Consider the following 72089-nt stretch of genomic DNA (forward strand, 5'->3'; position numbering starts at 1 on the left):
AGAATCGGATGGCGGAATTCTCTTTTTTTTTTTTGGGATTTCCACCTAATAGTGTCTTATTATTTATTTACCTTTATATAGAGTAAATCTGTTTCTAATGAATAATTTATTTACCATATCCCTTATCCACTTATTATTCAATATATTAACTATTCCTTGCTTTTTTTGGGATTTTAATTGTTGGATTAGTTTGTGACGAATTAATCTTTCCAATCGTGCGAAAATGGCAGATTTTTTTTCTGTCCGTAGAAGTTTCTTTCTAGAAAACCACAAGTGATAGAGTTACTACGATTATGACTCATCACTACATCAATTGTAGCAATTTCGTTGTGCTCACGGCATATTCCAGACATTAGTCATTTTAGTCCTCCTACGATCAAGTTGCAAAATCATTGTGGGGGGTCGGTAAATTATACGGAGTATCAAGGTTTTGGACTTTTGGCTGTATTAGGTCGTATTTTTTGGGATCAAACAATTTGATTTAATCGAATCAATTTATAGGATCGAATCGAATCGAATCAATTTATAGGATCTGAACTTAACTGAACTTATAGGATCTGAACTGAACTGAACTTATAAGATCTGAACTTTTCTGAACTGAATTTATAGGAGCCGAACTTAACTTAATTTTATTTTATTTTATTTTATTTAACTTAACTTAACTATTATTATTATTATTATTATTATTATTATTATTATTATTATTATTATTATTATTATTATTATTATTATTATTATTATTATTATTATTATTACTTGCCAAGAGAGAACATTGATAAAAAAAAATTATACTTTTTGACTATGTTGTTTCGTACCTAATACATGGCCTTATTCCGCTTTTTATCAAACATGCCCAAATCTATTGTGACGCTGAAATTATTAATGAGAGGAGTGATTTTTTTTTAAAATAACAATGTATGTATCGAATAATTAATGTCAAATATTTTTGTATCGGTCTTTAAAAATAATACTCCGTATATAGCTTTTCTGAACTAAGGATCTGAATTTTTCTGAACTAAACTTATAGGATCTCGAATCGAATCGAACTTATAGGATCTCGAATCGAACTTATTGGATCTCGAATCGAATCGAACTTATAGGATCGAATCGAACTGGACTTATTGGATCGAATCGAACTTATAGGATCGAATCGAATCGAATCGAATTTATAGGATCTGAAGTGAACTGAAATTAAGTGACTTTAAGTCCAAAAAAACAGGGTCTTAGTGTTGGTGCCGAGTCTTGTTCAAGCTACGTAAATTTACCATTTAAATTTTATTTTATATGAAATCAACATAATATAAAACCTAAGTTTTTTTTTACTTTTAATTGGCTACTGAATTTATATATATGGGTCCCTCATATTTCATTCTATTTAATTAGCTCTCTTCTTAACCTAATTCCTATTCATATCTTCTATTCCTATTTTAATTATTTATGTTAAAATGTAAGTTTATAAATTAAAATGTTACAATTTACATAAAATATTGCAATTTACATACATTTAACGGGTCTAACATGTCAAATACCTTTAATATAATTCTATTAAAATACGGTTGTATATTATTTGATATTTAAATCTAATATTTATCAAATATTCGAATCTCCAAATATGTACTCCTATTTATATTATCACAGTATTAAACACTTAATCACGCTCAATTATATATTTATGTATCTAATAATAGCGCGTATTATTACGACCCGTGCATTTTTTGCACATGTATAAAACTAGTATAATTGTGTTGATTTGTTTAATTTATACTTTTATTATTTCTAACATTTTATTATTTCTAATACTCCCTCCTATCCACTCTTTTCTTCCCTATTTCCTAAAACGGATTATTCAGGTTTTCTTCCCATTTCCTTTTTGAGAAAGTTTTTATTAATATTATACTCTTACCTCTTTCCACTCATCAAACCCCACTATATACTTTATTAATATTTAATTCTAATTATCTCTACCTCTCTCCAATAACCAAACCCCACCCATCTCCTTTATTAATATTTAATCATTATTATTCATACCTCTCTCCAATTACCAAACCCCACTCTTATTTTTACCAATAATATACTCCCCACCCTTAATCTCCGTGCCCACTTCAAAGGGGAAAAAAAGGGTGGATAGGAGGGAGTATAAATTTGTCAATTAAATTAAATTATGAGGCTCATCCACCGCTTTCTCGTAACTTACTATTCTTATTTTCACTATTCTTAATAATGTTATCATTACTGCTGCTTTCACGATTGTCTTTTCCACTGCTGTTGTTTTCATTACTCTCAATTTCATTACACAAGGGAATAGTACTCGTACCAAAGTTATTTTATTTTTTTCACTAATAAGAAGAGATCCATCATTTGAACAACACAATAATCAACCAATTAGCAGCGAGACTGTAGTTGAAAACAAGAGAATGTGGCCTGTGGAGTGTGGACTGCTATATTAATTGACAATCTAACATAAGCACATTGCTCCATGATTTTATGTACTGTACCTCGTCACCTCATGGCCATGAATGGCCCATCGGCATTATCACTTATGCGCAGTAGGTACACCGTACACAAAACACCTCCCTTTTGTTGGCAATTTATTTGTAGTTTTTCACCCTATAATATTCCTCTCACTTTTCATAAAATGAGAATAATAATGAGGAAAATAAAGTAGAGCATAGGGAGAGTTTTCAGATTATATTTGACAGAGGTTTAATCGTATTACTTATATCAAAAGTTATTCCATCAGTACGGCGATTTAAAACACTCGGTCTAGTCAGGGAGCTCGATCGTATATTCATCACTCGATCGAGTCAGCTTCACGCACTGATCTTTAAACAATCGCCATTTCTTTATTACTTGGCGGGATGTAGCTTGTGACCATGCGAGTTAGAAAGCTCACTGCACATTTGTTTGAGGTTCCCTATTGGGTTTCTTCTTCTTAGCTCATAACATCTTCGCCTATTAAGCTCATGTGTTCTCCTTATCATCCCTTGTTACCTTGTACATACGCATTTCAGTCCTTTAAGCTCCAAATGTAGCATGAAACCTGCAAAATGAGTGAACAAGGCGGGAGAAGCGATATTTCACATAACACATTGCATTTAACTAAATTAAGCTCAAATGTCGATAAGAAATGCAATACACTTATTAATATTAAACATTACAAGTTTGCTGATCTCTTTCTTCTTGAAAGAGAATCAGAAAGAAGTTTTAATTTTTTGCTTTTCTTCAAGTGACATACACTTTGTAGTAATTAGAATAATTTAGTTATATGGTTACAATATTTTAGCTTACCTATGTTCGCTACTAATCGCTAGTGTCCTTGTATTTAGTGATCGACGAATCTATGATTTATGGAATAAGGGTGTTTAATAAAATTTATAGCATATAAAAAATATCAAAATATAGTTACTCGAATTAGGGTCGTTCCTGACATTTCGGGGGCCCTGTGCAATATTGAGAAGATAGGTCCCTATTAACAAAAATTTGTGTTAATATGTAAGTTTTAATTAATGCTTGATAACTACAGAGTATTAAAACAATCTGATAATGGAGAGCGCTAGTAAAGCTCACCGAAATACTTATTTTTTTTAATAAGATTAAGCTTCAATAAAATATCATTGTATTTCCATTGTCATGCATGGTGATTGAATGAATGTACGAGTAATTCCCAAAGAAGGTGATGCAGCTTCGATCCTTCCTAAGAATATTTTCAATTGATTTTAATATGCAAAATTAAAAGGTAAAAAATGCAATTGTAGGGTCTCGAACTCAGGTTGCTTCAAAGGTGGGAGATTACTTCTACTACTAAGTCATTTCAGGCCGGGTCGGGGTTGCGATCTCTAAACACAAACCTGATATGAATGGCCTGTTTACTAAATTAATCTTATTTTTTCTTGATCTATTATCACATAATTTAAACTTTCCAAATATAGACATGACACGAAACCCGACACAAGATTAATGGGTTTGGGTTGAGGCATGATGACTCATTTATATAAGTGGATTCACTCGAACACGACACGATATTAATTGGGTCGGGTTTGGATTGAAAGGTTCGTGACCCTACATGTGATACAAACACATAACCGACACGACCTGATTTGTTTATCGTTAGATCTAGCAAATTCTTGCATATCCTAAAAATCCAAACTCGGATTGATTCGACCTAAACTGATCCGATTGACCCATTTATATGTGTGCTTGTTGGAATCCATATACAATCTGTTGCAGAGTCTATTTCCTTTCAAACTGGGGCTACAAATAGCACGTGTCGAGACAAGAAAAGAGCGAATGAAAAGTAAAAGTAAAATGTCTGTTCTGTTTTGGATTGACATAGGTATCTTAATAATACTTTTCAAAGTAATCTTTGTGATCTTATCAAGATTGCGTTAAGTTTTTAATTATAATTCGTCGAAATTTCACGTGGAGGACAGCTTATTGGTTAATGATGCATTTATAGTCCATACCACACCCAACTACTTATAATGCATGGAGTACTACTGTACGTAATAATAGAGACTATGAATGAATGAATAATGGTGTGAGCAAGTTGCCCCGCGAGACTAATTGGGAATGCTACAAGACATAGATGGACCAATCTGACTGTAGCCATCCCCCACCTCATCACTAATGACTCACTATATTGTACTAGTAGTCCATACGATTCGATCTCTATCTATGAGAATAGAGTAAACTTCTTAATCAGTTATTTACCTTTTTGTGAGAGCATCTATAGTGAAGAGATTACATAATATTGTCGGTTGTGGATACTGAAACTCATGTCGCGATCATGGATAGATTGAACTGACTTTTAATTGTGGGTGCGGCCAAGACTCATGTCGCGATATATAACGATAATGACAGGTTATCAGAAATTCAACAATGGCAGACACCGTGCTTTCTTTTTTTCTTTTTTTTTTCTATTTCATGGTGCTTATCCTATAATTTCAATCAATAATGGAGTTATAATATACTCCGTATGCATTATTTTTTTAGTAAGGTCCATCACTTTATGTCAATTCATTAGCAATGAATGTGCCTCCTTAGGTGACTGTGAGAGTGACTATATTATCATCGCTGGTTTATTTTGAATTCCATATACATTCAAAAAATTAGGGTTTTTCTTTAAAACAATTTTTTGCAGAGGCTCTTCACGATCGATATCGTCATCATCATGTCATGCAATATCAGGATGCCAATATTGTATAATGCTTTGCTTCCATGCATGGGTGTTAAATATATAACTAAATAAGGTATGTTCTTCAATCTTCATGTCTTAAACTATCTTTTTGTTTTTCGATTATATATGTCGGTTTTGCATGCAATAATATATCCACTTGCAGCCTTAATATATTTCCATGCACTATACGTCGATATGAATGTTATGCTATCACTTTTCGTAGGGAATCATCCAGTATTGCCTTGTTTTTCGATTAAACAAGGCAATACTCCTCTTCTTCTCCAATGTGGGACTTGAGTACAAATAATTGAGACGGAGTAGTAAGTAACTAAAAGTAGTAGAAGTGCTTTGATTTTTTAAGTTTGAATAAACTCCAAAAGATATCTCCTAGCTATTGAGGATCTTAATTTTATTTTTTTAGAATTAATCGAACCGGATTAGATACAACTGGTTGTTGACTTGTTGCGAATGATCGTAGATCTGTTCTTCTCTATTGTTTAGAGTACGTTAACAAAAGATAGTTTTAGCGGATTTGATTTGATTTGATTTGATGAGCTTGTTGGATCAGATATTGTCGAGTTCATATAAACACAACTTTTCCTCCTGGTATTGCCAATGGAGCAAAGATTAAACATGAAACAACGACGAAACATGGCTTGGCTATTGAGGTTATTTGGGTATTACCTTCAAGGGAAAAAGCCATGAAGGAAACTTCATCTTTGAGTAATGTAGCAAAGGTTTAACCTTACTCACAAATAAAATGTTTAGGATGGTTGTTGCAGAGATTAGTATTACACTCATTCATTGATAATGCAGTAAATGAGAGTATATATGATACCTTGACTCGTCATAAGCTTAAATGAGAATTTGTGTTCAACTATTCTACTCATAAGCTACATACTAAGGACTATTACGAATAATATAATACTCCCTTCGATTCGATTCTTTGGAAATGCCTTATTTGCTTTTTGCACAAGGATTAAGGTTTGTGAATGTCAAGTGGGTGGTGGGTGAATTTTGTTAACAAAAACATGCTTAAAAAAGGACATGGGGCATTTCTAGTGAATATGCTGAAAAAAGAATATGGGGCAATTACATAGAATCGGAAGGGAGTATTCTTTACATGTAGCCACTTATTAGAATGTTCAGGTGAGGTGAAAGTACTGAAAATACGTTTAACGGTTTAAGGGATTAGGGTCACAAGTTAACATTAGCTTTTATCTCATCTTTTGCAAATAAATCGGTCTAACTTGGTGCCGAAATTTAGGGTGTGTTTGGATTGAAGGGATTGGAGGGAAAGGGAGGGGAGGGATTTGAATGGATGAGAAATCCATTGTTTGGTTAGCAAATGGAGATGGAGGGATTTGGAGGGCTCCAAGCCAAATTATTCTCTCCAACAAATGGCAAGATTAAGAGGACAAATCACCTCCTTCGTTCTCCCTCCCTTTCCTTCCCCTTCCCCCCTTCCCTCCTTTTCTTCCTATCCAAACAAGGCCTTAATGTTGGAGCCTGGAGGAACGGAGGATGCACTTCTGTTAAAGGGCATAGTACTTCGGCCAATGATAAACAGTTCGTTGCTTGGTGTTTTTGGATGAAGAAAGTATTTAGGACTTGTTTGGGGTATGAGAGTTTGTTCACTTTATTACTAACGAGGACGATAACCTACAGAGCCGAGATGTAAGGGTACTGGGTACAGAGATGTTATTGAGTTCGATGATAGCTTAGAAAGCTGGGTGTCCTCGGGTAGTACAACTTTTTTTCCATGTACTGGCTTGCCTACACTGGGTCTTTTGTTTTATGTGTTTTTTTTTTTTTTTTTTTTTGAGGAATTTGTTTGATGTGTTGAGGTCTAGTTTTTGTACTTCAGGTACCGCTCAGGGCGCTCGCAATAGTATGGTCTATCAAAATTAAATCATGGGAAAAAGGAAAAAATTCAAACTTCATAAAATAGGATCTTACCACAACACAGTAAATTAATTATGTTCATAGACAATTTATTACTTAAATAGGAAATATAACCAGATTACTGGATACTGAAACACAAGTTCCGTTCTATACGGTAATCCGAAACTCGAGCCCCGACTTTAATAAAGAGTTATTGTTGTATGGTTTAAGTAAAGTACAGCAAACAAGCCCACAAAGTAAACAGAAACACTACAATTCTTCACCATGTCGTCCTAATGGTGAATTGGTGATGTCCCCTTTGTGATGAATGCCCGGATATACAGAAGCCTCACATGGTTGGCCTGACATTAAGCCTACTTGCTAGCTTCATGCCCAACGATTTGTCAGCCTGTAAACGTTTATCACGGAAAATAGTCAGTAGAGGCAGTGTTGCAAAGCGAGAGAACTGAAGATCACCACTTAAACCAATTTATTTATTTTTTTTTTTATTTATCGTAAAGGAGCTACAAGGGCGAACTTATGCTGACAGTAACCTGGCAAAATGGTCATTTGGGTCAGGTACAAGTCAAGGTCAATTTGAATAGGATCATTTGGGGTATGCTTGCATCCTGGTTTCAGGTCAGGTCATTCAGGTTCGGGTATACTTAGCTAACCGGGCATTTAGGGGCGTGAGCAGTAATATTTGAGTCGGGTTTATTTGGGTTTTGGGTCATATTTGGGTTATTCTTTTGTTGGACAGGTAACCTGAGTCGCGAGTATGACCACACGATGACGCAACTAGTTAAAAGCTAGAAGTAAGGTGCACAGTGCACCACAAATACAAACTACTGGACATTTACCTGTGACCAGTATGAAACCCAGATGCTGCGAATCTCGTGAGTGATACGAGGATCAGATAGCGCATCAACCCATCTTTGGATAAATCTCTCTTGCCTATAAGTAACAAAGGACGGAATGCATTAGAATTTAGAATTGGACTAGCTTTTAGAGGAGAGCAGTTATAGCACAGAAGCTAAGGAACCAAGCTCACCTGGCCGGTTCAAAGGACCGGTATCTCTCTCCAGGCTGCTTGAAGTTGTTCTCCTTTACAATGACTTGCTGCATTAAGAGAATACCAAACAGACCGTATAAGTGGTTTATCTCAAGAGTCTAATTTTTCAACCGTTCCTCAAAACTGAAAACTGCCCCGCCATTTTGATACATTAATCAGATGGTATTAAATCTCGGGATAGGTCGTGTTGTGCCATAAATGGGCCAATACTGCCTCAAAACGAGGTCGCAGTAACCTTTAAAAACATTGATACCTCATCCACAACGCGGTGTCACTGTCCATAATACCGTATTATCCCTAAGCTAATTGTATAAAACTTAGGAGTCAAAAGCAGCAGAGATTAAAAAGAAAAAAAAAAACTAACCCTGTCACGTCTACCACTCAAGACATTTGGTGGAATGGGATATTGCTCAGCATGACGAACAGGATCATATCTAGAAGGGAAGTAATCAACCTGAAACAGAATCCAGTAATAAGACATAATATTCCAGGAATAGCAGCCTAGATAGTAAAATTTAACCAGGTGGAATGAAAATAATAAAACGATGGTCAGATGGTGTATACCTCCTCATCCCTGTGCATAAAGTTCATGAACCCGTCAAAGTGATTGTTGTGATGAGCATTTTTTGGTGCATTAGCAGGAATTTGTAGGTAGTTGGGACCAAGACGGTGTCTTTGGGTATCGGCATATGAGAAAATTCGAGTCTGGAGTAGCTTGTCATCTGAGTAGTAGACACCAGGAACAACAAGTGCAGGGCAAAATGCCAGCTGCTCATTTTCTGCAAAGAAGTTGTCAATGTTCTTGTTCAAAACTAGGCGTCCAACAGGCTGTAAAGGCAAAATGTCCTCCGGCCATGTCTTGGTAACATCTAGTGGGTCAAAGTCAAACTTATCTTCATCAACCGGGTCAATTGTTTGGATAAACAATTTCCATTCGGGATAATTCCCAGCAGCGATTGAATCATAGAGGTCCTGAGTTGCATGACTATGGTTGGCCCCACCAACTTTTATGGCCTCATCTTCCAACAAAGATTTCACTCCACAGGTTGGTTTCCAATGAAACTTGACATATTGAGCTTTCCCAGCCTTGTTAATCAGCATATAAGTGTTGACACCAGACCCTTCCATGTGCCTATAGTCGCTAGGAATTCCAATATCATCAAATAGAAAAGTAAACATGTGTAAACTCTCAGGGTGGTGAGAGAAGAAATCAAGGATCCTCCAGCTTTCTTGGATGTGAGATTTGGGGTTGGGTTTCAACGCATGCACCATATCAGGGAACTTCATGCCGTCACGGATGAAAAACACAGGGAAATTGTTCCCTACCATATCAAAATTACCCTGCAAAAAATAAAAATTAGGATTACCAAATGAGTAGCATAAAGCGGAGGGGGGTGATTCATCATTTAGCCCTTTCTTCCCTTTCTTGGATGAAAGGGCTCAGAGGGATGTAAAGTGTATGGTAACGAGAAGACTCCTAATATCCACCCCCTCTCTTTCCTCCCTTTCCCTTCCATATAAATTGTCCAAACAAACTCCAAGAACTTTCAAGATCTCTTAACTGTATTCTGCATGCTTACGTTCGACAAAAATCCTAATTAGACAATTGATCCAACAAATTCTCATTTGAGATGGTCTAATGATAAGAAAGATAACAGCAAGACGAACCATTTTATGAGATAGTTAATTGCTGGTTTTTTTTAAGTGGGTTAATTGGATTGGTCTCAGATCAATATTAATATATGAGACTAAAAACTGACTTAAACGTTGGAGACAAGATGTTGAAGCGAGGAAAAATAAGACGATTTTAGTATAACTTAGTCATGTAAAGCACATAAATGGCCCTCACATGATGAAACCAAAGCTGATATCCACAGTGTGGTGAAATAAATACCACATTTCAAGAAAACACGCTCTGAATTACAGGTACCACACTACTCCTTACCTCTCTGGTGTAAAACTTCACAGCAAAACCACGGGGGTCCCTGATTGTTTCAGGACTCCCACGTTCATGAATAACAGTGGAGAAGCGAACAATAACAGGCGTCTGGACCCCAGGGGCACGTAGAAAATCAGCACATGTAAGGTGAGAAACATTATGGGTGACTTCAAAAAATCCCTTAGCACTCGCGCCCCTGGCATGAACAACACGTTCTGGGATACGCTCCCTGTCAAAGTTGGCAAGTTTCTCCACTAGATGATAATCCTCTAAAAGAATGGGACCTGTTCCGAGAAGGCACAGCGAAAATGAGTGTTTGTTAGGCTAACCACAATTGATGACTACAAAGAACATGCAAATTAGTGTCAAGGTAGATCTGCAAAGGGTTCCTATAACTTTTCACACACACACACACACACACACTTCACAGTCACAATAAAACTACTTTGCCACTCAAAGGACACCCATATCATGATAACTAACTTTGTCACATCATGACGTGATTAAATCTCTCTTCCTCAAGTTATCATCTCTCTCCTATGTATTTATTTAATTGTTTTCTCACTTTCTATAGGATTTGTTATCTAACTTCAAAAGGCGCGAGGCACACTAAGACGAACCGTGGAGCCAAGGCACGAGGCAAAAGGGAGCACAATTCTTTGTTTCCAAGATTGGGGGAAAAAAATCTAGCAACAACACCTTGTTTTTTGAATTAAAAGAGGGCTGACATACAAAGAAGCACTCCGTTATACTCGTAGGTAGTGATAATAAGGTAATGCAAAGGGCATAAGATAAACAATCATCATTAACTTAATACCAGAGGGGACCAAAATTTGAATCTGCATCCCCACCCCTCAAAGAAAAAAAAAATCCCATTTATTATAGTAGGGCCTCAAAATAGGAGCGAATGCCATTTACACAATTTTGTGACGTACACGGGTTCTCAACTCAGGAGAAGATGCAGATGAAAGAAAGCGACTGAAGGAGCTACAATCAGACAGCACAAGCACTGTTACTATTTCTATGTTCCAGAACTTAATCTTAGACGACACCAAATTATTTCAAAACTAACGCGCCATTGTTGTTGCTTTAAAAATGAAACAATACTTCTCAATTTCTACAGTCCTGAAATTGATAACAATTCCGCATACTCCCACACCGGATTAAGTGTAAAATCAATTATAGGAGTGCCTATTCAACTACTTACAATTAAAGAATAGACAAATCAGCAAACTATCTACGACAAGACTAATATAACCATAAATACACTGTATATCTAAAGTTAGAAATTTTATGATTTATCTGCTTAACCATCAATTCAAAAGCAATACAATTGCTTCGGAAACAATATCATAAATTAGTCTATTACGAGACGGTCTTACACTAATATTATGTCAAACTGATCACGACATTGGTTTAGAACTAAAACAAACTCTTAAAAAGGGTTTCGAAAAGCCATTTTACTACTAATTCTTTTGTAAGGCGGCCTTACACAAGAATTTCAATCATCAATTCCAGAGCAATACAATTGCTTAGAAATAGTTTTATGATTTATTTGCGAGACGGTCTTACACTAATATTAATAAAACAACTCCTAAAAAGCGGTTCAAAAATCCGCTTTACAAAAATTCTTGTGTAAGGCGACCTTAGACGAGTATTTGTAAAATACGTCACGAAAACGAAACAAAACAAAACAAAACAATGAATTGAAACACTAACTAATATTCAAAAATATACCTCTGTTACCAACGGTCAACGAGGAATTGTTGTTATAAACAGGAGCACCAGAATTAGTAGTCCAGAATGGCGAATTGTGTGCACTTGATGGACGAAACTACAATCAATCAAATCAATTCAAACAAATTTATTAAAACCCTAACCCTAATTATAATCAAATTAAATCAACAATTACAATCAATTCAAACAAACAATCAAAACCTTGTAGGGATCCATGGCTTAGAGAGAGAGTAATGAAGGATTTCTTAAGAGAGAAAGAAATGACGGAGAATTATTAGCGTGTGGTAATCACAATTTGTATTTCAATTTCAATTAATCTGGGAAAAATTGGGGATGAGGATACTTATATTTAAAGTTATCTTGAAGTTTGAGCTGTGTGTTTATCTGTCAATATGTGTATTTTATCTAGTTTTTGCTATTTTCGAGATTTTTCTAATATTTTCATTTTACTTTGGGATTTTGCCTTTTTTGTTGCCTCTCGTTTAAGTGCTAAATTTTGTGTATTTTATTGTGACAAGTTAGGTGTTAGCCTACCACATGTATAATTGGGGAAAATTAATTAAATTGGAGTAGAATTGGAATTGGAAATTAATTAGGGTTGACATTTTTAACTAAGTTGAGTAATTCGTAAGTTAGTAGCATTGTTTTAGGCTTTTAACAATCAAATAAGTTTCTCTAAAAACGGATATATCTGTCTTAAGATTAAAACGGGTTAAATAAATGTCACTTGCATAGCTATAGAGAGATTTTTTTGCTAATATTTAGGCATTTGTTGTTGTCTTATCTATAAAAGTGATAATTATTTAACACGTCTTAAACTTAAATGGACATTTGTATTGTTTTAGTTCAATGGTGTAGCAAGGGAGCTAGTAGGGACGCTCATCCCCGATAGTGTGAAAATTTTGATTTTTTTCAAGATTATTTTATAACATTACCATTTCACCTAAGTTGGAACTTCCCAATCTCACTGGCTTAAAATCCTGGCTCTGGCACCGTTCTAATTGTTATTGTTTTTATGATATTTAGTATTTTAGACGCAGTTGTTACTCATATGTATAGTATAGGAGTATAATATAACTTAAAAGAACCGTTATCTTTTACATTTGATTAGTACATAATTGAAATTTGAATTAGAAAATAAGTTTAGAGAGTAAACATTAACTACCAGTTGACATTTTGCAATTAAGTTGGAGTAGTTCTTAAGCAATTTGTAATTTGGTTTTATATTTTCGTTGATTTCTATGTTATTTGGGTTTATATACGCATTTGTTTAGTTGTATGTAATATGGAGTTTAAGTCAACGTAAAAGACAGTTTGTCGTATATTTGATGAGTCGAGAATTGTTGTTAAGAGTCGTTTAGAAATTGTCGTATAAAAGCACGCAAATCGGCCCTCTATAATGGATGAATTGCTCTTGAGTTTTGGATTGGGGTGCACATCATGGAGGACACTTTTACCCTACACTTTGGAGGAATGGTTAAACAATTGGACAACATTAAGATCATGGAAGGAGAAAAGGATTATGCAAAGGAGGCTTGGTGCGTGATACTAGTACGCGCAAGTTTTTCGTGTTGAAAAGGATGAAAAGGATGAATTGTTTTTGTTTTTGTACTCGTTTTGTTTTATTCCCGCTTTTGAATTTTTGGGACCTCTCTCTCTGTAGGGTCTGCAGGATTTTATCCCTTCTATTAATCAAAAAAAAGAAATTGTTGTTGTTTTACAACTGGAATTTTTAAAGGATTTTTTTTTCTGGAGAATTTTGGCTTTTGAAATAAAATGGTATTTAAGGAAGTCTTCATATATCATATAAGAAAAGGGAAAATAGTTAGGTTTACCCTTAACTTGTTGTATGTGAAACAAGTTAAAGTTGATAGATAAATAAATTATGTTAGTTAAATATCTTTTTCAACCTAAAAACTCTAAGAATATCTCATTATTAAGTTTAATAATCTTGTATTCATTTGTGTAATTATACATATACCTAACACTTTTTTAAAAGTATAGTCATGTATATTTTTATTCGTTTCAATCAAGTTCACAACAATATAATTATCGGTTTTCACAATCAAATAAACATTGTATTGTGACAAAATTCGTAAGCTAGAAACTTAAAACTATTAAGAACAAATGAAAAATGGATCATAGCCATAGTATATTTTAGCATGTAATTCATCATTTCACAATTTTTTGGTTAAGGTTACATCTTTACAAACAGTTCTTATTCTCTAATATCCGTTATTAATCATTTACACAATAAAATATCACAATAATAGCTTTTGAATTTTGGTTTTGCTTTCTACAAACATTAAATACACTAGTATTAATAATTCCACATCTTTAGAAAGAGTACACGTCAAAAAGTAAAAGTTATGAGACCTAAGAGCATAGAAGTTTGATGGTTCCTTATCCACATTTTGGAAGATTGCAAGAAGATGACCACAGCCACTTATGAAGGGGTACTCTCAAGTGTGAACGGAGCAATATTCCTGATAAGATTAGCAAATATTGGGCCTCTCGGTTAGAATTATGGTGCAATACGGTCCACAATTATTTGCTAAATTTCAGTCCAAAGCTATTGTCAAATTGTAGGTAGTTTCTCGTGGACAATAATAATCTCCATGCAGCAAATGTGATGTATATGTATGTGGCTCAACCAGGGGTGTCTAATACCCAGGGCGACTACGAGCGGCGGAACCGAGTCTCTAGTTTTAACCACTAAATTTATAAGCTTCACTGATAAAATTCAATACAAACCTCGACGTTTAGTACACTTATACATTCATATTTAGGGTTTCATTTTTTTTATAGTGCATCGAACCTCCATTTACTTTAAAACGCCCCTAAACTGAACGTAAGTATCTTTTGTTAATTAGGAGACAAAACCTATGTCATAAGTTCTAGAAAGTTTTCGAATAACCAATTAACAATAGAGTAATAATTCATCGATTTATAAATTAGTGAATTCTCTCCTCGTTTTATCAATGTTTTACACTTTTACTAATGTGGTATATATATTTACATGTGAGCTGTGACGGTAAATCATCATAAAAAGTCAATTCTTCACATGTATCTTCATTACTTAATATTTTGTATTTTATTGAGGTGGTTTGCTTTTTCGACTGGTTGATAGAAGGTTGTGGTCATAGTATATCTTAATATGGGAGTTCATCTAGAAGTGATAATGAAACGAGATACTTCGTGAGCAGCTTAAACTTGGCTTGATCAAAGTTAGCTCAAAAGCTTAACGGATCAAGCCGAGATAACGTTGGGTTAACTCGAAAGCAGGTCAAATTTGTATAATTAGATCATATCTTGCTCTTAAATTATACAAATATTTATCATGGAAAATATCAAATTTTTTATTTGACTTGCCTAATAGTTTTGTATATAAACCTCAAAATCTAAGTTATACTCCATAGACAAATATTGAAGGAAACAATATGAAATTTTACAATTATATATAAGCTCGAGCTCATATTTAAACTGGTAGGTTTGACAATGAGCATATTTTTTTCAAGTTTGAGTGAGGTCCGAGATCAAGTTTTGCTTAATGAGCCAGTACAAGTTGAGCGAGACAAAGTTCATGTTCAACTTGACTCATTATCACCCTGGGTCCGCCCCTATAGAATAAGATATGTCTCGACTTTTATTTACTTCTCACTTGTGTTTGCACATACAATTTAAAAAGCGTGAATCAAACCCCTTTAATGCTTTTTTTTGCTTTAGAGTATAAGTTTCTTACTTAACATGATAATAATTGGTTGTATAACCTTGCATTTATATGCAACTCTCTAATATGATCCTCCTATAACATAAAACGAGATTATAAAGAGAGTAACCTAATACATGTATAGTACTTTTTTTTCTTCACTTGTTTTCCTTTAACCAAAATATTTCTTACAGATAATATAAAAAACAAATAAATAACTAGACGAAAGTTATATTGAGTAAGTCTCATGTAAAATGGTTTTACACTATCACATTGTAAAACCATATAACAAAATATCTTAATCTTAATGCCCTTATTATAAAAAGTTTTTTTTGTGTAAATCATCTGGTTCGGTCCGGATTCGAGCCAGGTAGGACCACTAGGGCGATAAAGCTCTCCTTCATAAGTTTTAACACTGCTGTATTCCCAGAGCTCGAACACGATGTTAGGAATATTTCCGTAACCTAGTCTTTCCATATTTGTGTCTTGCTCAATTGTTCATATCTCGTTTTCCTTATTATTGTATTTACCAATATTGTAATTACCTTAGTTTAATTCTTAGGTTTAAGGTAAATATTAGGTGATAGGTTTCTTGTGATTCATGCCATTGTAATAGTATATATATAGGATGATATTGTAACCTTTGAATATATCAATACAATCAAATTCTTCAAACCTTTACATGGTATCAATCGCCTTCCGATCCTCATAACTACAACCCGCCTTTTTCCAACCCTAGCTATGTCTAGCAACACCATCAAAAACACCCATGAACCGAGTGTCCCACTCTACCTCGTCAACCTTTCCATGGTTGATAAACTAACTCCATTGACGTTTATGCAATGGCAAGATCAAGTCGCATCGTTCCTCATTGGTTACGACCTCCTGAAATACCTTGATGGCTCGTATCCCTGCCCACCCGACACCATCTCTTCACCCACTGACACCGACAAAACAAAACCCACCCCTAACCCTGCGTTTTTCACATGGACTCGTCAAGACCAACTTATCAAAGGTGCGTTACTTGGCACTCTCACCCCTGAAACTCATGCCCTCGTTATGCATGCGAGCCCCGACCTCGCATGATGTTTGGACCGTCCTTTCCAATACCTATGCCAAATCCACTCGTGGTCATATTCTCCAAGTTAAAGATCGTCTGAAATCTTTAACCAAAGACTCTACCCAATCCGTCACCGATTTTATGTACACCATAAAATCGTGTACTGATAAACTCGTTATCTTAGGAAAACCCATAAACAATGATGATATCATTGCTGAAGTTATTCGTGGTCTTGACTACGAAACATATAAACCCATAATCGATGCTATCAATGCCCGTGACGATCCCATCTCTTTCAATGCTCTTCACGAGAAACTAATCAACTTTGACCTCACCCAAAAACAACTCACCAAACCGGCACCATTCCCTGCCTCTGCCCACCCTGCTCAAGCCAACCGCACCAACAACCGCACCTATGTTCCCAACACAAATCGTGCTTCCACTTCTACTACACCGCCCCCCCAATACCGATTCTTACACTCCTGCTCCCTTCAAGGGTAAGTGTCAGTATTGTCGTGCTATTGGACATGTCATCTCGAGTTGTTACAAGTTTAAACGCGACTATCCTGATGTAGTGTTTCCACCTTCGAATGCATTCCCTCCACCCAGACAAAGCTGTGCTCAACCTCAAGCCCACACAGCCACCACTCCTGCCTCCAACACTCATTACCCGTGGCTTGTAGATAGTGGTGCAACGCATCACATCACCAACGACCTTCAAATTCTTGCCTTACTCACTCCTTATGATGGGAGTGATGAACTTGTGATTGGTGATGGCTCTGCATTACCCATCTCACATATAGGTTCGTTTACTGTGTTAATCACTCGTCCTCTTCGCAATTTCTTTTTAAAAACGTTCTTTTTGTTCCTACAATTTCGCGAAATATTTTGTCTGTAACAATGCTTATTTTGAATTTTCACAAACCACTTTTTTTATAAAGGAACTTCAAACGCATCAGATTCTCATAAGCGGACTGTCTAATGGTGGAGTCTATGAATGGCATCCTCCGCAACCGTCTGCTCACACTAGCTGGGTGTCTAAAGACTATGGTTGGCATCATCGTCTTGGACATCCGTCGGCAAAAGTATTACGTTATTTAGTTAATAAACTTTCGATTTCAATTCCAAGCACTTTAGTTGATTTTTGTAACTCTTGTAATATACACAAGGGTCATAAACTCGAATTTTCTAATTCAACGTTATTATCTAAAGCACCATTAGATTTAATTTTTACCGATGTATGGTCGTCTCCTATTGTGTCTTATGAAAATTTCAAATACTATATTATTTTTGTTGATCATTTCACCAAATATATTTGGTTATATCCGCTCAAATTGAAATCCGATGCTACAACCGTTTTTGTTCGTTTTCGAAAGCTTGTTGAGAAATTTTTTAAACGTCCTATTTTGCAAATATTTTCGGACAACGGCGGCGAATATGCCAAGATGGCCTATACACTTAGTGATAATGGTATTGGTGTAGATACCTCATTTCTGCACCTCTCGCAAACCACCCGGTGATGATTGGGCCGCATGTTTGGTACGCGGAACGATTTGTGACAATTCGTAAGATTATCGTCAAGTGATTGCTCAAATATTAATGTCTAACTCTTAGTTGTCATCTACGTGCCGATACGGTCGTTTTGACAGTAATTAGAGTACATTCGGAGTCCGGGCCTAAAATCGTCTCCATTTTCTGATAACCGTTAAATCCCGAGTCAGAATGTTCTGGAATGTTCCGGATATTTCTATTCCATATTTCGTAAATTTTATCTTTTGGTAAACAATTTCCCGTAATATTCACATAAGATATTAAGGAAAACCGAATTATTTCCGTCCTACCATAACTCAAACACAGAAATCTTTCTTCCGCAGGAGGAAACCCCTTGGGAACAGACGCGGCAGTCTTTGCGCCTCTTCCAAGAGACGCAGCGATGGGCGATGCGCCTCTTCCCAGGTCCTTTTCTGCGTCTTTCTCGTATCTTTTTCATATCTTTCCGAGATTCACTTCCAAAGAGTCTCCGAAACCCTAATTCCTTCACGTGATTAGTATAAATAGGAGCCTTCGTTCCTCATATTTCTCACGCGAGTATCCGCCCTTCTCTTCTCCCTTTGTATTCTAGACTTTGTTCTTACTTTTTGGCGTCTTCGTGCTTGAACATTCGACCACGTAAGCTCGGATCCTTCTGAGTACCAGCCTCGTTTGCATGACCGACCAATTTGACCAACTCCACATCAATCAACTTAATTAATCTAATCGTTTTCCTCTTACGAGGGCACTTTCTTTGCATTCGCGTCGAGCATCACTAATCGATATCTTAGTCCTTCTCGTTTCGTCAACATGTAAGTCTGAGGGTGTAATCTCTCTTTTATTTATTGTATTTTAATTATTGTATCGTCAATTGTAAGATTTATGTCGAAAATATCATTAAAACCGATTTCTAAAACCATGCTTTAAAACCTCTTTTTACGGATTTTCAGTAGATAACCGTCGAGAAAGGACGCAGCAACTGCTGCGCCTCTTCGAAGGAGCGCAGTTCCTGCTGCGCCTCTTCGTGAGGCCGCGCAGCGATTCTGCTTCCTTTCTTCTTCGTTCGTCCTCTGTTATTCGTCAAAATTCTTTTACTTGTTTCGTTTGTTTGTTATTTCTTCATCATGATAGCATATAATTCACATGTATATTATAATCATCATCATTAATATGTTTTAATCATCACAAATCCGACTTAAATCCCTTATATTCCAATATTTGCGGGTTTTCGTCATTAAATTCAAATCCGGGTTATAGAGATTCAATTCGTTCATATTGAGTTTCTGGAATTCGATCCTTTGATATATTTTCATCTGTCTTTTATCATATTCGTCATTAATTCGTCGTCAATTCATCATGTTTAGTTTATTTCATTCACCCGTGTCACTAATCAATCTTTCATCCATATAAATAATTCGTTTAATTCCGTCTCATCCATGTTTTATTGCTTTATGACCCATCAATCACATGTAAATAACCTATTAATCACTTCCATCCGAGTAGATAATTTAATTAATCATTAAATTTACCAATTGATATTAACAACACGCAATTAAAACTCACGGCCCGGAATTGGGTCAGAACAGACGCAAATGGCGTCTGCTGCGCGCTTATTCAAAGGACGCGACTCTCTGCTTTATTCGGTTGAATTTCGTCCACGAACTCCGTTGTTGCTTGACCTAGTTTATTTAGTCTACGTATAATTAACTATTATTCGTACTATCGCCTTCTGTTCTGTTCGTAACTCTTTCTTTTATTCTTTTTCTCAAATTATCCGTTTTAAAGGTATTTTCGACATAAATCGCCTATTCCTTTGTAATTATTGTAATTTTCTTTATTGTATTTATCATTATTTATTATGTCATTTGTATGTTTTTCACATGTAATTGAACATAAATCCCAACTTCGACCCAATTGTTTGCTAATTAACTGTTCACCGACTTAGTTAAATCTTCACATGCTAGGGTCAAAACTTGGATGTTGCATTGCATGCATACAACCGACGATATATCAAGTACGAATAACTTCCCTAATCATTAGTAGAGGCCGCTATCGAGGCGGGCGGGATAAGGTGTTCGATCAAAAGAGCTTCCTAATACGTACCCTCACCCCTTACTCCAGATCTCCGTGAACACCCGTGTTCATTGGCATCCACGAGAGTCATTCTAGACATAGAATGCTAAGGGTAACGATTGCTTAGTGTTCATGTCTCTACTTTGTGTCTTGACATGACACGAGGTATTCGAACGGTTCCAATTTCCCATAAAAATTGGTGGCGACTCCATACAAAATGCAAACGCTTGTTTCTCTTTTCCCCCCAAGCGCCCCCGTGGGCCCCCGCTGTCCACAGTTTGGCGACTCCGCTGGGGATAATACACTTACGTGTAGCAAGGGTGAAACTTGAACAAGGTTAGGGAATATTTTGTACAAGACAATTGTCGGTTTTCATAACTCGGTCTTCCTAGACCGTTTTATTCGGCCTTTCTAGGCCCAACCCAACCCATTCGACCAATCGTCCCGTCTAAACGGTCCTAATTCTTATTTGGGCCTAAGGATGGATAGCTATTGACGTCATCCATACCATGATGCTTACTCTTGTTTGTATCAAGGGCATTCACTACTTGAGGAAATGGACTAGGAATCGGCCTTACTCTTGTTCGGTACGAGCCTCTCCACAGACTTGGGGTTTGATGGTTCGGTATGGCAACCCACCCTTTAAACCAAAACCCTTTTAAATGCACTCAACATCCCGCTATAATGCTTGTATAAATGTTTGTACCTTACGTGATCACCACTTCTAAACAGAACCATGACGATTTTTTCAAAAATCAAAACCCATTTTCAAACAAAATTTCGAAATAGGCTTTCAATTAGCGCAAAATCCGGTCAAAACTCTGTCCGTTTGTCGTGTCAAAATTCGGGCCACAAGCCCATTTCAAAACCTCACTTCGAGTCCACTCCTACAACTACACTACAGTTGACTAGGACACACATTTTCAAAAACCTTGTCTTTCTTCAAAGCTCACTCAACACAAGTGGCACACACCCACTTCACGAGTCAAAACATTTCTTTCTTTTAGCAAGTGTGTTAGAATGGTCGATCGTGTTTTGATTCGTCGCCGATCTCTTGTCCAGTTTTCAAGATGCCTGGATCCAGCGAAACAAATCTCCACCAACTTCAAGATGGTAATGATCGAATCCTAGCCGCGCTAGCCCAAATGCAAGTCACTCAAGACCAAGTCTATGACCGCCTTGAACTCATTGAGGGCCGTATCTATGTCGTAGAGGGAAGGTTGCCTCCTCATGAAAGTGAAGTAATAGGTGACTCTGATAATGAATCCAAGGATGAAAATCCTCTCATGGGGATGACTGTAGCTGAGAAAAGACTCCAATACTTAGAGGAGCAATTGATGTACCTTAAGGGGGATGACATTTATAGGGAGAATAATCGCAAGTATGTGGCCGTCAATTCCAAATTGTCAACTAACTTCAATATGAAGGATATCCCTAAATTCAAGGGACACGAGAACCCTTTGAACCACATCCGTGCCTTCAAGGATTACATGTCTATCAAAGGCATCAAACCCGAGATGTTCTTAAGGATCTTTCCTTCATCTCTTGACACTATCCCAAAGCAATGGTTCTACTCCTTAGATCACAAGAAGGTCACTACTTGGGAGGATGCCGCAATCGATTTCTCTAAACAATATGCAGATAATGCCGATATCCAAGTAAACATGCGTACTCTAGAGGTTCTTACCCAAAATGACAAAGAAGGATTCACCGACTTCCTAAGTAGGTGGAGGAAGACTAGCACCCAACTAGTCGAACGCCCGGATGAAGCTACCCTTGTGGAGAAGTTTGTGGATAATCTCAAACCCATCTATGCCAATCATTTGAGATACCCAAAACATCAAAACTTTCAAGGACTTAACCGTACTAGGGACAAGGATTGAAGATGACATCCGTAAAGGACTCTTGTCCAAAACGGTAGGCCGAGGATATCAAGGTTCCACAAGTCGTTCATACGACTCTACTAGCAAGACCGATGAAGTTAATCTTCTCGAGCCATCCAAGAAAAGTATCCCACCAAGGAAATTCACAAATCTTGGGGACACTTACTCCAACGCTCTAAAAAGGTTAATGAAGCAAGGTAAACTCCAACCCATCGGACCTACTCCCGAACCAGAAAGGAAGTCCAAATTCTGGGACGAGAATTCGTACTGCGAATACCATAGGGGCAAAAGGCACGACACAGAAAAATGCTACAAGTTGAAAAACGTGCTTCAAGACATGATTGAAGATGGTCGACTACCAATACCACCGGGAGGTAAGCCCAACAACACTGAGAATCCTCTTGGAGTTCTAGTGATCACAAGTGATGAATCTACCTTAGATTGCTCACACCTCATTTCTCCATGCGAAAATGAAATTTATGCAATCGAGAATGAAGGGCTCTACTCTACTATCTCCCCTACCATTTCCGACTTCATCACATGGGCAAGGAGTGTAGATAAACAAGTGTGGGAATTAGAAAACATGGTGACAACTCTACATGATCCCAACGCAACACCCGAAGAACATATGCCACTAATCTTCTCTCAAAATGCTACTATGCAAGAAGTAATCACCGTGGTTGATAAACTAGTTGACCAAATCATACGACTAGAAGGTGATATCATGAGAATGAGAGAGCTAACTGCAATCAATGGAGTTTGGGCCGACGATGACGAGGACGAGTATCTCACTGAAAACTCCCTAGTCAAAGAAATAGTCCAAAATGGTGAAGACCAAGATGTGGACCACCTAACTCGTTCGGGTCGTCCATATCAAAGCACTACTCAAAATGGTCCAACCAACGTCATCACACCAAGTGACAACGAAGATGACTCCACTGATCATTTGCTCAAGCAATTACGGAAGACAAAGGCTGATCTTTCAGTCTGGCAATTAGTAGCAAGCTCATTCCCACATCGCCAAGCTTTACTGCAAGCTTTGGCCAAACTAAATGTAGCACATAACTCCACTCCTGAAGATGTAGTCAACTTGGTCTTCCAAGACTCACCGAAGCTAAGTAATCCTATTACTTTCTCGGACGAATATTTGCCACCTTTTGGCGCTAGTCACAACCTTGATCTATACATCACTGTCATTTGTCTAAAGAAGAATGTGCCAATGACCTTGGTGGACGATGGCTATGCAGTCAACGTCATACCCCTCAAAGCGGCATACAAGCTAGGCATGAAAGAGTCGGATTGGACCCCTACCAATCAAGGTGTGCGTGCGTATGACGGTACACGACGAAAGGTGGTAGGACTTGTTAACCTAACCATAGCCACAGGGCCAATCGAACGAAAGGTTAACTTTCAAATAGTGGACATCGAAGCTTCCTTCAACATACTTCTGGGAAGGCCGTGGATTCACGCTTCCAAAGCGGTAACATCCACCCTTCATCAAAAGATCAAAATCCCACTAAATGGCAAAGTAGTGAAGATCACTTCGTCACCCATCAAGGCAATAATCGAAAAACAGTCGAACAATCAAGTCCTTGCGGATCCCGTATATGAACTTGGGGGCTTCCAAAGCGTGAACGTCATAGAAAGCGAGTTGGCACCCTTATACTATGATCCCTACTCCAACTTGGTGGTCAACCGCATACTCAAAGCCCAGGGATACTTCCCCGGAATGCCTTTAAACCCTACTCGAATAAACACCTTCGCACCATACAAGGAAGGCAACTCAAAGAGGATACCACTTGGACTAGGGTACAAACCCGCAAAAGAGGAGGTTCTCGAAATGCTTACCCAAGTCCAAAATCGTAAGCACGTAGGAGTCCAAATGCGACCCTATCTCCCTACTTTAAATGGGTACTTTGTTCAAGAAGGAAGTCTAGAACTCTTTCACGGATTTCCCGAACCTTAGTATTATCTCGAGAGGAAGCTAGCCGGAATCGAGATCTTTCACGATTGCTACTTTATCCTTCCAGAAACGGTTCCTACCGTCAAAACCCGTCAAGCACCTTGATTAGACGAACAAGCTGTTAGCCTATTGTTTGGAGAAGATCGATTCGTTAGGGCCGCGCAGGATGAGATCATTACCATGATACTTCAAGACGATCGCTTCAACCCCACCGCGTTAATCACAGAAACCAACGCAAGACAGCAGAAAGGATGGAGAAAATCAATCAAATGGACCAACAATCAAGGAAGACTCTTCAAGCTCACCACTGGAGAAGAAGAGATGTTCAAAGGAGAACCAGAAGACGATGAGTTCGAGTCGGAGTCGGAGTCAGAGTCGGAGTCTAGAGAAGTCATTAGAGAGTCTACTCCTGTCGTCATCCCCACTCCCTTTGTTTCTCCTATCTTAGCCTCAAGTAGTCACAGTAGTTCGGAAAATGCCCCAACCATTGTCCCTTTGCCGCCACTGACCATGGATCAGTTGGCTTATTTGTTTCAACTTTACTCAAATTTTAATATGAATAAATCAGGTTCTGCTTACTCTTTGTGTTATCTTGAGTGCAATTCTATTTACGATGATACTGAGGATGACCAAGACCCAGACTCGATCGAAATACCTCCCTACGTAGCCAAAGAAATACTGCAGGAAGGGGAAGGGGGACCAGTAATAGAGGACACCGAACCCATCAATGTAGGAACCCAACTAGAACCCCAAGAACTTAGGATATGGACTACCTTGAGCTCTACCGAAAGGGCCGATTTCATAGACCTCCTAAATAAATTCAAAGACGTTTTCGCTTGGTCCTACAAAGACATGCCAGGGATCGACAGGGATATCGCCGAACATAGGATTCCGATTAAGCCAGGTTTCAAACTGTAAAATGAAGCTTGACGAATGAGAAAGAATGGGCTCTAAAGATTAAGGAAGAAGTCGACAAACAATTCAAAGCCGGGTTCATCAAAGTTTCCGAGTATTCTGACTGGGTAGCTAACATAGTACCCGTACCCAAAAAGGATGGGAGAATCCGTGTTTGTGTTGACTTTAGGGACTTAAACAAAGCAAGTCCAAAAGATGACTTCCCTCTACCTCACATCGACATATTGGTGGACAATACCGCTGACCACGTGTTACTATCCTTCATGGATGGGTATGCGGGTTATGATCAAATCAAAATGGCCATGGAAGATATGCATAAGACCGCCTTTGTCACCCAATGGAGAACATATTGTTATACGGTAATGCCGTTTGGATTGATCAACGCCGGAGCTACATATCAACGCACCGCAACTACACTCCTACATGACATGATGCACAAAGAAGTTGAGGTATACGTAGATGACATGATTGTCAAATCCAAAGAAAGAGAGGGACACATTGCGAACCTTCGCAAGTTCTTCGCAAGGCTACGAAAATACAACATGAGGCTCAATCCTCAGAAATGCACCTTCGGGGTAACATCTGGCAAACTCCTGGGATACGTTGTTAGCCAACGAGGTATAGAAATAGATCCTTCCAAAATCAAAGCTCTGATCGAAATGCCACAACCTCAAACAGAAAAGAAGTCAGAGGATTCCTGGGAAAAGTACAATATATAAGTCGATTCATATCGAAACTTACGATGATTTGTGAGCCTATCTTCAAGAAATTCAAGAAAACAGACCACACCATGTGGGATGATGATTGTCAAAAGGAATTTGACCGGATCAAGGAGATATTGGCTAAACCACCAGTGCTCATGCCACCACAACCAGATCAGCCTCTTGGTTTATATCTCACAGTAACCGAAACGGCCATGGGTGCCATGCTGGCTCAAACTGTAGGAAGTGAAGAAGGAGCTATCTACTATCTTAGTAAGAAGTTCTTGGAGTACGAATGCAAATACTCACAACTCGAAAAGACATGCCTCGCTCTTGTGTGGGCAACGAAGAAGCTACGCCATTACATGCTTAGTTACTCCGTCAAAATATACTCCAAAATGGATCCAGTCAAATACCTCTTCGAGAAACCCGTCCTCAACGGACGTCTAGCAAGATGGACCCTGATGCTCTCAGAATTCGACCTCAAATACGTGCCACTGAAAGTTATAAAAGGTCGCGCCGTCGCCGAATTTTTCGCAGAAAATCCTATCAATGACGCACAAACAATAGATACTTGGTTATTTCCAGACGAGGATATACTCCAAACTGATGTAGACTCCTGGGACCTGAACTTTGATGGAGCATCGAACTTAAGAGGATTCGGAATAGGAGTGTTGCTCATTTCTCCTGAAGGCGAGCATACACCAATTGCTGTCAAACTCGACTTCGAGGTGACAAACAATGCTGCAGAATAGGAAGCTTGTCTCATTGGACTACAAGCGGCGGTGAGCTTAGGCATTAAAAACCTCCAAGTACATGGGGATTCATCACTGATCATCAACCAGGTTACAGGATCTTGGAAAATCCGAAGCGAAAGCCTCGCACCTTATCAGGCTAGAATAGACCAAGTCGCCCAATTCTTTGATCACGTAACCTACCTACACCTACCTCGGGAAGAAAATCAATTTGCAGACGCTCTTGCGAAACTTGCATCTCTGATTAATATGCCGGATCACATGATGGAAATGCCTTTGTGCATCGAACGGTCGAGCGAAACGCTTATGACCACCAAATCACCGATGAAGAAGAGATCGCGCAGGAACCCTGGTTCCAAGCAATCCTGAATTTTAAGCTTAATGGTACCTATCCACCGGATATGGACAATAGGGGACAACGTGCTATACGCCTACTAGCTTCCCAATACGTTCTCATGCAAGGAGAATTATACAAAAGAACACCTCTTGGTGTAGTCCTACGTTGCCTTGATCATTCACAGGCACGAAAGGTGATGGAAGAAGTCCACGACGGAGAATGCGGTCCTCACATGAGTGGGCCTATGATGGCAAAGAAAATCACACGTCTGGTGTATTATTGGACCACAATGGAATCCGATTGCATCAAATACGTAAGACATTGCCACAATTGCCAAATCTTCGGGAATGTACAACATGTCCCTCCTTCATTGCTCTACACAATGACATCCCTTGGCCATTTTTTCGCATGGGGAATTGACATAATCGGAAGATAACCCAGTAGGAACAAAGAGGTCACCTGTTTCATTCTAGTAGCAATTGACTATTTCACCAAATGGGTGGAAGCGGCTTCCTACACTAGTCTTACAGCTAAAAATGTGGCAAAGTTCATACAAAACTACATCATCTGTCGATATGGTTGCCCACACGAAATCATTAGCGATAACGGATCACATTTCCAAGCTGAGACCGAGCAATTGCTAGCCAAATACAAGATTAAGCATCACCACTCTTCGCCCTATAGACCACAGACTAACGGCGCGGTAGAGGCGGCAAACAAGAATGTTGTCACGATTCTCAAGAAAATGATTGACAACTATAGAGATTGGCCAAGCAAGATACCCTTTGCTTTGTGGGGGTATCGTACATCTGTTAGGACGCCCACTGGGGCTACTCCTTTCTATTTGACATACGACATGGAAGTTGTACAACCAGTCGAGCTAGAAATACCATCCTTGCGTATTTTACTAGAAAGTCAAATCCCGAAAGCCGATTGGAAGAAGGATAGATATGAAGAACTCATCCTCCTGGATGAACGTAGGCTACGCGCATTGCATAATATCAAAAAATATCAAGCACGTATCAAACGAGCTTTCAACAAAAGGGTTAGGCCAAGAAACATCAAAGAGGGAGACTTAGTGCTCAAATAAGTTATAGCTCTTTTACCTGTTGACCCACGGGGAAAATTCAAACCTAATTGGGCCGGACCATTTCTAGTCAAATCCATACTCCCAAGGGGTGCGGTTAGAATCACAGACCTAGACGGGAATGAGTTTTCAAACCCAACAAACCTTGACCAACTAAAACGATACTATGCCTAGAATAGGAACGAAAACGCGCCTCGCGTAACCCCACGTGTCGCTCTTGTGGCACTAAATAAACGGCACCTGGCCAAGCTGAAATAAGCTAATGTCACTGTGCTCTTGCATTTTGACAAATTTGTCATCCTCGTATCATCAAATAAACTAAATTCGCACCTTAAGAGTAAGCAAAAGCTCATGCTTATTTTCTCAGTTCATTACAAGCTCTTGCTTAGAACAATTATTCTTTTACATTTACTCGAACTACGCGCAAAGGTTTGATTTCATTTTTTAAGTGAATACGTAGGCAATCCTTCACAGGATTCAACCCATTATATCTAAAATGTAAATAGAAGGACATTTGCATTGCATTTGAAATTCGACAAGAATAATAAATAGAAAATCACAACGGTTTCATAACCATTTAACCTTTTTTTATTCATTTTCTAATAATAATAGTACGCTACATAATAAAAAATAGAATAGGCTAGGATTCTAAAAAACCCACCTTTTTTATTACAACAACAAATAATAATAATAATCAAATAATAAATAAAGACTCGGGCTATTCCTCCATCTTCCCCTTGCCCTTGTCATTCTTATCATATTTCTTGTCACGACCTCGAGCCGGACGCTCTTGCGCCACTTCAGACCTAATCACCAACGGTCTTTCTCGAGGCCTAGCTTTTCCATTCTTGCCAATCACCATTTCCGCGACAGGAGTAGTCTTTGGTTTCTTCGAAGGATGAACAACTTGAAACCCCGTTTCTTCTTCTCCCTCTGTCAGGTGCTTCTCTTTCTCTTTCTCTACCTCGCGCACCTTGTAGTCAACGGGCTCGCGCTTCCTCAGTCTCTCGCGCTCTTCCGGAGTAGTAGCCTTTCTCCATCTCAGATAAGAATCCGACACCCACAAGGCATTGGCGAGAGAAATTCAAGAACCACATGTTTCTTTGGGCCCATTTAATGGCCCACTCTCTTGGCTCTCGTAGTAAGCGCCATAGCAATCAAGGGACGGTGTCAAGCCTCGGGATCGTCTGTTTATTTCAGCCCAACTTGTCTCATCAGCCTTTTCGGGAAGATGCACACCATAAACTCCAATCCAGGAATGCGCACGGACCTAGTGGGATCCAAAGAAGACACTCCAGTGACGGATTTGAGGTGCCACCACGGTACGACCCACCTAATCAACGGGCCATCGTCGCTCTTGACTTGTTCTTCCAAAGAATCATGCACCGAGTGAAGTCCACCATATACAACCTAGTCCTCATCGCAATCGAGCGGGCATGATAGGAAAGCACATGAACTGGGGGCTCGATAAATCGGAGCCGTTCCATAAGCCAAACCTACCAAAAGCGGGTATTAGACATCACAAAAAAAACGAAAAAAAAAACGAAAAAAAAAAAAAAAAAGACGTCTTTTACCTGCAGAAGGACGGGGCTTCCCAAATACGGTAGATCGCGGTTGGATTTCCTACTATCCAAGCCCAAAATAATCTCTCCTAAGCATAAGCAAGCTGGGCTCCTGCGCAGCTCCATCTGGTCAACAAGGCCCAGAAGACGGGGATCACCTCTCAAGTCTTCATCAACATGCCCTTGGAAGACATACACATGCAACAAGCAAAAGCCAAATGCCCTCCGCCTAGCAACATGGTGGGGTCGGCTCTGTTGATGAATCGATCTATGAAGTCCAACATTCTCACGCCTTTCGAGGTAACTAGACGATCCACCTCAAGTCTAGTCAATCCAAGCAAGTCTCTAAATTTGCTCTTGTACCCTTGCGAAGTAGAAGGAATGGCAGGCAAATGTTCGGGATCCCACCCACCAATAGCAGCAATTTCTTCAGGAAATGGGCAAATATCACCTCCAGGGAACGCAAAAACATGGTAATTCGGGTCCCAATAGTCAAGGCAAGCATCCAAGAACGGTTTAACAACCTTGATGAGTTTTAAATTCAACAAAGACCCAAAATTATAAGCACCCATATCATGCTTCTCCATATTCGAAAATTCGTTGGTCCATTCCTTCAAGCGGATCTCCAAAGTATTCATGACGAAATAATTTATTTTGAGAATTTTATGCAAGTAGACGAAGAAGAGACGGAAGATTTGTATGAATAAAAGCTCCATCGACGTCTCTATTTATACTAATTTCTGTTTCCAAAAATCCGTCAGAGCAGAACACCTTGGGAACAGGCGCAGCACCTGCTGCGCCTCTTCAAAGGGACCCAGCTCATGCTGCGCCTCTTCCTCAGCTTCACTTCTGTGATTTCCGCGTTGGATCTTTCCTAATTCCATGACGAATAATTTCTTATTCCTACGGGTTATTATTTTGGTAAATACGAGAAGATTACCATGTTTCAGGTTTCCTAATTTCGCGGGCACGCATTTCGAGGCGACATCGACATTTTTGCCATTTTATCACACTTGTATATTTTCATTTTAGGAAATAATTTTCATTTTAATTCATCATTTTAGAGAATAATTTTCGTTTTAATATTTCTCATTTAATTCATTTATTTTACCAAATCTCAACATTTCTATATTAATTTCAATTTCTTAATTTCATTTCTACATTTCTAACTTATAGATTTCTTTTTTTTTTCTTTTTTTAGGGGGTAACCCTCCCTACCGTCCGGTCATTTCCGGCAAAATTTTTGCATTTTTTTGCATTATTTAGAGTCACTCATTTCGCGCTAATTAAGGCCATATGTATATATAAATGTATGCTTTGCGTGTTTTCTATGTAAATTTCGGCAGCATGACGGCGTAAACCGTCATCTACCAAACCTGTTCAAAACTAACTTGCAGATACAAGCAACACAACCAAAGAAAGCAAAGGCACTCGGGCCGTCGTATATACACCAAACAAAGGAAATGTACAACAAACTGGGGGCTCGAGCCCCAAACAAAGTCCAAAATGTTCAAAATCGTGTCCAAATGTACAAAATACGCAAAAAGCTACACAAAACTACTCTCGCTGGCGCCCTCCAACTCTGCAACTCTCGCCGTAAGAATGGCGATCTCGGCGTCCCGAACCTCGAGCTCCCTCAACAAGCGAGCTGTCTCCTCCCGAGACTGGGTCAACTCTCGCTCCAGCTCGCGGTGACCCTGTAAACAATAAATTGGCTCGTGTCAATCGATTCAAGCAAAATCGGAAAATCAAAAATCAAAAATGAAATAGGCATAAGGTTCATACCTGACGACCTCGACCGCCGACAAGTGCCTCGACGGCAGTAGCTCGCAGCCGGTTGGCCACCCTCCACAACGCCACAAACCGAGACGGCGCAACCTGCATTTTCAAAAAGAAATTCTCAACAATTGAACAAACTCAATCAAATGTGTTCTTACACAAAAGTTATACAAGTTAGAGGCTCACCCTCCGAATCGATCCGCCAATCATCCAGGCCAAGATCCGTCCGGCATCTACGTCAAAGTCACGCAGCTCGGAGATCGTCGTCCTCCCGGTCGCGTCAGTGTACTCGAGGGTCTCAGGGTACTCTGGGGCTCGATGCCCGTCGCCTCGACCTCCTGCAAAGACAAATGGTTCTCACTAATCGATGATCTTTCATCATAAATCTCAAAATCAAATCAAGAGGAAAAATAAAAGATGCTCACCACTACCAGGCCGACGCCAACCTCCCGTAGAGGAACGCCGAGTAGTCCTTGCCAGGCAGAAGGAGGGCGTCACCACTGGCACCAGCCAAGTCCACCTCCCTCTCAGCCTCAGAAGGCTCCCTAAACATCGTCCTGGGAGGATCGACGGGAACCGTCAACACGTCCCGAAAACACTGACGAGCCAAGCGCTCGCCCAAGTACCGCACATGACCCATCGACGTCCTCAACAAAGTCGGCTCGGGCTCAGGGCCGAAGGACCTCGCCCACGAAAGGAGGCGCTCCAGCGACTCGCCTAAGGTCTGGGCACCCACTGTGACAAGATAAAAAAGGATCATTCCTATGATCAATTAAAAGCAAATATAAGAAGCACGAGTGAATATAAGTGAGATACTCACGCTGTCCAGCTGAAGAGCGTTCACGTCCCGCCGGTAGACGTTGTGAGAAGAACGCTTGCTCTTCGTCCGGCACATCACCCAATCCCTCACCACGGGATAGGCCTTCTCCAGCGGCTCCGTCCTCTTGGGCGCGAGGTTCGGGAAGTAAGAGTACACCCACGCATGTAAAGCAAAATAGTCAACGATGATCTTTCGTAATTTGGCAAGGAAAGGAATTTACTTTGGTCTAAAGGAAGGTTCATACCTCCAGCAGTAGTCCAGGTCCGACAGCACCAGGAGAAGTCCCCTTCTCCATCAACTCCGGACGAACCATGGCCCTCATGAAGCGGATGAGGACCGCGAAACCAGCAGTGACCCAGTCCCAACGCCCTAGGGAACTCAGGTCAGAAAGGAAGGGAAGAAGCTTCGTCGACAGCCTCTCGCCCTTGTCTCCGAGGTAAATCGAAGACAGAAACCACCAGAGCCACAAACGAGCCCTCTGCTCAGCTGTAAAGGGAGGAGGAGCCGTCTCCCTCCCGTCAATCGTCACCAGCGCCGGGGTCTTTCCCGCAAAGTAGTCTCGAACGTAGGAACTAGGTATCAAACCCGGCACTGTAACAGTCTTCAACGACAAGTTCCAGCCGATCAATCTCCTCGCCTCGGCCGAGTCCACCCTCATGGCAGTCTCTGGCCACTCCACCTCCTCGGTCCCGCACGGCAGACCAGAAATCATGCCGTAGTCCTCCAGAGTGACTCCCACCTCACCGAAAGGCATGTGAAACGTGGAAGTCGTATCCCAGAATCGGTCCAAGAAAGCGCGGACCAGGCTAAGGTTAGCCCGCAGCTTCCTCTTCGCAATGTCCCTCCAGACCTGCACCAAAGGACCGAACGCTCCACGCTCGATCATGGCCCGCTCCTCCGCCGACAGCCGCTCGTAGTGCTCCATCGCTGTCGTGTAACCCGAGAACGACCTGATGTTCCCGGCCTCCTATTGTGATTTGAAACAAAAGCTATCTTTAGTTTTGAATAAAATTTGAAAGGAATTTGAACAAATGAATGGAAGAGGATGAGTAATGAGTAGTGAATTCCTATTTACCAAACTCTTCACCGTCCTGTAGGACAGGTGACCCTCGACAGCCCACAGCAGGTGCCTGTTCTCCCAAGTCTCAGCCCACGCAGGAGCTCCTCTCAGCTGACGACCTCCTCGTCCGACGTTGGCCCGTCTCGGGGCCTCCTCCTCCTCAACAGCCTCCTCCTCGTAAACCTCGTCCCCAGCAGCCATCACCGCAGCGGTGAAGGCCTGCTCTAAAGCCTCCTCGACAGTAGCAACGTCTATCTCCATGGGAGCTCTCCCAGAAGTGGAAGCCTCATCACCTGCAACATTAAAGCAAATTTAGGCCGCGTCACGTGACGACAAGCCTTGGTTAAGGGATTTTCGAGCCTTCGGAAGCCCTGAAATCTCTCTTTTCTTGCCATCGTTGGCCATATTCCCACCTACCCGATCACTCATGTGGTAATTTGGGTCAAGTCAAGCCTAATTTGAAGCCTAGTTCCGGATTCGAGTCGAAATTTCGGTATGCCCTAGAAAAGCGTCCTGAAAAAGCCGTCACAAACCAAAATTCCGAGATGGTAGAAAGTTTACCCATCATTCGAGGATCCCAAATATTAAGTTTCATCGCAAATGGGCAATCCTAAGGCTATTTTCGAAGCAATTTACGGTTTAGCTGTAAAACCGTCTCAAATTTCACTCAAAGGCTCAAAACTCAACAAAAATCCGAGACAAATACATGGTTATGTTCCTAATGTTACCTATTATCCATTTCTAATGTCAATTTGACAAGGCAAATGCGTTTGGGGGAAAAGCCCCAAAATTTCGATCAAATGGGTCATAAACCCTAATTTTTTCGGCTCAAAATTGAGTAAATGTAGACGATTAATGCAAGAATGAGACACATACCTCGATTAGTCATGATTAATGCAAGCTTTTGGATCAAACCTTGGCGGAAATGGTGAAGATTTGAGAGAGAAATTGTGTGATTTGTGTTTCAAAATAATGAACATAAACCTCTGATTATCGCGTTTTTACGCAGAAGTAACACTTTGGGGAATAGACACAGCAGGCGCTGCGCCTCATCCAAGAGACGCAGCTCTTGCTGCGCCTCTTCCCTGTGTTCCCTCCATACGGATTTTCAAAAATTCGTTATGAATTCGTTATTTGTGGGCCCATCTTTGGTGCGCCTCTTCCCCGATGCTATTTTATTCTTTTGGTCCGTTTGACGATTTTCTTTCGTTCTGGCCCGCATTTCCAAGCCAGCAGCAGACTGTTGCACGTTATTTATTCCTTCCAAGACCTTTTGCTTGTCGCAACGAGCATTTATTCCTTCACAGAATTCGACACACCTTCATTATGTCTCCAGCGAGACTAAGCGGATACACTATCCCTCTCATGACAAGAAGAATAATTCTCAATCATATCCCCAGTGAGAGTAAGCGGACGTACTGTCCCTCTCAAGACGTGAGGATTAACATCTACCTAAGCAGATTTCCCCTCAGCAGTTCCCGCATGTGTCCTGCTACTCGCAATTGTTTCTCGAAGACTACCCAAGCTGTTTTCTCTCAGCAGCTCCCGCCTGTGTCCTGCTACTCACAATATTTCGTGTTTCCTCGCAAAGTTCGACAAAGGTGTCGTTCTCCAGAAGTTCCCAAACCAATAGAGTTCCTATACCCAAGCTTTGGTTACCCTTAAGTTGAATTTATATTTGGCCTCCTTCCCGTCAATGCTTTCCTTTAGGGCCCCATACCCTGGCACAATCCTTATATATCTTTTAGGTCTTAACCTTAGCTCCTATGCACCCCGGAAGCATCTCGAGAAGAAGTCTCGGGTATGGTCTCTTCTTATGGCTGGCGAGCTTCCTTACGTAGTCTAATGGACTTTAAACGACCCTCCCCGGAAGTCGACACACTCTAAAATGTTTCCGACGACAGGTCATTGGTTCAGACCCCTTGAACCGCCTCGCGTCGCCATAGTCGTCAGGTTGTAATCTTCGATTGACCTGATGGCTATACTTTGACTTTTTCCTTGTCCAAGCCTCAGTCAAAGTGGGGGCTCTGTAGATACCTCATTTCTGCACCTCTCGCAAACCACCCGGTGATGATTGGGCCGCATGTTTGGTACGCGGAACGATTTGTGACAATTCGTAAGATTATCGTCAAGTGATTGCTCAAATATTAATGTCTACCTCTTAGTTGTCATCTACGTGCCGATACGGTCGTTTTGTGATAATTAGAGTACATTCGGAGTCCGGGCCTAAAACCGTCTCCATTTTCTGATAACCGTTAAATCTCGAGTCAGAATGTTCTGGAATGTTCCGGATATTTCTATTCCATATTTCGTAAATTTTATCTTTTGGTAAACAATTTCCCGTAATATTCACATAAGATATTAAGGAAAACCGAATTATTTTCGTCCTACCATAACTCAAACACAGAAATCTTTCTTCCGCAGGAGGAAACCCCTTGGGAACAGACGCGGCAGTCTTTGCGCCTCTTCCAAGAGACGCATGGTCTGCTGCGCCTCTTCCCAGGTCCTTTTCTGCGTATTTCTCGTATCTTTTTCATATCTTTCCGAGATTCACTTCCAAAGAGTCTCCGAAACCCTAATTCCTTCACGTGATTAGTATAAATAGGAGCCTTCGTTCCTCATATTTCTCACGCGAGTGTCCGCCCTTCTCTTCTCCCTTTGCATTCTAGACTTTGTTCTTACTTTTTGGCGTCTACGTGCTTGAACATTCGACCACGTAAGCTCGGATCCTTCTGAGTACCAGCCTCGTTTTCATGACCGACCAATTTGACCAACTCCACATCAATCAACTTAATTAATCTAATCGTTTTCCTCTTACGAGGGCACTTTCTTTGCATTCGCGTCGAGCACCACTAATCGATATCTTAGTCCTTCTCGTTTCGTCAACATGTAAGTCTGAGGGTGTAATCTCTCTTTTATTTATTGTATTTTAATTATTGTATCATCAATTGTAAGATTTATGTCGAAAATATCATTAAAACCGATTTCTAAAACCATGCTTTAAAACCTCTTTTTACGGATTTCAGATAATAACCGTCGAGAAAGGACGCAGCAATCGCTGCGCCTCTTGAAGGAGCGCATTCTGCTGCTGCGCCTCTTCGTGAGGGCCGCAGCTTCCTCGCTTCCTTTTTCTTCTTCGTTAAATCTCTGTTATTCGTCAAAATTCTTTTACTTGTTTCGTTTGTTTGTTATTTCTTCATCATGATAGCATATAATTCACATGTATATTATAATCATCATCATTAATATGTTTTAATCTCACAAATCCGACTTAAATCCCTTATAATCCAATATTTGCGGGTTTTCGTCATTAAATTCAAATCCGGGTTATAGAGATTCAATTCGTTCATATTGAGTTTCTGGAATTCGATCCTTTGATATATTTTCATCTGTCTTTTATCATATTCGTCATTAATTCGTCGTCAATTCATCATGTTTAGTTTATTTCATTCACCCGTGTCACTAATCAATCTTTCATCCATATAAATAATTCGTTTAATTCCGTCTCATCCATGTTTTATTGCTTTATGACCCATCAATCACATGTAAATAACCTATTAATCACTTCCATCCGAGTAAATAATTTAATTAATCATTAAATTTACCAATTGATATTAACAACACGCAATTCCGGCTTCACAGCCAGAATTCAGGTCAGGAACAGACGCAGCGTCTGCTGCGCCTATTCCAAAGGACGCAGCTCTGCTGCGCCTGTTCCGGGTTGAATTCTGTCCCTGAACTCCGTTGTTGCTTGACCTAGTTTATTTAGTCTACGTATAATTAACTATTATTCGTACTATCGCCTATTGTTCTGTTCGTAACTCTTTCTTTTATTCTTTTTCTCAAATTATCCGTTTTAAAGGAATTTTCGACATAAATCGCCTATTCCTTTGTAATTATTGTAATTTTCTTTATTGTATTTATCATTATTTCTTATGTCATTTGTATGTTTTTCACATGTAATTGAACATAAATCCCAACTTCGACCCAATTGTTTGCTAATTAACTGTTCACCGACTTAGTTAAATCTTCACATGCTAGGGTCAAAACTTGGATGTTGCATTGCATGCATACAACCGACGATATATCAAGTACGAATAACTTCCCTAATCATTAGTAGAGGCCGCTATCGAGGCGGGCGGGATAAGGTGTTCGATCAAAAGAGCTTCCTAATACGTACCCTCACCCCTTACTCCAGATCTCCGTGAACACTCGTGTTCATTGGCATCCACGAGAGTCATTCTAGACATAGAATGCTAAGGGTAACGATTGCTTAGTGTTCATGTCTCTACTTTGTGTCTTGACATGACACGAGGTATTCGAACGGTTCCAATTTCCCATAAAAATTGGTGGCGACTCCATACAAAAATGCAAACGCTTGTTTCTCTTTTCCTCCCAAGCGCCCCCGTGGGCCCCCGCTGTCCACAATTGGTCATCTCACCACTCCGCCTCACACCCCCGAATTAAATGGGTATGCTAAAAGACATCACCGTCACATTGTTGAAAACGGGTTGTCCCTTCTCACTCATTCTCGCCTACCACCAACGTTCTGGCCTCATGCCTTTTCTACTGCCACGTACCTTATAAATCGATTGCCTACTGCTACACTACAAAACTCGACACCCTACTTTCTCCTCTTCGGTCATCACCCCAACTACACCAAACTCCGCAGTTTCGGTTGTTTATGCTACGTATGGCTTCGGCCATATACATCTCACAAATTAAAACCTCGTTCCAAGCCTTGTGTGTTTGTCGGTTACTCACCCACACAAAGTGCATTTTACTGCCTTGACCCAACTTCTCGTAAAGTCTTCGTTTCTCGTCATGTTAAATTTGTCGAAAACTATTTTCCTTATCCTGACCTTACCACCAGTTCCGCATCTTCCTCCGTACCACTCACCACCACCTCCTGGTTTCATGAGTCCCTTGAACCCTCCTCCGCTGCCCAGACCCCACCATCACCACCCTCTACTTCCACGCCTGAAACACCTCCTACCTCACCTCGACAAACCTATTCTGCTCCCACCTCCCCTGTTTCGCCCATCACTCCAGCCACTCCCACTACTTCCGCTACTACCACCCCCATCTCTCAACCCCCCCCCCCCCCCCCCTCCCCCACCTCCACCACCTACCCGTGCTGTTATCCGCTTGACAAACAACATTCGTAAACCAAACCCGAAGTATGCCAAGATTGCCATTGTCCTTCCCCCATCGAAACTACCCAACACTACCAAGCAAGCCTTGGTCGATCCTTTGTGGCGCGATGCTATGACTGCCGAGTTCACTGCCTTGCAAAAGAATGAAACATGGACACTCGTACCTCCTAATCCATCCTATAATGTTATTGGATGTAAGTGAATTTTTCGCATTAAATACAAACCCGACAACTCCATTGACAAGTACAAAGCTCGACTAGTCGCCAAAGGTTTTTTGCAACGACCTGGTGTTGATTATTCTGAGACATTTAGCCTGGTCGTCAAACCCGCTACGGTACGTACTCTAATGTCTCTTGCTCTCACAAAGGGTTGGTGTTTACCCCAACTCGACATTAATAATGCTTTTTTACAAGGTCCGCTTTCCGACGAAGTGTTTATGCAACAACCACCGGGCTTCACCAGTCCCGAACACCTCACTTATGTATGTAAGCTCACTAAAGCTATATACGGTCTCAAACAGGCCTCACGTGCCTGGTATAGGACACTGAAGCAACATCTCCTTGGTCTCGGCTTTACAGCTTCACTCGCTGACCCTTCTTTATTTTTGTTCATGACACCGTCGCACGCCCTTTAGTTACTTGTGTATGTCGATGACTTTATTGTCACCGGCTCTAACCCACATCATGTGTCTTCCTTTATTGCATCTCTTGCTGCACGATTTTCACTCGAAGACTTAGGCCCGTTGTCATACTTCTTAGGTGTTGAAGTCACCCCCAACCCCCATGGTCTTCTATTGACACAATCAAAATACATCCATGACTTATTGCACAATCAAAAAATGCTTGAGTCGAAACCGGCTACTACACCTCTAGCCGTGAACCCTCCTCTTCATCATGATGGGAGTCCTGAACTTTCCAATACCACTGAGTTTCGTGCTATCTTAGGGAGTCTTCAATACCTCTCGTTCACTCGCCCCGACATTGCATTCTCGGATAACAAACTAACACAGTTTATGCAACGCCCAACTGAACTCCATTGGAGTGCTTTAAAACGCCTGCTACGCTACTTGAATGGTACGTCCCATGTTGGTCTTCAACTTTATAAATCCTCTCCTCCTCAACTTCATGCTTACTGTGATGCCGACTGGGGTGGGGACCGTGATACCTACGTTTCTACCACTGGATATGTTACTTACTTGGGGCGCAATGCTCTCTCTTGAGCCTCCAAAAAACAACGAGCCTTCGCTTGTTCATCTACTGAGGCTAAATTTCGCGCCGTGGCCACTACAACCGCTGAATTAACGTGGCTCCGTTCTCTTCTAACTGAACTTCGGGTTCCGTTGTCTATCCCACCGGTTGTCTACTGTGACAACCTCAGTGCTACACATTATTCGGCCAATCCTGTCTTTCATTCTCGGATGAAACATTTAGCTTTAGCTTTTCACTTTGTTCGTGAACAAGTCCAATAAGGTCTACTCCGCGTTCAACACATTCTGGTGATGACCAAGTTGCAGATGCGCTCACTAAACCTCTTCCAAGGCCGCGTTTTACTTCTTTGCTTTCCAAGATCGGTCTCGCCTTTAGGTCGTCCGTCTTGCGGGAGCGTGTTAGGAATATTTCTGTAACCTAGTCTTTCCATATTTGTGTCTTGCTCAATTGTTCATATCTCGTTTTCCTTATTATTGTATTTACCAATATTGTAATTACCTTAGTTTAGTTCTTAGGTTTAAGGTAAATATTAGGTGATAGGTTTCTTGTGATTCATGCCATTGTAATAGTATATATAGGATGATATTGTAACCTTTGAATATATCAATACAATCAAATTCTTCAAACCTTTACACACGAGACATCTGGTTAAGTTAGAACCACACATTGTCAATTGATCTAAGTGCTCATGGGTTCTTATTAGAGAAAGTGATGACTAGTAGAAGTTATTTTAGTACAGGTTTTTAAGATAAATAATCATTTGGTTTACAATTTGTTGTGCTTTTTCATATACGGATTTTACTCTTTCACATACGTGTTTTACAAATTTACCCTTGTCACTTTTTCCATTCTCTCACCCAATTGATTTTTTTCTCCCTTTCCTCGTCTACCTTCCCATCAACAACACATTGTTCACCACCGCCAATCCAAATAATTATTTCATTCTTGAGCAAAAAAACATGTGCAGAAGAGGAGCTTTAATCGAAGTAATATAAGTTGCTCTACATTCTATGGATACTATTTTTTTTCCAAAAAATTTAGTATGCATATTACTTGATTTCTTGTAAGTAATGATTAATTCTTGATGAAAATTTGTGTAGATGAGCACTAAGACCGATTCTCCAATCCATTAATGGAGTAGTGATAATTTCGCAGCAACAATGCCCCTTCTTAATTCAAAATCTCAATTGAAAATTAATTCTAATAAACAAAAATGATTAAATCAACTTAACCTACTGAAAGTTAAAAGTCATTTGTTGATAAAACTATTTAATTACTTCTTCGATATAAGAATTAAAATCTATAATTGAAGAATTTGGGAGGGATGATTAAGTTTTAGGAGAAATAGAAATTTAGATTATTTAATGGGAAGGGTAACATTTGGAAAAATTATGAAAAAAATGTATGTGAAAAAGTAAAACTTGTATGTGAAAGAGTAATTCCGTACAATAATGCTTATGTTAAACAGTTTTATATAAGAATTGTAGTGGGCTTAAACGAGAACATAGTGAGACACACTATTTTAGGTTTGGGCTTCTTGGTAATAGATCCAAAGGTCACTATATTAATCCAAGTCCACCATATTAATCCAAGTCCACCATATTACTCACGGACTATAAAGGCCATACTAGGGATAACGCAATAGACGGGCCCGTACAAATCCTGCCGCACCATTAACGGGCTTGGAGCTCGGACCATCCTAGGAATCCATTATCCATATCTTTACATCACAATTCACAACCCGTATACAACCAAATTTACAATACCAGCGTACAAGTGTACAACTAGACCTGGTAAAAGCAATCCGACTTAATTGACCTGATTCGAAAAGGTGACCCGAGACCCGAAGTGACCCGAACTACATCACCCGAATGTGACCCGAAAATCCGAATTGACCCGACCCGAACATGACCCGAGCTTTCTTGACCAGAACTGGCCTGACACGAAAATGACCCGATCCGAAACCACCAAACCCGAAAATGACCCGACAAAATATAACTCTAATTGAACCGACTTGAAATGACAATTTCTCTATTATTCATTGACCCGAAAATGATCTGACCCGAAACAACCCGACCCGCTTGACCCGGAACTGACCCGACCAACAAACCCGAAACAGACCCGAAACTCGAAATGACCCGTCCCGACCCGAGTTAACCCGAAATCAATGAGAAACCCGAACTGACCCGACCCGAATTGACGTGACCCGAACCTGACTCGTTGACCCGTATTGCCAGGTCTAGTACAACTATATTAATTTAATTGAGTTTGTGTATTTTTTTTCCCGGGTATTTTATGGGGGTGTTTGGTTGGAACTTTTGAAGTGGATTGGAATGGATTCAATCTATTCTAGTGTTTGGTTGGGGTTTTTTTTGGAATGGAGTTAGATACCCAATGGATTCTAACTCCATTCCAATCCCTTGGAATCTCATACCCATGCGTCCACTCAAGTTTCTAACTCCATTTTATCTTATTACTACCACTATATCCATTTCAGGGTTGAACCAAACACTTATGGAGCAACACTACTACAGAAATCATGAAGGACATCGGACTTCTAGACACATGGACATCGGATTATAGGCCGATGTAGAGTTCAGTCCCGTCCATATGGGGTGTAATGGACATGGGACTTTAAACCGATGTCCATTAATATATGCACATCGGATTTTTAAATATATCCGATGTCCATATGAGTAATGAACATCAGATTTTAACATTAATCCGATGTCCATATGTGTAATGTACATCAGATTTTTATAGAAAGCCCATGTCCTTTGAAGCTAGAATTACATCGAACTTTTATAAATCCGCTGTCCTTTATATTGTTTTTTTTTTTTTTTATATTTGAAAAGAGCAGGCCAATTCATATTGCATTACACCAATTTGAATGCCAAAACATTAATACAAAACATGCCAACTGCCATTCAACCAAAATGATCGATTTCAATTAATAAAAACCGATCCCAATCAACATACAACGCAACCGTCTCCGTCATCTGAATTCAACAACTAACGAACAACAACAAAGGGCATAACAAATCCCAGCCAACATAACATATGGTCTTGCAACTCATGTAATCAGTTTTTCAAAATGCAACTACCTAATACATTACTACGCTAGCTAGCTATCTACGGCTAGATATTGAGAAAATAGTTCGCCCACAAGTCCCGAACCTCATCTAATTCTTCTTGTGAATATGGCGTGGTGTCTTGAAAAACCTGTAATGCATATTAATGACAATGGGGCAGTCAGACATGGCCTCACAAGGGCAGCTTCATATAAGCTAATAATTAAGGGCATTCCTGAAAAACCTGGAAACATAAATATTTTAAATCTATGAACTCCTACATTGACAATATAAGATGAGGGCATTCCTGAAAAATGATCTCTCTTCCTTGCTTAAAAAAAAAAATACAGAAACACATACGTTCAATAAGATACAGCAGACAACAACAATGGAATCAAATCCCTACACTCTTTTGTGATGGTGAGGAGGAAGTTACTACATACCTCTCAGACATTAGAACTTAGAAGAATGTAGAAGATCAATCCAGCTCCCTTAGCTTTCTTATTCTTTGCCGGGAAACAAAAAGCTCTGCAGAGAGGAACTTCTTCGATGTCCAAACAACAAACCACCATGAAAAATACAGGAAAATTCACTTCGGCACATCATATTAGTAGCACCTGATAAGTGGATTTACATTCTAGCTCAAAGAATTAATGAATTACTAGTAGGCGACAGGCGTAGCAATACCCGAAAAGCAGGAAAAGAGGTGTGATCAGGACAGTCACTAGCTGCAATGATATTGTTTTGGGTAATTTTTGATAGTACACCAAAAAATCATACACACATAAACATCATCATTTGGCTCTTATTATCATGAAGATGAAAACATCCACAACAGACCATAGTTACCACTACCAACTAAACCTAATATAAATGTGACACATGAAGCACAATACATGACTGCTATCAATGAATATGCAAGCTCATTTCCTAAAATAAACCACACTTTTCTAGCCTACCATTGCTCTAAATAGCTCTGTACTTTTTGGTCTATCACTACTCGGCCAGCTATGTAAGTTTAAGAAATGAGAACAAATCCATTAGAAGGCTCATAAATAAGTGGAAGGGAATGAGATTGACATAAGGGTACAAAACTTCTTGTCATGAGCAATAAATCGAAAATTTGACGGATAAAAGAATCCATTATTCATACAAATCACCATAAAGACACTAAATTCTTATAATACAAAAAGTATGACAAAAAGATGTACAAATGTAAGGCATTAGTTCAGTCATTCAAGCTCGAGTTGTGACCTGACTCAAAAGTCAAAACAACCATACCTAGTTCATGCTCGATCTCCAACTATCACTAACATCATCACAGAAAGTGTAAGATCGAATTCGAAAACTTATAATACAACAAGAACAATTTAAGTGATTACTTCAAAGACAATAACAATTATCATTAAATAAAAAGAATAACATCATTCAAAGATCCTTACAAGTTACAACTAGATAAGCATAAGTGTAATTACCCATAAACCCTAAAATCTAAAATCAAACCAAATAAAAGTATACCTATAATTAAGGGACGAAGTAGTACAAATGACATATTGGCGGTTGGCGAGCTTATTCAATATAGACTCTACTTCAAAACTAAAATCACATCAAATAGAATTCTTATATCAATAGTAGAGCATAATGGAGCTGGTGGTGGTGAGAAAACCCAGAAAACTAAGTTAAAAATATGAATACGAAATTAGGGTTTGCCTAATTTTGCAATTCAACTTTAATAAACAAAACAAAAATCCAGTAAAGCATACAATTAGGCAGATATAATCAAATACTCAATAATAATTAGTCAAATATACATTATATAACTCACTAATCGGAACCTATCCACCAAAAATTGAGATTTGAGATTTGGGGGAAACTCTTACATTATATAACCAAACGCTCACAGGGCGATAAGGATGCTGCTTGCAGTGGAGCGGTCTGACGTTGTCGGCATTGCCGCGTGTTGTTGGCCGGAGCGAAGGTAGGAGTGAGTGAGAGGGAAGAGAGGGAAGAGAGGAAAGGGTATGAGTGTGTATGACGATATGAGTCATGAGGATAGGGTGTTGGGATGATTAGATAGTGTATAAAAGATTAGATAGTGTATAAAAGAGAATTAGGTACCTAACCGTTTTAATAGAGAACGATAAGGATAGGGACCGTGCTCTTTGTTTAATCAAGGAGAACGGTTCTGGATATATAACCGGTCTCTTTTATATTTTAAGACGGTTGGTCAAACCTAACCGTTCTCTTTGTTAATGTACGAGAACGGTTTGCGCAAACAACCGGTCTTTATTGGAATCCTATATGCCCGCCAAACTAAAAATAACAAAGTGATCGGTTCCGCTATCAACCGTTCTTAAAGGAGCGTTCTCTTTGCCTTAAATTGTAGTAGTGAATAGATTGACTCAATATGCTAGTGAAAATAATTTGGGGCGGGGGAATTGTTTTCATTTTGCGCCCAAATTGAGGATTATATGGACATGGGTTGTAATTTAATCCGATGTCCATTATAATGGACATGGGTTGAAAATAACAACCGATGTCCATATAATATAATTACATCAGACTTTTATAAAAATCCGATGTGCAAACTTATTACATCTGTTTTTTCAAAAATCCGATGTCCATCCACTGATGTCCTTGATGAATTCTGTAGTAGTGCAAGTATGAGGTTCTAACTCCATATCACTATAGTAACACAATCTCTTTTATACCATTCCAATATTTCGAACCAAACAACCCCTAAAGGTTATGTGAAAAACCGATGATAGATATTGTGAAATCAATGACTACGATAATAAAAATAGATATAAACAACCATGGTAATGTGCTAAAAAAATTCATTTATAAATTGACTATAAGACTTAGAATCAGTTTTTTTTTCTTTTTTTTTTGTAGGGTAATCCTATCTTTTTTTCAAATTGTACATGATAATCTTACTTTTCAAACATTACATATGGTAACCCTAAACTCCGTTATTACGCATTCACGTGACGCTTAACTTTTTTTTTTCCCGTCAATTTGTCTGTTAAGTATGTAACATGGCAAATTGAATTCTGAGGTTTTCGACAGTGTAACCCTTTATTTTTTTAAATCTTACAAGGTAACCTTATTTTTTTTTTTTTGTTACAAAAGACATACTCTTAAAAATATTGTACTTTCTTAGCCCGCAAATTATCATTCTTAACACGTTTCTCAATCGATAACTCCAAAAAATGCCAACTCTCGTCATAGTCATCATCATCATCATCATCATCATCATCATCATCATCATCATCATCATCATCATCATCATCATCATCATCTCTTTAAGGTATCATTACTGTAAATCTCTAAAAATCGGGTTCAATAATTAACAAAGAAATTCACAATTAAGCCTTATGTTTACAAATAAGTCCCCACTCCTCAATTGTACACAATTTTATTGTGCCAATTTGTCCAATAATTGAAGTGAATCATTGTTTAGTTGTTTATAACATTTTCAGTTTTAGGGTATTTAATGTGGTTTCAAAAATAAAAGTTTTTAATTGAACGAAACCTGAAACAAATTTGGGATTTATTATTACAAAACTCGGTATGAATTATTACTTTGCCATTTAGAAAATTTTATTGAGAATTTTTTGATAATGAACAAAGTTGACATTTTATTAGAACGAAAATATTACATATCGATAAACTCCTCATTCATATGGATAATGCAGCTTGTGTTAAGATGGCATCCAAACCCATCTTAACACATGCTGCATTATCCATATGAACTAGTTTTTGAACTCGTGCACTGCACAAGTGGAAACGGAAAGTATTATTAAAAGTAACAACTTATATATTTTTTGGATTTAGTAAATTATTAAATTTTAGAAAATTCCACTTCGTCTACTACTCATACACTTTTGATACTATGATATTTTTTATTCGAAATACTATGATTTTTTTCTCGAATTTTGATAAGTTATTGGCAAGTAGTCGAAGTTGGCGGCTGAGGTAACTTAGACTTGTCAAAATTGAGCTGATCCGAATAATCGTATCCGACACCCAAATTCAGGACCAAAACTTGATCTGAACCCGAATTGTGTAAAACAATGGATAAGTAACTCCTTATTTGAAACTCCCTTTGTCCCACTCATTTGTTTGCTTATTCCATTTTGGGTTGTCTCAATCAATTGTGTGCCTTTATATTTTGGAAATGCCTTTGATAAGCAATTTGATACTCCACACTCAATTTGATTCACTTGTTATTTAATAATTGACTCCCTCCTCCTTGCTTGGCATTTGTGTACAGACCAAAGGCAAACGAATGATCGGGACAAAAGGACTCAAGGAGTATGAAACTTCATATTTTATTTACCCAATTGCAAAAACTGGAACTATTGCAATGCGACACATGTCATTTTCCTTCCCCGTTGACGTATCAATATTTACGTTCTCATATGCATTTAAGTAAAGATGTTTTTATAAAAATGGTTTTCCTACCCTGTTGACATATCAATGTTTACGTTCTAAATTCTAATACCCCGTCTTAAACTTAAAACGGATCAAATAAAATACATAGGACAAAAGTATAACATCTAGGGATTAATAATAAGCTTGTCTGATCCATCAAAGTACGGTGTTATTTAACCCCATCTTAAGAAATACCAACTATGCATTTATAATGTGAAGTATCAAAATGGTGGTAAATACAACCATAATCGTTGTGAATTTCTACGTCATTGGTTAGTGTTGTATTGTCACTTGAGTAAAATTATATGATAAATATATATTTTTAAATCAACCTTAAAGAGTAACTGCAAGTTAAAAGAAGTATTGTGAAGAGTATATTAGAGCACAAAAAAGGATGAATCAAAGGATGATTTATTTAACATATTAATTTATACGAATCCAATATTAACCTCTATTTAACTCGTCTCCAATAAATTGTTCAGTCAACTTGTATTAGTTACATTTCTTGAAAGATATTCTCTTCGTCCAATTCATTTATTTCTGTACCTTTGATTAAAAGACCTCTCACAAAGAATATTAAAGATAAACAAATGATTTTGACGGAGGGACTAATATGGAGTACTCCAGTCCAATCTATTTATTTGAATATTAATTGGAAAGGAATCCCTTTTTGACGTTAATGAGGGTAATCATAATTGGAATAATCATAATCCAAATCATTTTGAATGAATTTGGCCAAATTAATATGCTAATTTTCTAATTGGAATACTAACTGAAAAAGAATTCCTTTTTTTCTAAATGTTTTGTGGGAGATGTGGTTGTTTGAAGTTAATGAGGATAGTATTCAAATTACACCTGCCAAATTTAACGCAAATCACACAAAAAGGCTACACATACACGAGGTGTATGAAAAACTCATACACAACCAATGACATTGCAACACGTGGCAACTAGGGTTAATATCTATTGGTTAGTGGAGGGTTATGTTAGTAATTTTAGATGTGTGGTTAACTTGTTAAGTTACTCTAATTAAATTATCAGGTCAAAACTCAAAAATGTTGTTAAAGAGGCTCGAACCACTGACCTCTTAATGCATATCCACTTGCTATTACCATTGTGACACATCTATCTCTTTGTTAAATTTTGTAAATCTTTTGTTATATGTATGTGTAAAATCTGAGTTAAAATAATAATTATCTATAATAACTATTAAATATATACTTTTAGTTTATATTCAATGTAATGTATTTGCTGAGTTAATTAAATGTACTACAAAAAAAAACTGAACAAAATATTTTATTTACTTATAATAATTATTATTTGTACCTGTAGTTTACATTTAACTAGGTTTGCTGTCCGACCTCGCCCGGGCTACCTATATTCACCATTTAAATTTTATTTTTTATAAATCATAATTGCGTTAGACTTTTTTAACACATACATTTACGATTTATAATATATTGTTCTATGCTATAACTTGAAATTACGATGAGATGCAAAATTTATCAACAAATTATGAGATACATTCACTTATTCTCCCGTTGTTGATATTATTACTTCCACGACATCTCCCTTGTTAATACTATTATGTTCACTACTACTTCGCTTACTGTTGTATCTTTGACTATTCCCGCTATTTTTATAGTTAAATTCACTATTATCATTAATTTTATCAAACTTATATAAGGAGTATTAAATAAATAAAATATTTTCTTAAATCAAATTGTTAGGTATTTTTTCATACTTTGTCCGTTGTTACTCGTTCCCACTGTTACTTATATAACATTTGTTTCACTACTCCCGCCATCATTTTTTTTCACTACTCCCACATTTAATACTATTAAATTATTAATTTCACTATTATCATTCTTGCTACTATGACTTTCACTATTCTGGCATTTATTATTGTTACTCTTACCACTCAAATGTGTGATTACTTTCATATTTACTACATCAACTGTTGCTACAATTAATTTCATTATTTATTAAGTTATTTGCTAGTTACACAAATTTTATACTCCGTAAGGCTTATATATTTAAATAAATTTATCAAATAATTGTTAATTTTTTTTCTTGCTTAATTTTATCATATTAAATTTTATATTAGTTTATCATCTAAATGTGTTAGAGTTATATAATTAAATAAATACGAAATATTATACTAAAATAATATTAGTCTAATACTCCGTATGAAATGTTAGACTAAAATAAATATTATATGGACATACATTATAGATTTAATTCGACCTATCAAATTTCGACTCGACCCGATCCGACCCGTTTTTCCAGGATAAAGACCCGAAACTTTTGACCTAACGACCCGTTAGACTCGAACTCGAAATGACCCGTTATTTTAGGGTCGAGACCCTACCCGAACAGATCGACCTGTTGGCTCGGAGATAAATCAAGAATTTTATTAAAATATTAATATATTTATATATTATATTTAAAAAAATAGTTAAAAAATTACTTTTTTTTTATTACTTAAAATAAAAAAACACAACTAAAAAGTCAATTTTATACTTTTATAATATTTAGTAACCAAATATTTATTAAAAAAACTTTATTTTAATAATTATGTCAATATAATTAATGTGAACATTGACTATGATTTAAATATTAATTTAAAATATTTTACATTTTTAAAAACATATTTTTTTGATTAAAAAAATCGTTAAAAAAAGGCGTTATGTATATTGGAGATACATAAAATGTAACTATAGGTACAGATAATAATTACCATAAGTAAATAAAATATTTTGTCCAATTTTGTTCAAGTACATTTAACTTACTTAGCAAATACATTACATTAATAATAAACTAAAAGTATATATTTAGGCTATGTTTGGCAAGACATTTCAGGTACCTGATTTGACCAAGCAACCTGATTTGACTAATATTTCAGGTAGTTGTTTTACCTAATGTTGTTTGGTAAAGTCATTTCAGGTACCTGAAATGACTTTTCAGGTACCTGAAATGAAAAACTACTCCAGATAGCTTTTTAAAGTTTCAGGTAGCTGAAATGTTCTACTTTACATATTTACCCTTTATTTAAATTAATTTATTATAATTATTAATGTTCTTTTATGTCATTTTACAAAAAATCAGTTACCTTTTCAGTTAGTTTTACCAAACACTTTACAATTAATCAGCTACCTTATCAGTTTCCAATTTTCAACTAGCTTTTCAGGTACCTTTTTAATTTCAGTCACCTTATCAGGTTTCAGGTACCTTTTCAGTCAGTTTTACCAAACAGAGCCTTAATAGTTATTATAGATAATTATTATTTTAACTCAGATTTTACACTACATATAACAAAAGATCTACAAATTTAACAAAGAGATGAATGGGTCACAATGGTAATAGCATGTGGATATGCATCAAGAGGTCATGGGTTCGAGACTCTTGAAAAACATTTTTGAGTTTTGACACTTCCTTAATCTAATTAACTAGAATAAGAAACAATTCTTAACAATTAACAGTTTGGAAGATATCATATATCATCATATCATATCATATATCATATATTATATTAAAGCAATAACCGCCTACCTCTTTGATCGCCACGTGTCACACCCCACTTTATTGTCACGTGTATTCAACATATTTAAATGGCTGCAGAATATTTGACAAAAAAAAATGTGCATAAAAGTCTAAGAGATATTCAAATATGCCGCAAATCATTTAAATTAGTAAATGAATGATTCAGTGTTTTTAGTTACATGAATCACGGCCCTACTTACGGAATCTTTTAGAAAATATTTAATTATGGATTGTAACCTTAATTAGTTAGAAAGTATAAAAGATAATATATGATTCTGTATACTCACAAATTTTTTTTTGCCGAATTTAGCTCCATAAATCTCGCCCTACTCTAATACACCGGAAATCATTTTGATACAAATATTATAGGAAAAAGATTATATTTGTTACCCAATTTTAATCTATAAAATATAATTAAAAGTCTACCCTAAAATGACTAATAAACGCCACATAGACAAAGCCACGTAGGATCCAAAAATGCCACGTAAATGTGAGCATCAAAACTCATTGCCACGTATTTGTCTTATTTTATAGATTTAATTTATTTTTCTATAAATTAATTTAATTTATGTAATCCTTACAAATTTACATCAAAATTTCATAATTTATAATCAATATTGACATTTTAATTGAACTTTTGTAATAAAAACATGTTAATAAATTTCATAATTTATGATTAAAATGACATATTAATTGAAATTTTAGTAATAAACCATGTTAATAAATTAAAACTTTTCATACTTAACATGCACCCACCATTTTTATTAACACTTTTTCCTATTTAATTCATTTTTTTAATTAAACATTATATTAAACTGATTAAAACTCTTCATAATACTTAACACTACCAAATTAATTAAAATGTCTTCCTATCTAATTAATTTTTGTAATATAATATGTTAATAAATTGATTAGATTTCTTTATACTACTTAATACCCATAATTTTCATTAACATTTTTCTCTATTTAATTCACCTCTTGAGTTACTCAGTAATCAATTATCTAATTTAATAATACCACAAAATAAATTAAAAATAAAATTAAAATATGGGAGTCTATGGTTGTGTGATGGCTATAAAACCTATAATACCTATAATAGTTTCTAGTCACAATATTTATTTAAAATCTATTGCTCATTTACCCATGATTTTCTAAGTTGTGGATTACATTTTATGGTTTAATTTATTTATTTGAATATGGAGAGTATATTGAGTATTTTGTTGTTGTTGTTGTTATGTTCAATAAAGTATATTTTAATTTGTTATGTTATTGGTTTTATAAATCCTTTGATTTATATTTAAATTCATGTTTTCCATTTGGTTTAATTTCAATGATTTAAACGTGACAATGTTGATTCGTTTGTGAAGTTTTTGCCATGTTGATGTTTTATTTGGTTAATATATATTTTTATATGAATTTTAAAGCATCAGGAAATATATATGAATGAAGATAAGACAAAGCACCACGTGGGTAATCTGAAGAGGGAGGAAATACAAAAGGCACGAAACTGAGGTAAAATCTGTCTATTTATACAATATAATTAAAAGAATACTTAAAACATTTAATTTTAATTCACATGGTATTTTTATAGAGGTTAATACTAATTCATCTATATTAATTACTCATTTTTTTATTTTTATACAATATTATAAAACGGCGAAACTATGTATTAAAAAGTTAATTATCTCCAAAATTGTCACATGTTTATAAGTACCAAAAAAAAAAATTAAAAAAAAATAGTAGTTGCAATCACTAATTAATTAATATAAACTCTTTATTTTCCTCTAATAAATTTGGTTATTAATCTACCTATTTATTTAACTTTAACTTCATAAGATAATTAAAAAGCAAGTGATACTATCTACCATTATTATTCTGCATGTCATATTTTAATTTCAGAAGATAATTTCTAAACCATTCTCATGCAAAGTAGATTGTGTAAAATAATAATAATAATAATAATAATAATAATAATAATAATAATAATAATAATAATAATAATAATAATAATAATAATAATAATAATAATAATAATAATAATAAAACCAAGAAACCGCCTAGAGAGAGAAACTAGAGAGAAGATTCTCTGAAATTCATCATTCTGTTACGCGTCAACCGCCATTGTTAAAGCTATCCCCAAGCTCCATGGCTCGAGGGAGGGGCCGCCCGCCTAAAGGAAGGCCACCAAACGACTCCTCTTCTCTTTCCGAGTCTTCTGGTGCCATTTCTATGCCGAATTCTGATGTTTCTGAAACATTAGAGGAAACCCAGCTCTCTTCACCAAGACAACCGATTTTATTGAATACTCTGATTGTTGAGGTTGTTAATTCTGCGGGAATTCTTTCTCCCTCTGCTCCTCCTACAGCTGATGACGGTAATTCTGTCATTTCTCCGACTATTACGCTAAATTCGGCTGTTTTATTGAATAGTGGAATTCCCTCTTCCCCTGAGCATCCTTCTATTTCGACTGTTACACCTGAGATTCCTGCTGAGAAACTGAAGGATACAACAATGGCGTCGAAATCGTCAGATGTTGCTAAACCTAAAAATCAATTGGGTATGCGTCTTTTTTTTTCACGAACAGAGTAAAACTGCGTCTGAGATTGATGTTGAAATGGACGATATTGCTGATGAATTGGAACTTTGGAAGTTTACTCTTATGGGTCACTTGTTGGGATCTAAGCCAATGTTAAGGTGTTCTTGAGTATGTTGTGAAAAGTGGGGTCATATTGCATCTCTGTGGTGCAATACTTTAGGAAAGGCTGGTTTAGCTTTAGATTTGCTAATGAGGAGGACATGAACAATGTTCTAAAAGAGGGTCCTTGGAAAATGGGCTCCTATTCTTTAATTCTGAAGCAATGGCATCCAAGCTTCTCTTTTGAGATGGAGAAGGTTTCAGTGGTTCCCATTTGGGTTCTGTTTCCAGGTCTAGACCCTTACCTATGGTCAAGTGCTGTGTTAAGCAAGATGTCAAGTAAAATAGGTAGACCTATGTTTGCTGATATCCCAACCACCAACAAAGACAAATTGTCCTTTGCTAGGGTTATGATAGAGGTGGACATATCTTCTGACCCTCCCCTTGAAATCTCTCTTAACACTCCCTTTGGTCCTTACACTCAGAGGGTGGAGTATGAGTGGATTCCTCACTATTGTGCTAGTTGTGGGAAAATGGGTCATCTCAAGCAGACATGTAAAAAGAACAAGCCTGCTGTCATTGCTACTCAGAAGAAAGTAGGGGCTAAATACATTAAGAAGACTACTCCTTGTGTGCTAGGTGATACCTCAGGTTCAGATGGGGTTATTTCTATTTCTGAGCCTACTGAGCAGAGTTCTGGTTCTCATGCTCAGGCTGCTGATTCAGGATCTAACTCCTTGAATGCTGAAATGCATCAAGAATGCACCAAGATGGACCAATTGGCTCAACCTCAAATAGCCTTGAAGAGAGGTTATTCCATTGAGTCACCTGTGATAACTGTTATACAAAATTCTTTTGATCCCTTAACCTTAGAAGAGGGTGAGATAGTGTCGGATATAGTCACTACTAAGAGTATGGTTGACCATGAAGTAGCTACTCCTTGTGTGCTAGGTGGTACCTCAGCACCAGCTGTGGAGGGTCCTGACTTTGTGCCACCAGATGGGGAACAATCCTGTCATTTGGTTCATAAGTTGGACTCCCGATTCTTTGTCTGTTGAAAAGCATCAAGAATGCACCAAGAGGGACCAATTTAGCTTGATCTCAAATAGCCATGAAGAGAGATCGCTCAATCGAGTCGAGCATACCATCACTATCCTTACTGCAAATGCATTTGCTTTACTGGATGATCCCAATGATATGGAATCAGTGTTGCAGCATCCTATTCTAGGGGACCCCCCCTGATCCCTCTCTCCAATGATTCTTGCCACTTAGAATATCAGAGGCTTTAATAAGCCAATAAAGCATAGTGAGGTTAATCTCTTTCTTAAAGAAAATAATGTGGATGTTCTGGGTCTCCTTGAGACTAGGGTGAAGAGTACTAAAGCTAAAACTATTCTGAGATCTAAATTTAAGAGGTATGATGCTTTCTGTAATTAGAATAAGCACTATAATGGGAGAATTTGGGTATTATGGAACCCAGCTACTACTAAGGTGGACATTTTGCAAGAAGAAGCCCAGGTTATTCACTGTAAAATTAGACACTACCTTACTGGCAAGGAATTCTACCTGTCTGTGGTCTATGGTAGTAACAGTGCCACTAGGAGGCATGATTTATGGGACTCTCTGAACCAGTTCTCTACAAGTGTTACTCAGTGGGCATCTATGGGGGATTTCAATGTGGTAAGGCACTCTCATGAGAAAATTAGTGCTACCCCTCCTATTCTGAGTGAGTTAATGGATTTCAATTCCTGTCTTCTTAATTGTGGACTTGATGATATGAGTGGCACTGGAAATGACTTCACTTGGTTCAATAAGCAGGAAGTCTTTACTAGGGTTTACTCCAAACTTGACAGGATTTTAGTCAATAATACCTGGTTGCAGACTTTTTCTCAAACTACTGCTCATTTTCTTGACCCTGGTATTTCTGATCATTGCCCTGGCCTGCTTACTTTTCATGATAATGACAGACCTAGGAAGCATTTTAAATTCCTTAACTACTGGACTGAACACCCTCAATTCCTTCAGTTGGTGGATGAAGCTTGGACTCATAGTCCCAATGGTAACTCTATGTTTCGTCTAATGAGCAAGCTCAAAGCTGTTAAAAAGGTGCTAAGGCACTTGCATTCTGAACACTATGCTAATATTGGGGAGAAGATTAAAACAAAAAAAGAAGAGCTCTCCCAGTGTTTTAGGAAGCTCAGGCAGGACCCTATTAATGATCTTCTCATCAATCAGGAAAAGGAACTCTCTAAAGAGCTCTGGGCACTTAAAGATACTGAGCTACAGATGCTCTCTCAGAGAGCTAAGGTGCATAGCATTAAATATAATGATACCAACTCTAAATTTTTCTTCAATAAAATAAAGGAAAGGCAGCAGCAGCAAATGATAGGTGACATTAAAGGTCACAATGGTACTCATCAAATGGTTTTGCGGGAGGTGGGGAAGCTTTTGTTGACTATTATAAAGAGTCATTGGGCAATACTGTCCAGGTAGCTCCTATTGATCCTGGTGTGCTTTCCAATGGACCCTGTGTTAGCAATGATGGCCATGAAGCTCTTCTTACTCCTGTCACCAGAGCTGAAATCAAGAAGGCTCTGTTTGATATAGATTCTAATAAAAGTCCAGGAATGGATGGCTTCTCTGCTGGATTTTTCAAGAAAGCTTGGGAGATTGTTGGAAATGATTTTTGTCTAGCTGTGGAGGACTTTTTTAAAACTGGTTTCTTGCCTAAGCAAGCTAACACTACTTTGGTCTCATTAATACCTAATAAGGCTTTCCCACAAACTGTAAAAGACTTTAGACCTATCTCTTGTTGCTCTCGTCTATAAAACCATCGAGCAAGATCTTAATCGCTAGGCTCCAAACCGTTATTCCTGAAATTATTGGGCCGAGCAGTCGCTTTTGTTCAGGGAAGGAGTTTGTTTGAGAATGTGATGCTTACCCAAGGTCTTCTTAAGGGCTATGGAAGGAAGAATCTCACCCCTAGATGCATGCTTAAGATTGACATTAGTAAGGCTTTTGACACTTTACAATGGTCCTTCATCAGGAACATGCTAGCTGGTCTTAATTTCCCTCCCATCTTCATCAAATGGATCATGGCTTGTGTCACTGGCTCTTGGTTTACTCTTAAAGTCAATTGTACACATCATGGTTTCTTCAAAGGGCAAAGTGGAGTGAGGCAAGGGGATCCTTTATCCCCTTATTTGTTTGTTTTAAGCATGGAAATATTATCTAGAGAGCTTAGAACAATGTGCCTTTCTTCTGATGTTTCCTATCACCCTAGATGTTCAAAACTCAAGCTAACTCATCTGGTCTTTGCTGATGATCTCATGATATTTACTCGAGGAGATTTGCCTTCAGTTCAAAAAGCTACTGCCATTTTGAGCTCCTTCTCTCATTGGTCTGGCTTGACCGCTAACTTGGAAAAATCGACATTTATTTTGGGGTGTGCACCCTACAGTCAAGGCTCTTATTCTGGAAAGAGTTGGGATTAAAGAGGGATCCTTCCCCTTCAGATATCTGGGCTATCCAATAAATGATTCCAGGCTTACTATGGACATGTATAATGCTTTGATTCTAAAGCTTCAGACCCTAAAGGGGACCTACTCTATTCAGCACCTTTCTTATGCTGGGAGAATTCAAGTCCTGAACTCCATAGTTTTTGGTCTCAATAACTTCTGGTGCACTGGCTTATTATTGCCACAACAGATTTGCCTTCTTATCTCCAAACTTAGCAGGGATATTTTCTGGGGAAGATCTGGCAGCAAGATGAAGCACATCTTTAAAGCCTGGCAGAGCATTTGTGCACCCTGGGAGGAAGGGGGTTTTCAGGTTAAGGATGTTTGCACTTGGAACAAAGCTGCTATGCTGAAATGGCTTTGGCATTTGGATAGAGGGACTGGAGCAATTTGGATTTCCTGGGTTACAAAGTATTTCTTAACTGATTGTTCTATCTGGGACCTTGCTGTTAGGGTCTGTTTCTCTGAAAGTCTTAGAGGAGTTCTTCTTCTTAGAGATGCCTGCATTAAGCAGCTAGGTACTGTTCAGGCAGTTCAGGCTATGCTCTCCAACTGCATTATTAGGGGTCAGTTCTCTGTGAAGAAAGCTTATGATAGCCTGAGATGCTCTTATCCTGTCCTTGCTGTCTATAAAGCTATTCACAGAACTACTATTCTTCCACGGCATAAAATCATCCTCATGCTAGCTATTCAAAAAAAGCTAGCTACCCAAGATCTCTTAATTACTCGAGGGATTGTTCTTGTGAATAGATGCTACTTGTGCAAATCTGCAGTTGAGTGTGCTGATCACTTGTTCTTTGCTTGCCCTTATGCTGCAGGATTGCTCACTCTTTTGCAGCAGTGGATACAGCTACCTTCCTCCCTTATTTCACTCTACTCCTTGCTTACTATGTATAGCAGGGGTCAGGGGAGTAGGAAACTATTGATTAGCTGCGGCATTGGTAGTCTGGTTTATGCTATTTGGGCAGAGAGGAATGCTCGTGCATTTAGGGATCAGGAGAGATCTATCCAGGCTGTTTTCAGTGAACTAAAATTCACTGTCAATGCACTACTTGCGTGTAGAGGTCCTGAAAATGTATTACATGACATAGACACAATATTCACTTCTTAGACTTATAGTCCTCTTGTATAGATAGTGGAGGAGTTTTGAATATGGTATAGGGGATATATCTTTGTAAGAAAACTCTTGTACTCCTATTTTTGGAATATAATGAGTAATACCCTTCTTGCCAAAAAAAAAAAAAAAAAAAAAAAAATAATAATAATAATAAAGCAAACCTTTCACATTCCATTTCTACTTACACCATATTTATGTCTATATTAAACTTCATAATACTGATAAAAATCTATAACTCTATAATCTAAATAAAAAATCGATAATGTATAAATCTAATTAAAAGGCAAGTCAAACTATCTACCATAATATATATGTCATATTTAATTACATACGATGATATCTTAAACCACTCTTGTATAAAGTAGATTTTGTAAAAAAAAAAAAAATATAATTATTAGTAATCAAGTCAACCTTATACATTTCATTTCTACTCCTTATTTATGTTTATATTAAATTTCATAATAATGAAAAAAATGATGCTCAAAACTAAAAAGTCATGAACCTTAATTCATATTTATATTTATATTAAATTTGATAATAATGAAAAAAATAATGCTCAAAAGTCATAAACGCATCCTCAATTGTTTGTATATTTTTGTTTGAAGGGAAAATTTATAAACCAAAATTTTTCTCATCCCTATTGTTAGTAGAACTAAACGTGTCAATAATCTATTTCTTTTTTAGTGCAAGTTCCATTGGTATGAAGTTTTGATCACATTTTTCAACTTCATCGTATGTATTTGTTTTGTTCTCATTTAGCGTCTACCAAGATTTATGGTGTTGATCTATTCAAAAGTTAACATACTCAGATCTCTAAGACTTCATTCCTATTTCCTCTTTCTTTCTCTATTTAACAGGAAGTTTGAGTTAATAACGATAATGTTGTATAAAACAAATTCCATTGTTTTGTTGGTTAATTCGCACTAATTACTGAGTTACTTTTTTATAAAGATGATTCATTGTAAAAAGAAGACTATATGGAGAAGTAAAATATTAGGATTTTTTAGTTTTTTTTTCAACTATATTTTATTTGTTGATTGTTTTCATCATTTTAGCTTTGAAAAAATAGCACTCTTTAATTTATCGACTTTGATCTTTATGTTAACATGTCAATGCCCGTATTTTTAATACACGATCTATCATGAATTATTCATGAGGTAATCTTAGTATGTGATTTGTATTTTATAAAGTCTCAATCACTAGAAACACTAAAAATATCACACTAAAAACAAAATATCCCGTGAAATTCACGGGCCACAAAACTAGTTATGAATTGTAACCTTAATTAGTTAGAAAGTATAAAACCGATTGAAAGATAATATATGATTCCATATAATCACAAAAAAAATGCCGAATTTAACTCCAAAAATATCGCCCTACTCTGATATACCGGAAATCATTTTGATAGATAGATTATAGGAAAAGGATTATATTTGTTATCGTATTTTTAATTATGGATTGTAACCTTAATTAGTTAGAAAGTATAAAACTCGTTGAAGGATAATATATGATTCCGTATAATCATAAACAAATGGGAACGTCCCGATTTATACAGCCAAAAATTCTCCTTATTCGCAATAGATATAATATTAATGGATAATCAGTTTGTCATTTGTGCTTATTTACAAAATTAATGTCGTACACGATAACGAAAAATAATGAATTGTTGTCATTCTATTATTTTCCAATCTTACGTACGTTATATTGATGGACCTGACACTTTTTTCTTCTTGAAATTAAAGTCCAACGTCATCCAAGCTACCGTAAGGAAAGCACTGATTAGAAAGTTCCAGAAATTCTTCGCCATGTGTCATTAATTGAAACCAGTCAGCCTAATTCTTCGCCACGTATTATTAGCCTTATAGTTTGCACTGATAACAACTGTAATTCTAAAAATTAAAAATAAAAACGAATTAATTGGGTAGAATATTTGTTCAGTTACGATATTAGGATCATTTTAGAATATTTTTTTACAGAATATCATCTAATAGAATTCCATTTTTACACATCAGCATTGCCACATTATAATGTCCATAGTAAGAAGATTCTCGAAACAGTAATACTACAAGGCTTCAAAATATAATTCACTGGTATAAATAGAAATACCTAAACTCACGGCCGATTTTATTTTCTAAAAAAATGTCATTTTACTCCGTATGATATTAACCCCATTATTATGGCATTACCTATCCTAATTTAACTTGACTCCATTAGAAGATATTGCCGTATTTGATAGAGTAAAAGATTCTTTTTCTTAGACTGTTATACTAATTTTCTTGATTGGCAATAATTTGGCAAATAAATTTCAAATAAAATTTAAATGCTAGGCATTAAATCATTGAATATTCATTCCATCATAAACCGTATTAGGAAAGTTTTAGCCCATTATAACCGCGTATGTTAAGTTTTGTTGTCTTCGAGTCGTATGTTGCTATGCACATTTTCATTTATTTTTTTTTGATGACGAGGGGTTGAGTCCCCCCGGGCCCATGCATTCCCGCACCACCACATGGACCATGAGATTTTATCCATGAGATTTTGCATTCATTTTCCCAACCTATGATTTATATTTCTTTTTTAGTTTCTTTCTCGCCCACAACACCTCTTTTTGCTAAATATTTATTGGTTTTGATGGTTATGACAAAGAGTATATCTTTGATTACTTATACTGTTCTTTTTAACCTTTTGTTCTGCAGATCGTATATGGAGATTGCAATTGGAGGGAGAATGCATAGAGTAAGATCGTAGAAGGTATGGTGCAATTAATTTTCAACATTCATGGTATGATATATAATGGTATTTGGAAAGGAGTAGTATCATACATACTTTCGTACTATAAATCTTTGTAGTTTTTAGAAAATATGGGAATATTTAGTCTTCCTTAAAACGAATTAAGACACCTAGCTACTTTTGTTTTATTCTTAACTATTTGACCAGTCTTAAATTTAAGATGGATACACCCGTATTAAATAAGAATATGTAAAACTGTACGTCTTAAATAATTTTTTTGTGTAACCATGAGATCTATTCTGTAGGAATACCATCGTACCATCCTTTCATCTTGGCGACACACAGTATACAGTGTACAATTACTTCTGAAGATTATTTTTTTTTTTTTGATAAGGTAAAAAAATTAGATTAATCGGAAATTAGCTTATATCATCCTTTCAGATGATGAGAACAGTAAAAGAAAATCTTGTTTTAATACTTCTCAACATTATGAATTATTTTTGTAAGGTCTTGATAATTATTATTTTATTTCTTTTACAAGATTTGAAATAAGCTTAACAAAACTGAAATAGAAAAAGTATTTTAATACCTAATCTTCGCGTCTTATTTGTTCAATGAACAGATGTGGAGGTATTTTTAATACTGTTGTAATAGGTTATGACATACATGGGGTAATTGAAAGTTAAATATTGCATGACACGACCTAACTGTAGATTAGAAATTACGTATCCCAACCAAACCTAAAATGTACGACCCCAGATTAACCCATTTTCACGAGTAACCTGCTCGAAGATTTTTAACCCATAAATTAACCCATTTTCACTATTGATGCCAACTTCCCGATTATTATTTTTATATCAAAAAAGACGTTGAGTGCAACATATATGGTAGACTAACAATTAAGTTGGCCTAGCATAAACAATATTATTAATACAAGTGTTGATTCATTTAACTATTTAAGAAATCCTCTTTTTAAGTTGTCTAACTCTTCACATTTTATCAAATTTGTTATTATTATTTAAACACACTATAAAAAATATTGGGAATACAACTAATGCGATAACATGAAATTGGTCGATGAATAAAATTAAGCATGTATATTGTTAATAAAAAAATATCAAATCTGTAACATGGATTTGACATGCCGAGATAAACGGGTCTTTATGATTTGAGACAAATAAAAGCTAATTAGTCAAGCAGCCAGATGAATTTTGATGTATTGGAAAACAATATATAGTTTGTTAAATACAGTTAAGAAAGTTTTTTCGAGAGTAATGGGAGAAGGGTTTTAAACTTTTAAACACTGTACCTCCGTAATCAATGGTAGCTCAAGAATGGGTATTACATCGTATCCATATAATATTGAACTCAAGCATTAAACTTCAATAATTCCATTAACGTTGATAAGTGGAGGGAGGGGCGAGGGGGAGCGGAACACCATATCGATCCTATTAGAATATGTAAATATTCCATATAGTTTTGATATTATCCTTGTAATATTTAGTTTGTTATTAGCTAACCTATTTAGGAGATTGACTCTCCATAATTAGTGGTCAACCCATGATTCTAGACTCAATCAATGGGATTAGTTTCCTTAAGATATGTTTGTATCATTGTATATATTACGCAGGAATATCAATGAGAAAACCATCTGATTAAACACTTTTATGGTATCAGAGTTCTTCTGATCCTCTTCCGCTGCCTCTTCTTCTACATACTCTGCTTTCCTTTCTTCCTTCTCTTCAACACCATGACAAACGACACAACAAAATCATCTTCCCCATCCTTTCACCCTGCCTATTCCGTATCCAACATCAAGAATTTTGTTCCAATCATCCTCGAGAATGAGAACGTTCATTACGCTTCATGGCCCGAGCTATTCCTAAACACGGCTCGCGCTTTTGACGTTTTGGACCATATTGCTCCTCCTGCCAATGTAGTCCTCAACAAGGACGCCCAATGGGACCGCTTGGATGCCATTCTAAAGCAATGGATCTATAACACAATTTCTCTCGATCTTTTACACACCATACTCGAACCCGGGGCCTCGGCACAAAAGGCATGGAACCGTCTCAAGGATATTTTTAATGATAACCAGAATTCTCGCGCTGTCATGTTGGAGCAGCAGATTACAAATATCCATATGGATAATTATCCCAATGTTTCGTCGTATTGTCAAGCATTGAAAATGATAGCCGATCAATTGGCTAATGTTGGGGCGCCCGTCTCTGAGACACGATTAGTCCTTCAATTGGTCACTCACTTGTCTGATGGTTATGATGGTGTTGCTACCATCATTCAATAGAGTGACCCTCTTCCCCCTTTTACAAAGCAAGATCTATGCTCACTCTGGAAGAAACTCGTCGTGCCAAGACAACGGAGTCTGCTCTTGTCGCCTCTTCACCAGACACCACAACCGACACCAATCACTCGTCCTCCAACAATGGCGGCTCTCATTCTCGCTCAAAGAATAACTATAATAATTCTAAGGGCAAAGGTAAGAATCGCTATACTAATCGAGGGAAGGGTAATAATGGTGGTTCTCAAAACAATTATAGCAATGGGAATGGTGGTGGTTCTCGGACTTCGCAGACTACTTCGGCCCCCACTGGTTGGACGTGGGTCCCACTCTCCCCGTGGCAGAATCAAGCACAGCAGGGGTGGGCTGTTTCGCCTTGCGCTTATCCCACGACTGGATGGACACCTGGTCCGTCGGCCTCACGCTCACAGGGGATACTAGGACCACGGCCACAGCACGCCTTTTTTACTCTGCCGAATGCTACTGGAATGCAATCAGGAGCACTCGTTCCTACTGACATCGCGACCGTGATGCAGAATTTGTCGCTTCAACAGCCGGATGAAAACTTGTATATGGATACTGGGGCGTCTTCGCACATGATGTCCAACAACGGTACCCTCTCTTCTTATTCTTCTTTGAGTAATATGCGTCATATAGTAGTCGAAAATGGTCATTTAATTCCAATAGTAGGTCGTGGTACTATGACTCTGCCTTCCCCACATAATTCCCTCGTCTTAAAAAATGTCTTACATGTCCCTAATATAATTAAAAACCTTGGCTCGGTAAGACAATTCACCACCGATAATAGTGTCTCTGTTGAATTTGATCCGTTTGGCTTTACTGTGAAGGATCTCAAGACGGGGACGCCGATTATGAGAAGCCATAGCACGGGTGAACTATATCCTCTCCTGCCATCCACTCAACCCGACCCACCAATACCTCAAGCTTTCGTGACTGTCCCGTCCACGGTCTGGCATGCTCGCCTTGGACATCTCGGCTCCAATATTTTTAATTCCCTTTGCAAGAATAAGACTATTTCATGTAGCCCTCTTAAACTTACTGTTTGTCGTTTGTGTCAGCTAGGGAAGCATGTGAAGCTTCCGTTTTATCCGTCTTTATCACGTACTATTTCTCCATTTGATATTTTACATTCCGATTTATGGACATCTCCGATTCCAAGTAATTTAGGCCATCGATATTATATTTTATTTCTTGATTATTACACTAATTTTCTATGGACCTATCCTATTACAAATAAACGAATGTATATGCTATTTTTCAAACCTTCTACAACATGATAAAGACCCAATTTAATTGCTCCATTAAAACTCTTCAATGTGATAATGGTCGCGAATACGACAACTCCTTCTTTCACAAATTCTTTGCTAGTAATGGTATGTTATTCCGATTTTCTTGCCCACATACATCACCACAAAATGGTAAGGCCGAGCGAAAAATTCGTACCATCAACAATATCATGCGTACCCTTCTTATTCACGCTCACATGCCTCCCAATATGTGGCCCCATGCCCTCGATATGGCAACTTACATCCACAACATCCTACCTAGCAAAGCCAACCTCTTCGACTTACCTACAACTAGTCTCTATGCCCGAATTCCGGCCTACACACACCTCCGCACCTTCGGCTGTCTATGCTTTCCCCATATCCCTCCATCCACCATTCACAAGCTAGCTCCCCGTGCTACACCGTGCGTCTTCCTCAGCTACCCGTCTAATCATCGAGGTTATAAGTGTATGGATTTGGCCACTCGGAAAATTTTCATAGCAAGACACGTTACGTTTGATGAGTCTACCTTCCCATTTTCCGAAACATTTTCTCCCACCAATTCCACTTACGAGTTTTTATCTAACGACCCGACTCCGTATATGGCTGCCCATATCCAGAGTCCTTCACCCCATAGTGTCGAACCTGCAGCTCCGGACACACCACACTCACCCCCACACACCCGTGTCGACCCCTATCCCTCCTACTCCCCCGGAAGTCCACACGCCCACTATGTCCACTGCCCCCTCACCGTCCCCCACACCTCCCTCAACCACGGCTTCTCCTCCCAATACCCAACCCACCTTGTCTCCACAAATGACAACCCGTGCTCAGCATGGTATCTTCAAACCAACTCACCGAATGAATTTAAGCGCCACTACTAGTTTGTCTCCCGTGCCAAAAAATCCTATTGACGCTCTTAATGACCCTAATTGGAAAAATGCCATGAAAGATGAATTTGATGCGCTCATTAAGAATAAGACTTGGATTCTTGTGCCTCGACCCCCCGATGTCAATATTACTCGTTGTATTTGGCTATTTAAGCATAAATTCAAAGCTAATGGTGATTTGGAGCGATACAAAGCTCGGTTGGTTGTCAATGGCAGGTCTCAACAGGTTGGTGTCGATTGTGAAGAGACATTTAGTCCCGTGGCCAAGCCCACTACTATTCGGACGGTCCACAGCCTTGCCGTCTCAAAGAAATGGTCCATTCGGCAACTTGATGTGAAGAATGCATTTCTTCATGGTAATTTGGCTGAAACGGTATATATGTATCAGCCACCGGGTTTTCGGGAGAACACTCACCCCGACCATGTCTGCCTCCTCAAGAAATCTCTCTATGGCCTTAAGCAAGCACCGCGCGCGTGGTACCATCGATTTGCTACATTTGTCTCGACCATTGGTTTTCAAAATAGCAAGTCTGACACTTCTCTTTTTATTTATCGCGACGGTGACAATACGGCTTATTTGTTGTTATATGTTGACGACATTATTTTGGTCACATCTACTAATTCTTTAAGAGTGCAGATAATGACCCATCTCAGCTCCGAGTTAGCTATGACCGGTCTCGGCCCATTAAATTATTTTCTCGGAGTTGCTGCTATCCGCCATTCTAAGGGACTGTTTTTGCACCAACAAAAATATGCCGAGGAAATTGTATCTCGCGCTAAGATGCAATCTTGCAAGCCTGCTCAAACTCCAGTCGACACAAAGTCGAAATTGAATGGTTCTGCCGGTGCCTCTGTTTCGGATCCCACCCTTTATCGTAGTCTCGCCGGAACCCTTCAATACCTTACCTTCACTCGGCCCGACATATCATATGCCATGCAACAAATTTGCTTATTTATGCACGATCCCCGTGATGCTCACTTTGGTGCCCTCAAACGTATCATTCGCTATGTGAAGGGAACGTCACACTATGGCCTACACATCACCGAATCCTCTGCCTCCAAGCTCACTGTATCCATCGATGCTGATTGGGGAGGCTGTCCCTACACCCGCCGGTCTACATCCGGCTATTGTGTCTATCTTGGTGATAACCTCATCTCTTGGTCTTCGAAAAGACAACCGACACTTTCTAAATCTAGTGCAGAAGCCGAGTACAGAGGTGTGGCCAATGCCGTCACCGAATCATGTTGGGTGCGTAACTTGTTGCTCGAACTACACTGTCCTATTCGTAAAGTAACACTGGTTTATTGCGACAATGTATCTGCCATTTATCTTTCGGAAAATCCAGTCAATCATCAGCGTACGAAACATATTGAACTGGATATACACTTTGTACGGGAAAAGGTCGCTCTTGGTCAAGTTCAAGTCCGACATGTTCCGTCACGGTACCAATTCGCAGATGTGTTCACTAAAGGGCTTCCTAAAGTTTTGTTCGACGATTTTCGCGCCAATCTCAGCATTCGACCACCTCCCGCTTCGACTGAGGGGGTGTATTAGAATATGTAAATATTCCATATAGTTTTGATATTATCCTTGTAATATTTAGTTTGTTATTAGCTAACCTATTTAGGAGATTGACTCTCCATAATTAGTGGTCAACCCATGATTCTAGGCTCAATCAATGGGATTAGTTTCCTTAAGATATGTTTGTATCATTGTATATATTACGTAGGAATATCAATGAGAAAACCATCTGATTAAACACTTTTAGATCCAAATAGCAAAACTAATATATAAAACACAACTCCTCGAATAAGATGGAATATGCCCATCCCAAGGACCTGATATAGGTGGGGGAAGAGGAACACCATATCGAGTCGAAGAACAACACTACATAAACCACCAAGGTCGAAAAAGTTGGGTTATGCGCATCACAAGGACCGTCGAAAACATAACATATAGGGTCGGGAGGGGTCGGGTATTAATAAATGAGTGATTTTTATATAATGCGATTGTCTTACAACATGAGATCGTCTAAAACATTAATTACAATTGGTTCATATAGGTGTGAGGCAATCAATGTAACATTTAGCCAAACTCATTTATAAAATAAGATATTCATTTGAGAAGACAAATATAATAACACTAAGTCTGATCTCCCTTAGAACAGTAAATCTCCTTAAAACTCGCATAATTTAACAAAATGAAAAGAAAAAAAATCACAAACTACGATAATAAAATTAGAAGATATAAAAGATACTCTTCCCGCCCAATCATTTGTTTACCTTTGATTTAAATATTTATATTCTTAATATAAAAGGTAAATAAATAATCAAAACGGAAAGAGTAAATATTTAAAATATACTTTGATTAACACTCTATATTGCCACCCGTGTAGTGCACGGGTCAAAAACTAGTAATATATGATTATGATAATATATGGTAATAATATTTTAATATATAGTTTTTCACCTGGTTATGACACGTGACATTCAATACGAAGTATACATCAAGATTTCCTACTATAAAAGAACATTTGGCGTCGCTTATGGTAAAAGAGTAACATTGATGCAAGATACCAATAACATTATTAAGTATAAATTAATAATTTAACATAGATAACATCTTTCCTATTATCTTATCCTATCTAATATTTTCTAAAATCTGAAGGATAAATATAAAACTGTAAAAAGGAAGAAGCGAAAACGCAACTGAATAAAACAATCAATGGCAATTTGAAAATGAACAATATGATAAACAAAAAAATGACATAATTCTAATTTTTTTTCCTTAAATAAATTTACATAAATGAAGATAACAAATTTGTTCACCAAATATTGCCTATAAAGTGTAGATTAGACAGAATCTCAACAAATCACGATTTAATTCCAAATTTAATTTAATAATGATAATTTCTCCTATGATCATGTTAATTCCTCCAATAAGCTCTCCCTATTATGGAAATAATGATGATTTGAATAGAATATATAATTTGATAAAGAATTCTGCATATTTAATTATTGTTATATTTTTGTTATGCTAATTATTTGATATTATTTTGTGAGATTGTTGCCTTGTATAGTTCTAATATTTTTGTAACAATAAAAATCTTAGTCGGATTAGTCGGATGAGCGAGATTTAAAGGGCATGATGTTTGGTATTTAAATTATTTTATATCAGTTAGGTAAATTGGCCGAGATTGATGGGTGATATCTTTTTCAAATTGACTAAAATATGGAGTACGTGGAAGATGTTTGCTCTTTTTATATCTTAATTTTACACAAGTCATACAATTGTTATTTGAGGCAAGCATCACCCACATAAAGAAATGTGTGTGATTTGATTAGCTTAATATGATGAAATAGTTTAACAAATTAAAAAATATAAATTGATTTCATAAATTTCTCTAAAAATATAAAATGTCTCCATAATATCTTCTAAAATCACGTCAAATTGTTTCCAAAATTGGACCGTGATTCATGCAACCAAAAATACACCGAATCATTCATTTCATATTTAAAATGATCTGCGACTATCTCTTAGACTTTTTCGCATGCACCTTTTTTTTTTGTCAAATATTTTGTAAACTGTATTTGGGCATTTAAGTATGTGGATGACATGTGGCAAGAATTTGGGGTGTGACATGTGGGGATTAAAGGAATAGCCGAATTGTTGTTTTAATATAATATATGATATGATATGATATGATGATATGATATGATTAGAGCTGGCAAGTCTGACCCGACCCGAGTGACCCGACCCGACCCGACCCGAAAGTATTGTGACCCGAAACCGACCCGACCCGACCCGACGATGACCCGTAACCCGACACGACCCGATTATCAGTGACTCGAACCCGACCCAGACCCGACCCGATATTGACCCGACCCGAAATCGAATTCGATTAAATTGATGACCCGACAATTATTAAGCTTAATTTTGATCAAAATGAAAGTGATTTTGTGTTTAGATTGATATGTTTGACTTAGTAATGGATTAATTAAACCAAATAATAGGTTAAAACTAAATTTAATGGTAAAAAATTATAGTAATGCGATTAAGTTACCGGACCCGATAATGACCCGACCCGACCCGATACATCACTTGACCCGAAATGACCCGACCCGATAACGAAATGACCCGACCCGACTCGACCCGAGAGGGTATGCTGACCCGATATGACCTGAACCCGATATGACCCGACCCGACACGACCCGACCCAAACCCGACCCGAGTGACCCGATTGCCACCTCTAGATATGATGAGGAGTTCATCGATATGTAATATTTTCGCTCTCAGTAACTCATTTATTTGTGAAACAACAAAAAAACCCGACCCGACACGACCTATTAACCCAGTCTGGTAATTTAATGGGGAGGCAAGTATTCAGTATTCACAGAAATACAGTACAGAGTACAGAGTCAAAGAGTGAGAGTGAGGGACTGACGGTTATCCTACGTTCAATAAAAATGACGGTGGTCACGAGCTTCTTGGTCACATCAATCCATCGTACAAAACTACAAACTTGTCCGATTTTGCTTTTTCAGGAGAAAACCCATTATGCTACCTGATTCATCTTTTCCACTGTTCTACTGTAATCCCATTTATTTCTACCAATTTTCATAAATTCATGCATATATAATCAATCAATCAATGTTGTCACACTTTATTACTGTCACACTTACTATACTAAGTAACATGAACCCAGATTTCAACTCATCAACTCACAATTCACTGTCTTTTTTAGTGATTTCCTGAGTCACATGCTCATACTTTTCAATTTGAAATAAATAAATTTGGGTTTTTTGCATTGCAATCAATGTCACATGAAATTTATGAATAATTGAAGTGATTGTTTTTTTTTTGTTTGGTGAAAAGTAGGGGAAGAACATGGGAGTAAGTGGTTGTGTTGGTGTTTCAGCAGTAATTCCAGTTGCTGCCCAACTTAATTCATCTACTGATCTCAATAGGGTACTTCTTTAATCATCTAAATTTTGTTTATTTTTGAGTGATTTTTGTTGTTATTGATTATCTGATTTGGTATATGTTTGCCTGAATTCAGAAAAGTTGTAAATTTTGCTGTGTGATTAAATAAACTTTCATATTGGGTTGTTCGGAAACGGCCTCTTTATTCTGCTAGTACAAGCTTACAAGGGTAAGGCTCTATACATCTGACCCCCTTAGTACCCTGCAATTTGCGAGAACCCTTGAGTCACTGGGGTAATGGTGGTTATTGAATAAATTTTCATGGAAAATGTGAATAGATTTGATTTAGAGGGTAAATATGACAGCTAACCTACCTCCCCCTCCCTTCTTCAAAGTGAGCTGGGATGTTTTATGCACATGACATATCAGTGCAAATTATGTAAATAAACTGATGTAAATTGAATAAGATGTACTCCGAAGAGAACTGTAATACGGGATGCTAGTTTGAGACCGTCTGGAGACTCTGGACTCTGGAGTTTGGAATGCGAGTAGTTGATATTTGTGCTTTCTTGTGACCTAATGTTTAAGATTATGTAGAAGAGAACGTTTATGTAGGAGAGAACTAGAAGATGAGACGCGAGTTTGAAACCTGTTTGGAGTTGGAAAGGTTGATCTTTGTCCCTTTTATGAACTTCAGTGCATAAGGTTGTTCTGCCTTATTTGCCATTAATCATTAAAGGCTTTTTTTATACAAGTATTTATAGATTAAGCTTGATGGTAGTGGTTTACTGGTTCTTATTAAAGATTGATTTGTGGTAGTTGAAGGTGTTATGGTTTTCTAAGTGATGCATTGACAGGTAAGCGGGGTATTAGTTTCTACTTCGATGATGGTTATAGTTGACCGAAGTGTTGCTAAAAATTCGAGTGCTACTTATACATTTTGGATATAAAATGAATCTTTATACTGATCTGACGATCTGATCTATAGGAAATTCAAGTGATCTAAAATTTTGCTTTCCAAGGGGTAAATTTCAAGAGTCACCATTGTTTGGAAATTCCTGTTATTTGATATTCACATCCAATGGTGTCATCTAATGCATCTAGTTCACTTGTGATTGTGCCACTTACCCCCATCAGCTATTTTGACAGGGTGAAGGAAGCTACCGTTCAGCTTCAAACCTACCATTGCCGCTGCCCTATAGTGCACAGAAGTTTCCTGGGAATCATTCCTCTAATTCAACGTCAAAATTCCCATTATCTTGGAGGGTATGTGCTTCGTCCAGAAATTCACGCAGGAGCATTTTTTTAAAGAAGTAGACCTTTGTTAACGTGCAACTCATACGCTCAGTTTCTCATTAATACTGTTAGTGTTAAGGTTTCCCACCTATTGCTTCAATATAGCAGTATTGTATTTATTCCTTGTATTGCCTGGCATTGTGGTCTGTATAGGTGAAACAGCGTTCTTTTATCACGGCCGTTGCTGCTGATAGTGCCCAAATAATGGAAGAAACTGAAGTGGAATCTGAGAATTTGGCAATCTTCGGTGTCGATCCTGCCTTAAAACCCTACAAAGATCATTTTAAATATAGGATGAAGAGATATGTAGATCAAGCCAAACTCATTGAGAATTATGAAGGTGGTCTTGAAGAATTTGCTCAAGGTGAAGCGAAACTACTCCAAGAAAGTTCTTTGAATTCATGATATTTAAAGTCTGTAATGGTGACATTGATTACCTCAGTGTCTCAATGTGTCCCGTGCGTAAACATAGAGAATTTTTCCCAATGAAGCATTAGGGGCATTGCATCGTTGAATGCACCGACACTCACGATACAAGAAGCATATACAGGGAGCCGTAATCCCTTAGCTGCAATTCGCATGTCACTCTAAAGTCTATAACATAGTAAATAAACCACTCAGCTCAATTTCAAGTTTTTCTTAGAGCTGTTTGCCTTTTCTTTTAGGATATTTAAAGTTTGGATTCAATAAAGAAGATGGGAGCATTGTGTATCAGGAATGGGCTCCGGCTGCTCTGTAAGTTTGTTGTTAGTTCAGTAAGCATCTTGATTCATGTCATTTCTAATGTTTGTCGAGCACTGACTGCAATAAATTTTCCTTTTGAGTTAGGGAAGCACAACTTATTGGTGACTTCAATGGCTGGGATGGTTCTAATCATAGGATGGAAAAGAATCAGTTTGGTGTTTGGAGTATTAGGATCCCAGACTCTGGTGGAAGA

General features: G+C 37.8%; 4 protein-coding genes and 2 long non-coding RNA genes across 6 annotated transcripts in view; 4 read left to right on the plus strand and 2 right to left on the minus strand.

The window, feature by feature from the left end:
* The first annotated feature begins 5092 nt into the window (after positions 1-5092).
* On the plus strand, positions 5093-8782 carry LOC141586492 (uncharacterized). The gene is made up of 2 exons (XR_012519545.1): positions 5093-6444; positions 6670-8782. It is a non-coding gene; the product is annotated as an uncharacterized LOC141586492 (long non-coding RNA).
* On the minus strand, positions 7146-12317 carry LOC141586491 (catalase). Its single transcript, XM_074407743.1, has 8 exons — positions 12010-12317; positions 11809-11905; positions 10078-10355; positions 8697-9473; positions 8497-8586; positions 8112-8179; positions 7921-8014; positions 7146-7469 (listed from the first exon to the last, which is right to left on the minus strand). The coding sequence occupies exons 1-8, from the start codon at positions 12022-12024 to the stop codon at positions 7410-7412; spliced, it is 1479 nt and encodes a 492-aa protein (XP_074263844.1). The 5' UTR covers positions 12025-12317; the 3' UTR covers positions 7146-7409.
* Positions 12318-42332: 30015 nt separating this feature from the next.
* Positions 42333-42964, minus strand: LOC141658640 (uncharacterized). The gene is made up of 2 exons (XR_012549327.1): positions 42921-42964; positions 42333-42628 (listed from the first exon to the last, which is right to left on the minus strand). It is a non-coding gene; the product is annotated as an uncharacterized LOC141658640 (long non-coding RNA).
* Positions 42965-52602: 9638 nt separating this feature from the next.
* LOC141587719 (uncharacterized) lies at positions 52603-56586 on the plus strand. The gene is made up of 5 exons (XM_074409191.1): positions 52603-53014; positions 53177-54114; positions 54530-55399; positions 55582-55878; positions 56002-56586. The coding sequence occupies exons 1-5, from the start codon at positions 52603-52605 to the stop codon at positions 56584-56586; spliced, it is 3102 nt and encodes a 1033-aa protein (XP_074265292.1).
* Positions 56587-56644: 58 nt separating this feature from the next.
* LOC141587720 (uncharacterized) lies at positions 56645-57721 on the plus strand. Its single transcript, XM_074409192.1, has one exon. It carries the CDS (start codon positions 56645-56647, stop codon positions 57719-57721), a length of 1077 nt encoding a protein of 358 aa, XP_074265293.1.
* An 11692-nt stretch (positions 57722-69413) lies between these two features.
* LOC141586493 (1,4-alpha-glucan-branching enzyme 1, chloroplastic/amyloplastic-like) overlaps positions 69414-72089 on the plus strand; it is a 7650-nt gene continuing 4974 nt past the window's right edge. The window contains exons 1-6 of the mRNA XM_074407744.1: positions 69414-69524; positions 69809-69901; positions 71006-71122; positions 71306-71516; positions 71818-71887; positions 71981-72089. The exon at positions 71981-72089 is cut by the window's right edge and continues 161 nt beyond it. Coding sequence (XP_074263845.1) covers positions 69821-69901; positions 71006-71122; positions 71306-71516; positions 71818-71887; positions 71981-72089 — 588 coding nt within the window. The 5' untranslated portion in view covers positions 69414-69524; positions 69809-69820. The remainder of the gene's footprint in view (positions 69525-69808; positions 69902-71005; positions 71123-71305; positions 71517-71817; positions 71888-71980) is intronic.

The sequence above is a fragment of the Silene latifolia genome, chromosome 6 (assembly GCF_048544455.1).
Source record: "Silene latifolia isolate original U9 population chromosome 6, ASM4854445v1, whole genome shotgun sequence".
In the NCBI taxonomy this organism is placed as follows: Eukaryota; Viridiplantae; Streptophyta; class Magnoliopsida; order Caryophyllales; family Caryophyllaceae; genus Silene; species Silene latifolia.

What these genes read in the sequence shown, in the direction of transcription:
- LOC141586491 (XM_074407743.1), bottom strand. An exon ending in CGGTCCTTTGAACCGGCCAG is followed by an intron (nt 8,015 to 8,111) that starts GTGAGCTTGGTT and finishes TGTTACTTATAG; the next exon opens with GCAAGAGAGATTTATCCAAA. An exon ending in GGGTTTCATACTGGTCACAG is followed by an intron (nt 7,470 to 7,920) that starts GTAAATGTCCAG and finishes AAACGTTTACAG; the next exon opens with GCTGACAAATCGTTGGGCAT.
- LOC141587719 (XM_074409191.1), top strand. Translation starts at nt 52,603, where the DNA reads ATGGCTCGAGGGAGGGGCCGCCCGCCTAAAGGAAGGCCACCAAACGAC. An exon ending in GGGAACAATCCTGTCATTTG is followed by an intron (nt 54,115 to 54,529) that starts GTTCATAAGTTG and finishes TTCTGTAATTAG; the next exon opens with AATAAGCACTATAATGGGAG. An exon ending in TGCTCTCTCAGAGAGCTAAG is followed by an intron (nt 55,400 to 55,581) that starts GTGCATAGCATT and finishes AATACTGTCCAG; the next exon opens with GTAGCTCCTATTGATCCTGG.
- LOC141587720 (XM_074409192.1), top strand. Translation starts at nt 56,645, where the DNA reads ATGGACATGTATAATGCTTTGATTCTAAAGCTTCAGACCCTAAAGGGG.